Here is a 71379-nt window from a genome sequence, read left to right as displayed (position 1 = left end):
TTACATTACCAACAACAAGAATTATAGTGGACCTGATGAGCTCTTGCAAATAGACGATATCAAGGAGGGAGATGCATTCTTTAGCAAATTAAAAGTCTAAAAAGTTCTACAACTCTTAGCTATGAAGAAGAATTTTGAATACAAAACTCTCAAATTAAATGGTGAAAGGCTTGTTGTTGCTTGTAGTGTTGATGGTTATAAGTAGTACGTACGGGCCTCAATGATTTCTTCTACTTAAGTTTGGGTCATTAGACGATATATAAAGGACCATACTTGTGCCGTTGATGTCATGCGTGGTGATCATAGGCAAGCAACAAGCCTTATCATTAGTGAATGTGTGAAGTAAAAAGTCATTGATGGAGAATGTAATGACTCAAAATCAATAATTAAGCACAAGCGTAAGGAATTTAGAGTTGGTGTTAGTTATTACAAGTCATGCAGAGTAAAGGAACTTGTTTTGGAAGCAATTCAAGGTTGTTTGGAGGACTTTCATACCCAACTACCTTCTTTGTGCTATGCTCTAACTCACACAAATCCTGGTACATATTTATCATTGATATATATATATATATATGTTTATTAATGATATATTTAGATAGTAACTAAATTAGAAATATTATTTTATTTAGACAGTAATTATGTTATGGACCCTACTTTATTGTCTCATTTATTAATAATATGATACAGGTACTATTACTGCTATTGAAGATGGTGGTAATGGTCGTTTTAAGCATTTCTTTGTATCATTTGCTGATTTTATTGAGAGATGGAGTCACTGTCGACCAATTATATCCATTGATAGGACTTTCTTGAGGAACAAATATGCAGGGACTCTTCTAATTGCATGTACTATAGATAGAAATAATTCAATTTTTTCATTAGCATGTGCAGTTGTTGACTTAAAGACTGACGCTTCTTGGGAATGGTTTCTATATAAGCTGAAGAATGCATTATGTTATCATCAAGACCTAGTATTTGTTTTAGATAGGAAAAGTAGTATCCTAAAGGCTATGTGTAATGTATTTTCTGATGCTACCCGTTGTGTTTGTGTACAACATTTGTTTGATAATATCAGAACAAATCGCAAACACCCTTAAGTTGTTGCTATCTTCAATCATTGTTCTAGGGTATATAAGTTTTTTGATTTTAAATATGAGATGAAAAATTAGATCAAGTGACACTTGGCATTCGTGATTACCTATTAGACGTGGGTTATGAAAAGTGGTCACGTTATTATCCTATGAGAAGTAGGTATGATATTATGACTTTTAATATATTTAAAAGCATGAACTCTGCTCTAGATGATGCAAGGGACCTACCAATTATACCATTGATTGAGTTCATTATAAAAAAGTTCTAGGACTGGTTCTATACTTAGAGGATGCATGTTAATTCTACATCTTCTCATCTAACACCATGGGCTGAAAAATAGTTGTTTGAACAAATAGAGCTTGGTAGACACATGGAGATAATATTTTTATAATTGAACATATCTTCATTGATATACTATTTTATATCATTGATATATTGAATTTGAAACTTATTATTGTTACATTGTGTTGCATTTTTATTGTAGGTTCAACCAAATGATGTAAATGAATTCACTATAATGCGTGGCAAATCTAGTTTTATTGTTTACTTGGAGACTAAAAGTTGTAGTTGTAGGAGGTGGGATTTTGAAGAGATTTCTTGTTCTCATGCTTGCGCAGTGATTATAAGCAACGACTTTAAGCATATGCTTTTATTTCTAGGTACGACACAAAGTATTCATATGGTTACACATATAAGGTAACAATTCATTCGTTGGGCAATCAATGTGATTGCAAAATTTCTAGTAAAGTACTTGAAAATAATTTGATGCCACTAGAGACAAGAAGAGGTGTTGATAGGCCTAAGAAGACATGAATTCCATCAGTCGGCGAGTTTAAGAGAACTGTTAAGTGCAGTCGTTACGGACAATTTGGACATAGAGCTACTTGCAAGAACTATATACCTATTGGATTTAGCATCCTAAAGAAGAAAAAATTCATAGTTGGATCTACTAGTCAAATTTAATTTTTTTTGAACATTTCATATTCATTTTATTCTATCTATAAGTGAAACTTACTGAATTTGAATTTGTTTTGGTTATGCATATTTTTTGTGTCATAGTACATTGATAATTAACATTGATTTTTTTTTCGTAGATGTGTAACTATAATTTTACACCAAGTATATGAATTTCTCAATTTTAGATCAAGTATATGAATTGTAATCACGATAATTTTAAGAAAATATTTTAAAATATATTTCCTTGATACTCTAAGAATGATTATGCAATCCAACTATGTAGACAAGAGATTTAAGTCTCTTAACAGCATCCATTTGCCCTGCCTGTGACCTTATATATATCACAATCATCCAAGAGAAGTAACGCTCCTAATTTGTAAGTAAATATTGATCTAAATAATTTGTAAAAAATTGTGCTTTTTATGCAATATGCAACTTAAATTACCCAATGAAGGAAGCAAAAAATCAATATAGAATTGACAATAAAAGATTCATATTTTATCTAGATATATATCAATGATAAATAGAAGTACATCAGTGATATAAGTCAGTAATTCATATTGATCATCTACTTCCAAATCTACTAAAGGAAAGAAAAGACTAAAATTAATTGAAATATAAGAGGCTATAGTTGCATCAACTTCATCAGTCTTTCAACTTTTCCATAGTTGATTGAGTTAGCAATTTATAACTAGGATTGTCATATTGATCATCCTCTTTTTGGTTCTTCTTTTGAGCTTTACCCTCATCTATTGATCCATAATTTATGGTGAAAGGAGATTGCAATGTAGTAGGTGTCTTTATTGACCTCTTAGACCTTTCAACTTTCGTCCTATTGATAATTTTCTTGATTCTTACCCTTTTTGTTGGTCTTTTAGAGGTTTAACTATTTTGTCATCCTAGAAAAACAAAGAACAAAGAGTCAACATCAAACATATGTTATAAAACTATATTGAAACAATTGTTTGTAAGATATGTCATTTATATTCAACATCATGAATCATAACAATCAATATATGACTAAGTATATCATTGATATAGAACATTGTAACACTAATATACATTGTTATGACATACTTATTCTATAAAATCTTCAATGATGAACATGAACCACATCTTCAACAAATGATAATTTGATTTAGATTTCTATATGAAGTGTAATTTGTACCTACTTCTTTTCCTCCATTTTTTGTTGATTCATTAGGATAGCAACCTTCTTATTTGTTAACCCTATCAACATTTGAAGGCATCATTGACATTGGTACCTAATCAAGTGAAATGCAATATAAAAATATTAAAACAAGTAACAGTTTAATATAGGTTGAATTATAACATTAAATTACAGGAAACAACGTAAATGTTGTCTCATTTGGTTGTTTTTCTCATATACAACAACCTCAACATTAATAGAGTGGAAGATATCATCAGCATTATTAATACTCTTATCTTTGTCCCCACTCTTTTCTTGTTGTTTGACAAGTATATCAAACATTTTTTCTGTCACTGATTGCATCTCTATTTGACTTTTTACAATCTCAATTTGTCTTTCTTCAATTTATAGCTGTCGTTTCTCAATTATCTCAAGCTTTTCTTATCTTGTCTCACTTTATGATCTAGAAAGTGAGCCTCACATGCTTGTTTCTGGGTCATCATTATCAATATCTTCAATATTTAGAGGTGACACAGTATTTTTTTCTACTTTAGCTTGAGTCATACTTTTCTCTCCTACAAAAATTTACATATAATCCTTTTCCCATTCTTGATTTGTGATGACCAGCTCTTCTATTTTCAACTATAATGTCCAAAATAAAGTGATACATGATGATTTACAGGTATTAATTAATGTCAAATGCAAGTAGTAGCTAGCAATTTACAATATATATTAGGTATAAATAATCATATATCATAGACATACAAGTATATACCACTAATATACAAGACCATGAACTCTGCATTTTTCATTTTCAAGTAATATATATATATATATATATATCAATTGCACCTACCAATCAAGTAAAAAATAAAACTAAATTTTCCATGCACTATAGTGAATTCATTTATAAGGTAAATACAAAATTATGAACATACTTACATTCTTTGCATTGATCACGTTCTTTTTAAGTTGTGACTACTCATAATAATCATTCGTTGTCCAATTTAATATCCTTAGGAGTGCCTCTCCTACTTCTTTAGCATATTTATGCTTTTTTAATGCTAGTATCATTTCATATGCCCAGGCAGCAATGGCAGATGGGAATCCTCCAATCCAGTAATTGACACCAAATTTATTAATTGCATCCTTGAATGATTTCACAGTCATGTTATAGCACACCTTTCCCTATGGATATTTTTCAAATAAATTATCATCTTCAAGCAACTTGTAAAACTTGTTATCAATGACATTATAATCTTGTTTTGACAAGAGCACATTCTCCAAACAATTAAGTTTGCAACTTGATAAAATCAGCATCAGTGGTTAGGATGTTGCCTCTAAAGACAAAGAAGATGTCCTTTCTTTTAGGCAACATGTTCTTCACTTGAAAGAATTTATCTATGAAGGTTGGGACTGGTTTTTCACTAAAGTCCATAGCAAGTAAAGGATTACAATTTAGTCTAGTAATAGTTACAAACTCTTTTAATCCAAAAGTTAGTTCTATTCCTCTAATCAAGAAGTATAATTTGTCATCCCTTTCCCCAGGGCATTGGTTTTGAACAAACCAATGCACTAACCGTCTTGAAAAAGCATGCATTTTTATGTCTAGTATGTGTCCTAAACATCCTTCTTTGAATGTTTCAAGCTGCTCCTTGTTTAGCTTTTTCTTTATTATTTTAACAACTTCAATCTTGCTACCATGCAATATCCTTTAGTGAGGATTTTAGAGCTCTTTATTGACTATATATTCTCTTGTGCTTCTTTGGCCTTGATTTTTCTTCTCTACTGCCTCTTTGTTTTTCCTACGAATTGCCCTTGAAGTTGTTGCCTCTGATTTTTCAAAAAAGTGTAAATATATTTAAGTACTATCATTGATGAAGCAAATATAAAAGCAACAAAATATATATATATATATATATATATGTATAATGGTTTAGGTCAATCCTCCTTTGTCTAGTTACATCTAAAGCAATTTCCAAGTTAGGGACAGACCTATTTGAGTCAATAGAAGGAACATTAAGAATGATAGTTGTTTTTTTATGACTGTAGAATGAGAGATCGAAGGAGGTGTGTAACACTTACCCTGAGTGTTATCCAAAAATCACATAATTCAAATAAATTAAGTGTGATTAAGGAGTTGATCCTCTAACCAACTTAAGACATAAATCATTTAAAACCTTAAAAAAAATTTATAGGTTCTACCTATAGCACACGGAAGCAAGCTAGACGAAAGTGAAATAAAAAGATGCTATCATGACAACATCAAATTGCTGTCATGACAGCCCTCCCGGGCCAACTTCTGGTAGGCACCGTTCCATCATTCAATATCCGATCAAAGTGATTTTAAAACTCACATGTCACATTCAAAGGGTGCTATAAGTGTACCAAATTTCAAAAAGATCTAATGGTCAGATTAAAAATTAGACATGTTAAAAGATTGGCTATTTTTGCTGTCATGACAACACCTCCGGACTAACATCCGGGGTGCACTATTTCATCATCTGACCTTCGATCGAAGCGATTCTAAAGCTCACATGTCACTTTTAAATAGTATTATTAGCATACTAAATTTTGAAAAGATCCAACAGACGGATTGAATTTTGTGTATGTTGTAACATTATCAATTATTATTGTCATGATAGCACTTTTGCTATCATGACAGCTCCTCCGAACCAAATTCCGGAGTGCGCCATTTTTTCGTCTAATATCTGATTGACGTGATTCTAAAGCTCATACAAAGCTTATAAAAGGTTTTACTTGTGACCCAAATTTTAGAGTAATCCAATGGTCGAATTAAGATTTGGACACTCGGATGTAAAAGTGCGGTTTTTTAGTAAAAACCATTTTCAAAATTGTCCAAATCTCATCCTAATGGTCACAAACTTGTGGGAAAACTTTGAACACGTCAAATAGGACTAAAAACACTTGATAGAACATTTAAATGATAGAAAATTTCTTTATACCAAAATTTAACCACCCGGGTAACATTTTTCAAAATGAACCCTAAACCCCCAAAATGCACAAATCACACAAGAGTGGCCAAAAACTATTCCAAATATCATATACACATATGAATACACACGCTAAATATTTTCACTTGGCTCAGAGATCTCTGAGGGGCCCACGCACTCACTCTCTCTATCCAAGGTATATGTTTGCCCATAGCACACCATTTGCAATGCAACCACTTTGTATTTGCTTGTGGAATCACATATAATATCAAAATAAATATTTGCTTGTAGTGAAAACTTAGTCTACTAAATAAATCTATCAAAACCACACACCATAGCCAAGTTTCCTAGCCACAAGTTTACAAACAAACAAAAATTCACACACAAGCCATACAATCCACACATACTCACGCACATATACATAACCATATCCTATTGGCACCCTAATCCTAAATACATTACAATATATTTTCTCAAAAGAAAGGAGTTGCAGTTCTTTACAATTCACAAACAACCCCTAACTTTGTTCCTTTCCCCGTCCTCCATTGGTTCCTTCGCCTGGACCTGGAAATATTGAAAAGAAAGGGGTGAGACAACCACAGTCTCAATAACAGAGAAATCTAAATTAATTATTATAAAGCAAGCCATAATCAAATAAACGAATAATAAATTCTTAGCCATTTAAAATGCATGACGTAGGCCGGTATGGCCTTTCATGACCAACAAAATGCCTCCTAGCACTCTTTAACTCGCAGGTAAACCTTATACCTACTTATACTTCCACAGGTACAAAACATAATCTAAGGCATGATCTAATCCACCAAACCGCCTATGCCCCTTCGATGTGAATTCTAAGCAATCGAAGCTAACTCCCTCCTAGAGCTAGCCCGACTTACTCTCCATGTGAGGGCTACCTTGACCTAGGCACTCAACCTCACACTTCATATGTTGGATTCCCTCCCCTAATGAGAGGTGTTGAACACTCAATACACTAACTACTTTAGTGTACTGAGCCCACAATACGTAAGGCAACACTGAGTACTGGCAGTGTGCCATATAATATTAAAAGTCACACTTTCTCATTGGTGAACTCCCACAGAGATCATGCCTTTTATAAGTGTCTACCTTTTTCGAGTATTGACCACTTCAACACTCTACGGTAGTATAACATTTATAAATCTTCCTTAAACGGTTCTTTAGCCTATCTAAGGTACTTTACTTAATTACACTTCCTTAAGTGCAACTTCTATTCTTTATGATTACAATACATGCAAACAAATTTCGTTTTCATAAAAACATTATTGTTAAATAATTAGAAAACATATTTACACTATAATCAAAATAGTACCCCATAACCCCTTATAAAGCACATTTAATCTTTTAAAATATGTAATGCATGATAACTAGTAATATTTATTCAAAAATAGCTAAAACAAAATAATAAGAAATATAAATTTCCTTGTTACCTCAACCCTTTGGTACCACAAGAGTTCCTCTTGTACAAAATAGGACTCGGCTTATTCCTTAACTTCTGAACAAATTTCACCAACAATTCTTACAACATATAAGTGATCCACATCATTTATCATGACAAATAACATTAATGAAGACTATAACTCATATCACATAACTTGGGTCAATGAGTCATAATCCATCCTAATGGTCCATATATTAAACCAACCATTTACATAGTATCACTTAACCACCAAAAATATTTATTAGCCGTCACTAGGCTAATTTTTAATTTATATAATTTTTAATCAATTAAAAACCCTCACTTAGTGTCACCAACTTTCACTATTAGTCCTTATAATGAAAACCAAACCTTAATTTAAATTTTATTGAGCTCAAATAGCAAAATTATAACTAAATCAATAGGCTTAAACTATTAAGGAGAAAAACCCAATCTCTCAGGGTTTAATTTGTGCCTAAAACACCTCTTTTCATCCAATTATCCACTCAAAATATTAGGACATCATGTAGAAACTTAAAACAACCTCCTAATGACCCAAGGAAACTAAAGCTTACAAAAATAAAGCATTTTGGATCAAATTTCAGAAATTTCTTTTTCCAAAACTGAGAAAAAAACAAAGAGGGAGGGAAGAGGATTGAAGCAGAAAGTTTACCTATCGCGTAGCCGAACTCGCAACGGCCGCAAAGCCTCCTAGATCCGAGCCTAACTCCCTCTCTTTCTCCTCTCTTTTTCCTCTCTCTCTCTCTCCTGCGTTCATTTTCTTTCTTTTCCTTGTTTCATTTCTACATTTCTGCGTCTGTTTTCTGTTTAAAATGCTGATTTAAAACTTTGGAGAAAATTACAAGAAAAGGCTCAACATTTTTTATTATAACACAAAAGCTCGGGTCAACTTTAATAATTTTACTCATAGTTAAAAATCAAATAAAACCAAACTTTTATTGAAAAAAATTCAAACTCTAAACCTCTATCAAATTATTCTAAAATTTAATTTAATTATTTATTTTTATTTTATTTTTTTAAAATAAATCCGAGTCTTAAAATTTTTTTGGGATGTTACAAGGTAGTTGACTGATTGGTATAGGTGGTATATGGGGTGTAAATTCAATGAAATTGCATGGTTCAAATGTTGAACCATTACAAAATAGCCATTCATCTCTCTCTCTATCTTTGAATGGACTATCTTGGATAGAAATGTTTATTTTCAAAAAATTTGCATCCATAGTGACAAATTATTTGTGATGAGTGGACGAATACATTTAAATCCTTTTAAAGTTGCAGTATACATTGAAAAACTACATTTGATGCCTTGAGGATCTAGTTTCCCCCCTTATCATTATGAACGAAAATAATACACCCTAAACATCTTGAGGTAGAGAAGAAAAAGACAACCAAGATAAAATTCTTGAGGCATTTGAACGGGACTCTTAACTTGGATGAGTTTCAGAAGGCATTCAATTTAATTTTAAATATGCATATCTAAGGATAGCATTCCTACCAAAGTACATTTGGAGCATTACAAGTTAACATTAAAGTTCGTGATGTAAACAGAGGACTGCTACAATCTAGTTAGTATGAGTGTAGGAAGTTTTCAACATGAAAATGTTCGATACTAGGATGTTTATAGCCAAAAGGAAAGAAAGAATGGGTCTATGTTAATTTATAAGGACCTATTTGATATACAGGGTATGGTATGTGTTACAACCAAAAGTTTCAATACAGGGTAGGGTGTTTTCAACTCATAATAATAGACAAATCAAGAGATCTAACCATCTGATATACAGATTTATATCAATGATTCTGCAAAAATACCTAGCGAAGTAGGATGATTTTTCCTCTTTAACGGTATTGACAAAATATTTGCAAAACCCTCGCTTGAACTTTGGCTTGAGTAACACAGTGTGACTAGAATTCCTCGCCATGAATCTGTAGCAGTAAGTGTTCCTTACCCTGACAACATTTGTGATTTTTCACCCTAAATTTATAGTAGCAAGTCTGCCTCACCTTGCCTCGTGTTCGTATGTTTTCCCACATGAATGTAGAGCTTTAGTCTGCCCCGCCTTGCATTCATGTGGTCTCGTTGTTGAATCTCTGATTTTGTTTATCTATCGGTGGGAGCTTTTGTTGCCTGTTGTCAGCTTCTTTGCCCACAGTCTAAAAGGATAACGTCTTCTCCAAGTGTTCGTGTGGTGCAAGCAAAATGTTGTCTCCAAGTCTCTGGTTTGAAAAAGCAATTAGGGTATTATGGTGTTTAAAGGTTATTTCATCTTTTGGACCAAAGAAAAATTAGGAAACGGCCATTCTCTTAATTTAGAAAAGGATGGATTATTAGTTTTATTTAGCTATATAATGTTAGCTAAATATGCTAAAGTCCCTTTAAAATATTAGTAATAAATTTAAACATTATTCTAATCTTTATAATTTTTTACTAATATTATAAATATTAAAAATGCAAGATATTATAAATGTTAAAAGTTCAAAATATTTTTAATCTTTGTAATTTTATGTTGTTAAAATATAAAAATTAATATTTAAAAGGATGAAACTATAGGAATTGAATTATAAAAAATATAATTTAAAAATTAAGTTATAATTAAATTAAAATTACAAAAGTTAAATTATAATGAGTCAAGAATTATGAATTAAGTTATAAATAGATTAAAATTATATTGATTATATAATTAATTTTTTCATAAAGAAAAAGAATCCGTGCATCATCATCATCACCTGAGAAAAAAGACTAAAGGCAGAATCATGTACTTTTCAAATTGTAAAATATTTGATATAAGATTTTGTCGACAAAACATAATAATAATAATAATAATTTATAAATTTATTTTTTAAAAACAAAACTGCCGACTTTTAAAAATAAATTTATATATCTATCTTTTGCATTTAAATTATAAATATTTTTTAAGCTAATCTCAATTCAAAAGTTAAAAAACTTAATATATGTAAAATATTTTTTTTGTATTATACCCATTGTATTTAATTCAATTTTAGCCTAAACAATAACATATATTTTTATTTAAATATATCTCTCACTTATTATGAAATATATAAATAACTGAGAGCAAACATAAAAAAAAAAATAATACTTTTTTATTAAAAAATATAAATATTTTTTGAGGAGTTAGATATTTAAAAATATAAGACATTTTTAATCTTTTGAAGTGTAATCATTATTTTTTTTCAAAAGTACCTCTATTAATAGTGACTTTATATTTATTATAGGACATTTAATAAAAATAAATATAAAAAAATATAATTAATTTGACAGTAAGTAATTATTTTATTAAAAGATAAAATTTAAATAAAAATACTTTACATTTTTAATGAAAAGAGCATATATTTTTAAGGGAACAAGAAGTTTGTTAATAAGCTATTTTTTTAAAAAAAAACTGTTTATATTTTGAATATGAAAAAGTAATTATTATATTATAATATTATTTTAATTATTTATTCACTTAAAAGTAATATTAAAAAACATTATTAATAAAATTTACTTTTTTAAAAATTATTTTATATTTTTTTTTAAATTTTCTCTAATATTGGAAAGGGAAGAGGCATTTGATATGACATCACGATCTTTTTTGTATTTACAAAAATGCCTCCAGCCGCTACCAGACAACAACTACAGGACAAAAACCTGACAGCCGCTGTAAACCCTACTACCTAAAAAGTAAAAAGCTTCCTTCTTTTGGCTGTTAGGCATTACGCAACCATATCAATATGAATGCTCACCGATCCACAGAGTTTACTGATATGATTCAAGAAAATACGATTCTATAGGGAAAAACAAGAAAAACAAAAGAAACAGAAGAGGCAGGACACGGCGTCGGAGTTGAAATGAGTTGAAGGAAATCAAAGAGCATGAAACGAATGGCTTTGCGGCGAAATGTAATTTAATTTGAAGAAGCATATGGTTTAAATATAGGCCACCAGATTGGTTCCATGCATCATGTAGGGTGAATGAATAAATGCTTCAGAGAATAAAAAGAGGACTAGAAGAATGGAATCTGGGAGAGGAGGTTGAAATGACAAAAGATGATAATTGATGGAGTGCGAGAGAGAGAGAGAGAGAAGGCCCATAGCAAACGTTGTAACAATTGAAGAGGATAGAGGGTGGGAAAAGGGAGCACCAAAGGCAAGAGAGAAGAGAATAAGCACGGCACAGGAATGGTTTGATGACTGATGAAAGCCGAATTCCACGGACGTGGGGTTATTGGAATCAAATTGATTGATTAATTAATTGAACCATTAGATCAAATTGACTTAATCACAGTTGTATTACAATCTTAATGATTAATCAGCTTTCAATCTTTAACAAAGATGTGGGAGGGAAGTGGACGTCATTCACGCACCCACTGCGCGTACAGGCGTGCGCTTCCTGACGTGACTCCCTGCCCCGTAATCCCATCCTTAGATCTTCTTTGTCCTCTCTATTCATCAAAATTATTCCAAATTCCAAACGCTCCCTCTTATCCATGCAGCCATTCAGTTCACATATCCAATTTCCAAATTATTCATTCCATTCATAAATACAAATAGTTTTTTTTAAGAATTAAATATTTAAAACTGTAAATCGTTTAAGATTTAATCACTGTCTTTCTTTTAAGAGCATTCATATTAAATATATATTTTTATATTTATTTTAAAATAAAACACTTCATTAAATAAGTAGATATAAAAAAATAGGGTTAATTTTAAGGTAAGTAACTATTTTATGAAAGGATAAAATTTAATTAAAAATGCCTTACATTTTGAAATAAATAAAGTACTTGCGATTACCACTTTCCTGTCTCTCATTTTAAGTATTTCATGTTTTTTAATTATTACTTTTTTTTACAAAACTAGAATTTTTACCTAAAAAAATAATAGTAAAATCCTTTGAATTATGCAAATAATAATTTTATTCTTTAAAATTTCATAATTTCATAAAAGTCTCTAGAACGTATTTTGTCATTAATAAATTTATATAAATAATTAAATTACTGTCATTGTAATATCAAAAATTCGATATGTGAAGTTGTGATTTGATATTGTATTGTCACGACTATAAAAAGCAAACTTATGATTATTTAAATAAAATTTATAATTATTTCTTGTTATTTTCAACACTAGTAGCAATATTAGGAATTTGACATGCAAAGTTGTGTTTTTTTGTTAGATTATTACAAATATAAAAAAAAAGTTGTGATTATTTAAATAAAACTTGTGATTATTTTATTTTTAACAAAGGTAATTTAATCATTTATATAAATTTATTAATAATAAAAAAGTTTTTAAAAACTTTAATAAAATTATGACATTTTAAAAACTTAAATTATTATTTATAAAATTTAAAAAGATTTTATCATCATTTTTCTTTTTTAATTATGCACACAACAATTGTATTAACGTACAATATAAATGAAGTGAAAAGCATCAAGACTGTTCCCTCTCCGGGATATTCGACGTGTTTTTTAGGTGTTTTTCTGGCGGACAAAACAGTATTATTGTCGTACAAAGACCGACTAATACCACATATATATTATGGCTGCCACAAAAATGTTTTGTTCCCCAGAAATTTTGTCTGGCACATGGTAAGACATTAGTGTAATATAGGACTTCGACAGCAACAAAGTGCATATGTTTGAGGGCTGCATGTAAGAGTTAGCTGGATTATTATCATCAGGTGACTTGATGTTTTTTTTTTTCAATGCTAATTAAAATTTTAAATAATTTTTAAAATAATCAAAGACATGATCTCAAGGAAATACTGGGTGGTGCCTTGTCTTAGAAGTTAATAAACTATGAACAAGTCAAGTTTTGCAACATTGCCCATGGCAATCTGACATCATAAATACACACACAGACGCTGCCCACAAATATATACATGCCCAAGAATGTGTGTGCGCGTGTTGTTCAAGGGATAATTATAAGTGAAGGGTGAAAAGAAGAGTTAGCCTCAGGTAGCGCTACCAAAGAAAAAAAAAAATCATTTGATAATTAACAGCAGTTGACAGTAGCGGTTTAATGAAACTCCCACAAAATCTGATGATTGTAACAGTTTTGAACCAAACACTACAATATTGCAGGTTTAATCCCTATCTTTTGGCGAGAAACATAGTAATGATAATAATAATGATTTAACTGACATAAACCGCTGCTAAGATTGTAAAAATTCTCCAAAAACTTTACAAACAAAGGCGCCAAATGACACAGAAACTTAGCAACAATTTGGATGGTGATACCGCTATAATATTTGTAGTGGTTTTTTACGCAAACCGCTAGCAAGTTGCCTTGGATAACAGATGGTAATCTTGGTAGCCGTTCACCATTAAATTATGACTATTTGAAAAATGCATTAATGGAAATCTTACTTAGAATGCTTTCCCTCCTCTCGTCAATGTTTAACTTGGATAATATATTCAACAACAATGATCTTGAGGAGTAGCCTCAACAGGAGGGAGCTGGGGATGATTTTGGTGCTTAAAATCTCGAGGTGGAGGGGTTCTTTGAAGCAACTATTTAAATGATTGAGGAATTTCTAGATCAGGAGATATATGAGTCCTACGATACCAGTAGCTAGACCAACACACAAATGAAAGGCTATGGAGTTATGATACAAGGTAATTATACAATAAATTTATTTAGTTATTTTATTTTTTTGGTTTATATTTAGTTATTTTATTTTATTTATTAATTATTTAATTTTAAGACAAGACTTGTATGCATAATATCCTTTTATTTAATCAAGTCAAGACATATAAATTTTAATATGTTTTAATATGTTAATAACATTAATAACAATAATTTGTTATAAAATAAATAATATATAAAAGATACACATATCTTGATTTAATTGTAAACAACTACTTTAATATATAAGATTAAATATATAAGTTTTTTCCTTAATTTTAATACTCTCAAAGTCCAATGGATTGCCTATGAGAGGACATTGCAAGAGTGAGACCTCTGGACCCTGCCTAATAGTCATCTTGTGCTGATGTTGTGGAATCTAGTTGGCTGGCCAGTGTCTTGGTCAGGATAACGCTACAATATTTTCCCAACAGGACTTGGAAATTTGTTTCCCCATTGATCTGCCCACTTGAAAGAGGGTTAGACAGCAAGCAAAGGAGGAAACTTGAGAATAAATTGTGAAGGTATTTATTTCTTTAATATTTTATTTAGTTTTAGTCAATTGCATTAATATATATTTATTTATGTTTAAGTTTATTAATATTATTTATTTATTAATTATATTTAGTTAATTGTAATCATATTTATATTTATTTAATTTTATCTATTTATTTATTGTATTCATTAAGTTATAATTATATTAACTATTTGTTATTTATTTATGCAACAAAAATTTGTAGTGATTGATGACCGAAAAGTCATACACACTTTCAAAGATGGGAAATGGATGAAAGAACAGCAAAAATAGCCTGTTTTGGATGTATAACAGGGGCAAGACAAAGTCGATGGAGAAGGTGGCAAAAAATGGCCCTCCTAAAGAGAATCCTAATGATTGGGGTAAATTTGTCAAGTGGCGCTAAATTCCTGCTTATTAGGGAATTAACTTTATTTATTAATATGTATTGTTTTAATTTATTTAAATGTAAATTGAATTTGTTTATTAATTTTTAATTTAAATTTAAAAATATTTTATTTATAACAAGAAGTCTCCAGAATGGTTAGGAACAATATGAGTCAGCAAACAATCCACTATATTGGTGGATCAAAGGGATTTGCTATCACTACGATGATATGGTAAATATATAATTTAATCAAATTTAATTGATTTTTAATTTTATTATTCTAACTGATTGAATTGAATATTACAAGAGCAAGAAGTTATGGTGACGGGAAAAAGGTTGATACACACATAAAGATAGGCACCCTTCTATACCGCAGAGTTTCAAGGCATGATTGTGAGTATTAAAATATTATTTTATATAATTTAATTTAATATTCTAATTTAATTTTGTTGACTTATACATTAATTTAATTATTTTATTTTATTTTATTTTATAAATTAATATCGTTGACTTTTATAATTTAATTTAAATTAATTTAAACTTTAAATTTACAAGATAAGATATGGGAGACACAACATGAGATCCAGGAGTCTTAGGCATTAGTAGAGCCAAACCTTTATGTTTTGCTTCAGGCTACTTATACAACCTTTTAAATTATCTTGGTCAAGTTCGTGGAATGAGTTTTGGCACCACACGAATGCAGGTATTTGGTGCACGTAGTAAGATGGCTTTTGATATTGCTAGAACCTCTGGGTCGGCAGTTGGGAACTAGAAGAGAAGTAAGGACGGTGGTGTTTTGACTAGCATTGTAGCGGTTCAAAAAACTGCTGCTATATATCTCGCTGCTTTTTATATAATAGCGATTTGCCAAACTGCTACTAGCATCATTCGTAATGGTTTGAACCGCTACAATAATAGCTTTTGAACTGCTACTAAATACTTTTTGTTTTTGTTTGTTTGTTTGTTTGTGGTACTGTGGGAAGGAGAAAGGAGGAAGTGGGGAGTGCATAATGCACATGATTATATGCGGCCGCACAATGTCACTAATTGAGACCTGAAGAATCTGACAGTAATAGTGACAGTAATAATATGTGGCCGAAACGACAGTAACAGTAACACCTCATTGTCTGTTTGCTCACAGGATCCACAAACACCCATGTATGTCCCTTTGATGCTCTCACACCCTCCTAATATGACCCCTTAATCAACTAATAACGAACTTTACTTTTATTACAGTGAACCTTGCCAAGGAAATGAGATGGATCTACTCCTTTGGGTTTTTAACTTTTTATTCTCATCTTAACTGAACTTATTTTGCAATATTTTATGCATACTTCGGAATTACTCTATGAAGTTACCGCTTCTAAATTTAATCACGCTGAATTAGTGCAAACCTTCTGATAACTTGGGATTATCGTGTGTGTGTGTGTGTGTATGATATGAAAAAGCCTCCCTTGGGGGCTTTTAGTCCGGGTCGATCTTCGCTTTTCACCCATCTATCTATGCATGTCTCTCAAGCAGCAGCTTTTGGAGGAATTTTTAAGGATAGCAAAACATCCTCACTCTCCCTCTCCAGTCTTCCCTCTGCATTGATACTAATTAGAGCGTAGCTTTATTTCCTTTCAGAGCTAAAATACATGGAGAGTTGATAAATGTGATTAATAATCAACATTGCCTCCTTAATCTCTCCGTCCCTTCAAAAGAAATGGCTCGTTATTTTAGATCAGAGAATTGAAGTGTTCACTAGGATTTAAGAGGGCGCTGAGAATGGGACAATGATTAACAAGAGGACCAAGTAGGAGGGTGTGGGAGAGGACTAACATGAACTTGTCGGTTGTTCTGCAAGACAAACTCATTCTGAGTGTAAACCACCCTATCCTGTTCCTTCCACAGTTGGTTTCCATGGGGCTGGATGGCTGGTAGGAAACATTACACTCTTGGCCCTCCTCCCACCTTAGAATCTTCTTTCTCGCGACCTTTTTTCTCACAATTTTAACGTTTTAATATTAAGATCCAAGGTTTTTCTTTTAAATCTTAATCCTTATCTTAACAAATCTTTCCGGTTATTCTTTGTATCGTATCTTTTTTGCTCTTTTTCTCCCTCCCCTCAGCTTTTGCAGGCGCAATCAAGCTTTTCTGCTCTTCAGGCTCTTCTTTAGGTTCTTTAGGGACCCAGCTCTTAGACTTGTATTTCGATAAACTACTATGCCAGGTTAAACCCTTTCTCTTTTTGGTTTTTGGTCTCTTGTGAAGTTATCTTTTTGCTTTATTAAGATTAATTAAACTACGTTTCCCCCTTCGATACATAAAACAGTATCATCACTCGCTTATGTCTCTGGGAATAGGGTGGATTAGTAAAATCGGTTGGTGCGTTTAGCACCCAGAAAGTCAATATCAGAATAAGAAAAGAAAAGAATAGTAGGTGTGCACTGTGTCTGCTAGCTAGTAATTATATCTTTGATTAATTAAAGATTTTTCTTCGAGAAGATGGGATGCATTAGGGCTGATGATCAGCTGCTCACACTGGAGAATCCACAACCACAACACCTTTAATTAGAGCAAGATCATGAAGAAGATGATCAAGGTTTAGAGCCCAGAAATCCAGCATAATTAGATTAGACGGAAGAACTCAATCACCAAGATAAGAAAGTAGAGATGACAACCACTCAGAACTATGACGATGATGATCACCCCCCAAGGGATTCTACAGAACACCACCATCTTTTTTTTCCTCCTCCGTCGAATCACCTACAAAGCGATTCATATCCAAGCTCAACGATTGTCAAGTACGGAGAATGTTTGAAGAATCACGCGGCGAGCATGGGGAGTTATGTTGTGGATGGATGCGGAGAGTTCATGCCAAACGGAGAAAAAGACAACACAGAATCTTTGAGATGTGCTGCTTGTGGATGCCACCGGAATTTTCATCGGAAAGAAACCCAAGGTAAGGCGGAACTGCAACATATTTCTGATTATTACACCTATTATTCCAACAAAAGCAACGATCAACGACATAGAACTGCTTCTCCTTTAGTCCCTTCTCTTCATCAACAACATAACAGATTGGTCCCACCAATGATGATGGCCTTCGGCGGAGTCCCGGCGGAGTCCTCCGGCGAAGATCTCCAGGTGTTCCAGTCTAATAGCGGTGGGCAGCCTCCAGTGCAGGCATCACTCTCGAAGACGAAGAGGTTTCGGACCAAGTTTACTCAAGAACAGAAGAAGAGGATGATGGAATATGCTGAGAAGCTTGGGTGGAAGATCCAGAAAAATGATGAACAAGAAGTACGGCAATTCTGTTCTCAGGTCGGAGTCAACAGGCAGGTTTTCAAAGTTTGGATGCACAACAATAAGCAAAGGAAGCAGCAGCAAGTGTAAGCCAAGACCCCCATCAGTCTCTAAAATAATAATTCTCTTTGGAAAAAATAATAATAATATATCAGAATTTCTGAGTGAAGACTTAGATTATAGATGTGCATAAATACATTGATTTGACTCATTTTCCCATCCTTATGTTCTTTGGAATAAATTGTGGTATTTGACTAAACGTAAACGGTAATGGCAATATGCATTTCCTTCTCCTTCCTGTCTGATGGTTGAGGATTCTGACAAAATAATAGAGAAATATAACGACAATTTCAATACTGGCTACTCTAATTTGGCTTCTTCTTGTTTTTTTTTTTCTTTTTTCTTTTGGGTAAAACGCTACTTAATTAGGACCTTATATACTATCAATGCTGTTATAAGCAAAAACTAAGCAGTGACAGTAGTATGTCATGCATAATCTCCTCAGAGAACCTTTATATTGTTATGTGTTATAAACCCTTTAACCATGGAAAACTAAGTTCGGGGAACCCAATGGTGTAAACCCATTTACTTTCTTGCTAATCAGGGTTGAAGATTTATGGGGCAAATAGATCCCACCCAACCATGCGATCTGGTCCTCTAATAATGGGGCACCGACACATGAATTAGCGGACATCGTCGCCCGCTTTTACCTCGTCTTGTCTTTCTGATTAGCGTGAGTTTGTATTGTCTTGTTTACTCGAACGAACTGGGGACGAACCCACCAAAAGAAACCATAATACCTAAGAGGAACATTTGGGTGCTCAGAGAAAGAGTGCGAGGGCTAGAAATGCGTAGCAATGGCAGGCTCAAAGAATAACAAGACAATATTAGTTCAGTCAAGGTATGTAAAATTTTTTAGCAAGATTTGCTGCTAAATACTAATTTAGGGCAATGATTTAACTCAACAACTTCAAAACGGATTATAGGGGGGCTTTTTATTTCTTTAAGGATTTTTTTTTTATAGTTATTACTCATTTACTTGTCAGATATCTTCAGTTTTGCTTTCTGATGAACTGAATTTTTTTTACTTGAATAATTTCTAAAGTGTATTATCCTATATATCAGCCCAATGAATTTAAAATTTTGTTCTCAGTTAAAAGTTTAAAACATGAATATAAAAAACTACGTCATTTAATTTTACTAATTATTTTGAACTAAGGAACTAGTGTGATTTCCCTCAAGATACTTTAATCACAAGTAAAGAACCAGTTATCCTTTCAAAATCATCCATGTGAAAAATTGACCCAAAATAATCTTGATAGTCACAATTCCCTAGGAAATAGCTGCATTGTAACTTTTGTGTGGCACCGCAGGGCTTTATAAAGCCTGTCCAACCTCTCCAATTGATGCCCCACGAAAGCCATGTATGTACAGACCCTTAGGACACTGAATCAATACATACGAGTTCTATGAAATTAAACATTCCCAGAAAAGACTTTTTGGCAACCTCTCCAATTGATGCCCCAAAAACCATATATGTACAGACCTTTTAGGACACTGAATCCATACATAAGAGTTATATGAAATTAAACATTCCCAGAAAAGGACTTTTTGGGTGTTATTGCTTGATATATTATTGACCTACATATTAAAATTCAAATGTAAAATACAATCTTTGCATCATCTACTACAAAGGAAAAAGATAAAATCCTGGAATAAGAATTATACAACGTTCTATACTTTAAAAATCACATTTCAAAAAAGTTTCTCGTATTGCGGCGTGGCAACTGGCAAGGGAAGAAATTATTCAATCTTTTGTTAAAATTAGGGATATATGATCTTCATTTGAGATCACACCAGTCTCATCACAAGCAAGAGAAATGGATGCGCATGCATATACAGAATGATTTTTCCTGTTATATTATTTCACCGCATATTCTCTCGGCCGGTCTGCGTAATTCAATCATCCAAGTCCAAGCTGTTGTCTAAAATAACTATTGGCCACATAATTGGACCAGCAAACAATATGAAAAGAAGAAAACTAATCAAAGAACAGAAGGCATACCAGTAACTGACCCGGGAAGCGACTTATTATTAAACAATCCACTTTCAAATAATAATGCTTTTCTCAGCATAACACTAGCAGCAAAATTACTGGCCACTTTGAACAAGGCCGAATATGGATACAATAGGATATGAAAAACTTGACAATACACAAACTATAAGGTACAAAATCTGAAAGTATAGCTAGGAAGCGAAATGAAAGGCCTTCTAACAAAGAAGAATGTGCTCCCATATTCTTTGAAAGAGGATTTGGCAGGTGCTGTGTTGCATCCACATCTCAATCAAAGAAAACTAGACGTACGGTCGACACGGAACTAAATACCATTGCAAGCAGAAAGCATCAAGATGGCTACACCTTCATAGCTCCTCTCTTGATCAGCTCAGAGATTGCCAGGGGACTGCGAGACCGTTTGCTGTACAGACTCAGCCTTTTCAGTGACGGAGTCCGTGGCGATCTTCGCAGCCTCGCCCACGGTTTGTGTTGCTTGTGATACTTTGCCTTTCACGTCCGCAGATTCGGCCTTTTCAATCACGGTGTCCTTGGCGGTCTTGGCAGCCTCGCCCACGTTTTCTGTAGCCTGTGACACTTTGTCTTTGACGCCCTCTTTTGCACCGGAAGCCGTTTCAGATGCCATGACCACAACATTGGCTGCTTGTTCTTTCGCATTTTGAACCATTTCTGAAGCTTTGTCCTTCGCTGTTTGCATCTGCTCACCAGCTTTATTGTACGCATCGGTGGCTGCGCCTGTGAAGGAATAACAGTCTACGTAGTTATTTTAACAACGATGACAATCGACTCGATCACTCGCTAATAAGAATACACAAACTCATGCATATACATTATACTCTGGTTCTCTTCATTTTCCTTTCCGGCCATATGATATGTATCTTATCTGACGTTTTAAAATGTTGCTGGAATTACAATGGATGAGCGTATCCCAGATTAGTACATGGCGCATTTAATTAATTACCTTGAACCTTGGTTGCTGTACTTTCATCGGTCGAGATTTTCTGGGTTTCAGCCACTTGTTGATCTCCTTCATCCTTCTTCAATCCTACAGTTCTGACACAAGACGATGCGAATCAATAAACAAGGTTGTTAGAGGATAAATGATTAAGATTTGAAATTGAGACATGAGGAATTACTCGGAGAACTTGTCATAAGCCCAATTAGCCCAGCTCTCGGAGGTGTCCTTGGCATTTTCAAAGGCGGATGGGGCAGCCTGTTGGACCTCCTCTGCTTTCTGTTGGACTGAGTTTGCCACTTCTTCGCCCAGAGACCTGCACGTTCTGGCGCTCACTGCTATCACCAGCACTACCAGCAACACCTTTGCATTTCCCATCTTCTTCTTCTTCTTCCTCCGCCTCCTCTTCTCGCTCCTTTTGCTTCTGATCTGGCTTCGTGTTATTATTTTATAATACGGTTTCATTCCTGCGACTGTCCACGTGGCTTGCGGGGGGAGACTTGGACCAACTGGAAAACCTGCTTGTTCGCCACATGTTCCAAGGGTCTTTAAATGAGGCCGCGTTTCACTCGCCTCCACGGGAGTAAGCTACGAAATATGAATCGTGCCCAACCCCACACATGTACGCCAGTACGAGGCAGGTCATTTCTGGTTGAACAGCCATACCTCTCCTCGAGCTGTTAATTGGGATCAGGATCGATCCGATTTTAAAAAAATCAGCTCTTAAAAAGCTAGAGCATAAATAAATTGATCCTTTTAAATTTGATTGCATTGGAGGATTTCATTTTGTATAACTCGGCCTCAACCCTTGGAATTGAATGCCCTGCATGCCATGGCCCTTTTTCTCTCATTTTTTAATTTAAAAATTAAAAATTAAAAAAATATGTTTAAAATTTTTAAAAAATTATTTCACATAACATTAAGTTTAGAAAAATAAATTTAAATCAACCCACTGCCAACAAACTTAAGTATAATAAAAAATAATAATGTTATAAAATTAATTTTGATAACAATTAGATTTTATTAATATCATCAATTAAGTTTTGATGGATGAGGGAGGAAAGGAGGGTGGCCGGCTATATTGTTCGTCAGTTGGTCAATTGATGGAGGAGAGAGAAGAAATGAGAATGATTGAATAAAGCTGGTGTTTTCTTTTAATATACAAATGTATGCAGTTAATTTTTATATTAAAATTTTAAAAAATATAAAAGGTTTAAAAGTACTACACTTGGTCTTAAAATCCGACCTTTTTATTTTTAAAATTTAAAAAGATTAACTCTTTTAAAACTAAATTATCATTTTATATTTTAAAATAATAGCTTAATCTTAAATATTTTTGGATTTAAAAAGTTAACTCAAAGAACTCGATTCTAATTGATAGCTCTAATTTTTACAATTTAATTTAAGTTTAACCCATCTCATGCATAAAATATTTTAATTTTTTATTTTAAACTTTTATTTTGGTCGTTTCTGGTTATATTTTTCGTTTAATTAAACGCTAATGGAAGTTTATTTGGGAGAAAAAAGTAATCAATTTTTTTTTGAACCACAGTAGTCCATAACAAAAAAATTATTTACAGTTATAAAGATTGAGAGTAATTTGAATTTGTATTAAACGTAGGCGCATATATTCGTCTTTTATATAATATATACAGTATACACAGTTTGACAATTAAATTGATCTGTTAAAAACATTGCAATGATGTTGTTTCTTATAGATTTTATTGGCATATATCTCACTAAAGAAGGTTTGGTAATTAGAAAATAATGGAAGAGTATGGGAAAGGTATGAATCAAAGTGGAGGTGGTGTGATAAATTAAGGGAGAATAAAAAATAAATCTTTTTAAAATAGATAAATACTAATTTATCTTGTAAATTTGATAATATCTTCTAAGTCTTAAAAGACGAGATTGTAATTAAAATTTTTGATAAAATGACAAAAATAACCATTAATTTCAAAAAGTGCAACAGAGTTTTTTTGTTTTGAATTTTAGTTTTGAAATTCATAACTCTAATTCAATAAATGAATATAGTGATTTATGCACTTATAATTTTTTCTTATCATTTTTGTTCAATCAACAAAGTACAATAAAGTTTTATTTTCTGTTTACAGCTTTAGTTTTGAAATTTACAACTCTTATGAAGTAAATAACTAAAGTGATATAAGTATTTATAAATTTTTTTTTATTATTTTTCTTCAATCAGCAAAGTGCAATCAAGTTTTTTAGTTTGTAACTTTAATTTTGGACTTTATAAATTTAGTTCAATAAATGACTTAAGTAGTTTAAACATTCACCAATTTTGTCTCACTAATCATTTTGTTAAAAAATTTAATGATAATTAAATTTCTTGAAATTTAAAAGGCATTGTCACATTTTATGAGATCAAATTCTTATTTTCTTATTTTAAAAGAATTTATTTTTCAGTATCCCATGAATTAACTGTGTCTTTGGAACACATTCTTGCATTGGGATAAATCCATAATTCCATATAATGCTTCGTTGAGGGCTATGTTTGGCATAAAATGGGAATTAATAAGAGAAAATGGAAATGAGAAAACTCTTGCCCACAAATATGATAACCGTATTCTTTCTAACAAATTAAAGCAATTTTATCTTCTACTACATATAACAAAAATATTTTTACTTCTGTTTTTCCTTTCTTTTCTTTTTTTTTTTTTCATGCACATTCACGATGTACCTGAAAAGCACAAAAATATCCATACCATTCGTCCAGACCACATCAAGTGGGACAAGAGGAAAATCCAATCTGTCACCAAGGGCATTTCCCTAACCTTTTAGTCCTTTAGGCTGTGTTTTGATTTCAATTAAAAAAAAATTGATTATAAAATATTTAAGATATTTGAATATTTTTTTATAATTCATTTTAAATGTGAAAATTATAATAAAAAACATTTATTTTTATAACATAATATTGATAAAAATATATATAAAAAATAAATCAATGTATCTAACTTTAAATAAATTTAATAAAAGAGATAAATATAATTCTTTGATGGCATTACAAAGATGAGCCACATGGGTTGTATATGTCAGGGATGAATCATCTCTATTGACTTCTTCTTTTTTTTCTTTTGAATTAGTTACGGCTATTACATTAATATGTTGATTTCATAAAAATATTTTTTTTAATTAAAAGCGGTCATTTCATATACGGATGAATTTGCTTCAACAAACAGGGTCTCTTCTCAATCTACCCCCATCCCCACTTTTCGACAAACTGGGTTTGCATTAGTTACTAAAAAGTTATTTAATAGAAGGAATTGCAAAAATTAAAATAAAAATAAATTAAATTATTCTTTTCTTTTATAATAAATATGATAAAATTTATTAATATATATTATAAATTTAAGAATCATCACATCATAAAAAAAAATTTCATAAATTATAATTTTTTAACTTTATAAATTAAATTGTTTATGTCCCTTTTGAATGTGATTACATATCTTTTTTAATCATTTTATTTTTATTTTTATTTTAAAATTCATTTTATTACTTTTTTTTTTCAAGTAACCAAACGATACCTGGATATTCTTCTCTTCTTTCCATTATTTCCTTTGGTCTCTACTGTCCAAAGTTGGAAGAAGCTGGAGGATTTTGACAGAGCTCATCGGACTGCCGCTGCCGCAAACGGAGGAAGCTGGAATAGTCAAACGAGAGGAAAGAGAGATCGTAGACTGGAGGAAGCTTTTTTAGTTCAATAGGGATAAATAGAAAAAACAGATGGCAAAAATGCTCAAACCGCCAAAATCGATTCCATAATGAAGGAAGTAAAGCTCATGTGAAATGGAGTTTTGGTAGGGAAATAGAGTTTGAAAAAATTAAGAGTGTTTAGATAAAAATTTTCAGAATCATGGTTTTGGTCACCATAATTAATTTTGAAGAGTATAAAAAACGAGCCCCTGTTTTGTTCGTAAACAAACTACTCTCTCCACTGTGTCCGCGTTACTCTATTTTATCCACATGTCATGAGACTAATTAAGTATATTTTGAAATCATTTTTATAAAACGAGTTAAAAAGCAAGAAAGAAAGTGGTTCCTATTATTTTTTGCACGGCATAGCATATCATAGGAATAGGAGCATCTCTTAAAAAGATACGATATTTTTCATAGAGATGGGATATTTAAAAATATAAATACGTTTTAATATTTTAAAATATAATTAATATTTTTTAAAATATCCATAATAAATAATTACTTTATATTTATTTTAAAGTGAAACACTCTATTAAATTAGAGTAAATATAAAAAGATAATATTAATCTGAGGATAACTAACTATTTTTATTAAAATGTGAGATTTAATTAAAAATACTTTATATTTTTAGTGGATGGATACTTTCTTTTCTTTTTATTTAGGCTAAAAATCTAATTTTTGCCCCAAGTTCAACTATTTGGACAAAAAATAATAATTTTAGCCCAAGCTTACATGACTCTTTTAAAGAAAAGTGATTGTTTATTATAAAAATGAACCGAGGCACCACTTTAAAAAGACAGATGAAGTTATAAAAAAAATTGTAACTAGCAGCTTTAAAAAAATTGAGTATAAAATTATAAAAAATTATCACTTTATACCTATAAAAGAAAAAGTTGCCAAACACTCAAGGCTTCAACTCTACATATCATACACAATTTCTACATGTATCTTTTCAACAACTCAACCTCCAAAACCAACTTGCCCAATTCAAAAACACTAACCTTAAGTCATCCTTTTCAACCACTTCAGCAAATTTGATACAACGCCGCTAGTGCTCTACACATTTAGTAGTAGAGACCACTGAAATTTTTCAGTAACTAGTAGAGGGAAATCTAATAAAATTTTCATGTTCCATCTATTTGTATTTCCTATTTTTCTTTTCTCTTATCATTGCGATGGACCTTGACGATTAAACACTATGACTTTCATCCACTCGATTCCCTCTGAACATCACTATTTTTCATCCTTGGTTTTAAAGGTGCCATATGGTTTTGTGATTTCATCATAAGCTTCTCGAGGAATCAAAGCCCGGTATCATCCAGGTTAGTCATTCATGTGCATTGTTATTGTTTTTTAATGCTGAACCATGCATTAAACTTCAATTGGCACCATCAGTTCATCTTTACTTTGCTATTTTTTCATTTCTTTTTTAGTTAGCTCAGATTGCTGCCATTACTAAAACGGATGAATGGAAAATAAAAGAACAAGCAATAGAAGGCAAGCAATGAGATTAAATAGAGCACAATAAAAATTTTGTAACCACCCCTTTATTTTGCTGCTTCAGTTTAAGATTCACAATACTATAAATAGGACCCTTGTTGCCTTTATAAAGCATCTCAAATTGAAAGCAACAAACGAGAGTTTTTTTCCTATTAGGTTTTTGAGCCATTTTGGTATCAGAGTTGGTCTAGAAAGTGAGAGAGTGAGGAACAGTTAAGGGATTACATCGGAGAAGAGAGAGATTCAGAGGAGGAGTCCTTGATGTATTCGCATTTTACAATCTAAGCCTTTTTTTTCAGAAACTAACATCACCATTGTGTTCAGGAGGTTCGAAAATGTGAAATAGGAGGTTCCCTATCACCGTACGATGTTGAACGTGCCTTCACACACAATCGCCATAGTCTCATGTGCCTTATCGCTGGTACACGTGCTATCTGCAAGTTGAAGATGATGACGTCATCTACCACATCATCATTCTAATTGGTCAATGACAGGTCAACCTAATTTGTACTCACCACATGTCATATTTGCCACATCACTCCTACCTAGTCAGCCATTTTTTTAAAATTGCAATTTGACCCCTTTACTTTCAATATTTTTATTTTTGATCCCCAAAAGTGTTTGAAATTCCATTGTGACCCCAAATATTTGTTAGATAGGGAGGCACAGTGAAAAATTATAATTTTAAAGTCTCGATCCTGATATGGACCAAACAAACTCATTTAAGTTAATGTAGATAGAAGAGTTACCTTTTAATTCTTTAAACTTGGCGCACATTCTCTTCAAGAGTTTGGATCTTATAAGTTAACAATGTAGATTTGCTTCCTCTACCAGTATCTACACAAGCAGCTCTCTAACTCGAATAGCATGCCAGCGCTTCTAACGTCCGTTCTTCTTTGAACAATAGTTTTTCTTTCTATAGGGTGTTTCATGGCTTTCAAAGTGTTTTTGCCGTTAGAATTTTTTTAACTCTCTGTTCCTTCATAAAGGACATCTTTATCTATATATTGTATATAGATAATGGTTTTTATCTTTCACTTAAAAAGCCCACGAAAATATAATTAAATTTATCTCATAAATTTAATCTATGATATCATATCTAATTCAAATTTATCTTATAAATTCAAATTATAAAACTAACATGATATTCTCTCATATCATATTAGTTATTAAATTTAACCTGTCATATAAAATTAAATTTAAAACTAACATAATATAATATAATATAATATATATCAGATATATATATTATATTATATATATACGAATATATATATATATATATGCATATATATTTCAAAAATATATATTATATATATTTAATTTTATATATCATATACATATATCATATATATATCTGATATATACACACACACATATGAATACATATATATATATATATAATTATATTTTAAATTTTATATTTCATATAAAAATATATATAAATATTTATCAAACAAATATTCAATATATATATATATATATATAATTCATTCACCTTATATTACATTCATTGAATCTAGACATATTTCAGATTTAATGAATTTGGACATTATAGTTTGAGTTGGGCTGTTCTTGTGTGCGTTCTTGTAGGCCCACATGAAATTAGTAGTAGGCTAATTGCACTATTAGCCCACAAGTCACAAATGACCTCAAACAAGACATTGCAACTACCCAATTCACATAAGAATCGATGATCAAATGTAACGTATTATGCAACCATATCACATCCCTTTTATCACAGGATATTTCGATCAAGCATGAGACATGAAATTGTCATTCTCCTTTACCTAACCATTACTTTCTTAATCTCTGAATAGACTGACAGTAGTAATGAAAAAATCCTTTCCATTGTACGGCCATATATTTACTCAATCTTACTCATCGAGGGGCCCGATGGGACAAATTCTATCTTGACCACTCATATTCCTTTACATGAATATCACTAAACTCAATTATAGCTTTTATGATCACCCGGTCAAAGGTAATTTTTTACTAGGTCAAGGTTCAGTGGTCATCATGAAGGAATCCAGAATGATATCAAGTCAAAGGACTTAATGATATAGTTACATATGAGATAAACTTATGACTTGTACCATATAGCTTTCTAATAGCGAGTTGGTCCAGCATCTTGTATTCTTTCAAGTGCTTATGACTTTGATTTGTATCTCTATAATTAATCAAAGTTATACTAGTCTTATTTCATTTATGATCCCTCATAGATGATCGACCAGGGACATTTAGGACAATCACTATAGTTTGCCCAATGATACAATTATCATATTAAACATGCAATTATTATGATAACAAAAGAGAAATTCATTAAATAACAATGTACATAGTATAATAATTGGCCCTAGGGAACAATTTCTAACAATATTTTCAAAAATTACACTTTTATCCCTTAACTTTATTTAAATTTCATTTTGGCCCCATATTTTTCCAAAATTATACTTTAATCCTTATACTTTTAAAAATTTTCATTTTTTACCCCTATATTTTCCTAAATCCCCATTTTACCCTAAACTTTTTAAAATTCTCATCCTGGCCCTATATTCTTTCTGCATTTTCATTTTACTACTATATATTTTCAACATTTTCTATCAACCCTTGAATTCACTAAAATTTTCATTTACCCAAATTTTTTCTCAGAAATTCCTTATCCTAGCCTTGACACCTATCAAAATACCTCTAAGATGCAGGAATGTGCACGAGATTGAGATGAAAGAGATGAGATGTAGGATACAAGAATTGAAAGCTACTATGTAAATGCAGCGAACTCTACTAGACAATAATAAAGAAAACCCAGTAGGAGATTTGGGATGCAGCAGTTCGTCATCCACTAACGATCGTCATCGTCCTCAACAACAACAATCTCATCTTAATGACATTAAGGTAGACATTCCTGAATTTAAAGAAAGATTCTAGCCACACGAGTTCGTAGACTGGCTTCAAACTGTTAAATGAGTATTTGAATATAACAAGATTCTACATGCATAGAAAGTCAAGCTTGTCACCTCAAACTCAAGAAGCATACTTTCATTTGGTGGGAAAACCTTAGACGAAAGCGAGAACATGAGGGAAAGCACAAGATTAAGACTTAGGAGAAAATGAGACGCCAGCTTACTATAAAATTTCTAACAGATCATTACTACTTAGATAACTTTCTCCAGTTGCAAAATCTTCGATAGAGGGCTTTGTCTATAAAAGAATATATTAGATAATTTGAACAACTTATATTGAAGTGTGACATTCATGAGAAAGAGGAGCAAATAAAAGCCTAGTATCTTTTGGGCTTAAACATAGATATCAGCCGTCCAGTCCAGCTTCAGTAGTATTAGACCTTGGATGATGTAATCCATCTAGTCATACGTGTTGAGAAGAAAATGCCTAAGAGATTCTCTTTCCAACCTTCTTCCTCCAAGGGTTATCCAGAAGCCCATAAGGCAAAATTTCAACAGACCAACCTCTCAAGCAAGCCACAATCTAGCGCTATGCGCAAACCATCACTAAATGCTGCCAAAGAATTTGGCTCTAAAGCAATCAAATGCTCTAAACGCCAAGTACTTGGCCACATTACTGCAGATTGTCCTACTCGAAAGGTTGTCACCATTAAGGAAGGGCAAATGTATGAAGCACCTGAAGAAGATGAGGAGGAGACTGAGTTTTATGAAACTGATCTAGTATATGACAAAGAGGTCATGCTTGCAAATCAGGGAAAAGCATGAGTACTTAGACAAAGTCTGCATACAACTATAGTTAAGGAAGAACCTTGGCTACGATATAATATTTTTCACACTCATTGCATGGCCCAAGAAAAAGCTTGTAATGTCATCATTGACAATAGAAACTATGAAAATGTAGTGTCTGACTACATGGTAGAGAAATTGAAGTTACCAATATAAGATCATGCACATCCTTACAAGCTTCATTGGCTCAATAAAGGGAATGAGATAAAGGTTTCTAAATAATTCCTTGTGACCTTTTCTATTGGAAACATATATTATGATAAAGTTTTATGTGATATTGTTCCCATGGATGTATGCTACCTTCTTTTGGGAAGGCTATAGCAATATGATCAACATACTATGCATAACGGGTGTGTAAACACCTATTCCTTCACGAAAGATGGTGTTAAGTTCACACTAGGGCCTTTACCACCTAACGAGATTAGCTAATCTTTGAGGGATTCTAGTACCTCTAAGCCATTGGTGTCTTTGATGACTAAGGAGGAATTTAAGGTGACGAAGTCTGAAGCCCAAATGTTAAGCTTTATTCTAGTGCTTGAGGTGAATGATGAGTTTGCCAATCTATTAAGAGTCACTCCTTTATTCTTTGAGTTTCTAGATGTGATATCTGATAAGATGCCACTAAGATTGCTACCCATGCAAGACATACAGCATGCCATTTTTATTTCAGGAGTAATCACTCCTAACAAGCCTGTTTATAGGATGAGTCCCTAGGAGCATGCTAAAATCCAACGATAAGTTGAAAAGCTATTGAAGAAAGGGTTGATTCAAAAAAGTGTTAGCCTTTGTGCTGTACCTGTTCTTCTAGTACCTAAGAAGAATAGGAGTTGGAAAATGTGCATTAACTACCGAGCCATCAACAAGATCACTATTAAGTATCAGTTTTTGATACCCCAACTTAATGATATGCTAAATCAGTTGCATGATGCTAATACCTTGTTCAAAATTGACCTTTATAATAGATACCACTAAATCAAAATTCGACTAAGAGATGAGTGGAAAGACCACTTTCAAGACTAGAGATGGCTTGTATGAGTAGAATATGATGCCTTTTAGGTTGACAAATGCCTCTAGCACGTTTATGCACTTAATGAATCAGGTGTTGAGACCTTTTATTGGTAAATTTATTGTTGTGTACTTTGATGACATTCTTATTTACAGTAAGAGTCAAGAAGAACACTTAGAGAACTTACTGCAAGTCCTACAAGCCTTGTGAGAACAAAAGCTTTATGCTAATATCAAGAAGTGTGCACTTTCCTTACTAGTGAAGTTGTGTTCTTGGGTTATATCATTACCACAGAGGGTGTTCAAATTGATCCAAGTAAAGTTGTAGCCATTGACAGCTAGCTAATTCCAAAATCTATTCAAAAAGTTTGAAGCTTTCATAAATTAGCTTCTTTCTACAGGAAGTTCATCTACAATTTTAGCTTTGTCACTACACCAATTATAGATTGTACCAAAGGAGAAAAATTTTAGTGGACAAAGCAAGTTTAGAAAAGCTTTGAGGAGCTTAAGAAGAAGTTGATCAAAGCTCCAGTCCTAGCTCTTTCTAATTTTTACTAAGTGTTTAAAGTTAGTTATAATGCTTTTAACACCAGTATTAATATTGTATTAAGTAAGGAGGGCCATCCCATCATCTTTTTCAGTAAGAAGCTCAACGATTCTAAGTTTAGATATTTTACTTATGGCAAAGAATTTTATGTCGTTGTTCGAGCTCTCCAACATTAGAGTCACTATCTCTTAAATAAAGAATTCATACACTTTTTTTATTATGAGACCCTTAAGTATTTGAATTCTCAGTAAAAGATTAGCTGTAGATATACTCATTGGAGTAAACTCTTACAGTCTTATCCATTCCTTATCAAGCATAAGGCTAGAACTTTAAACTCCGTAGCTAATACCCTTAGCCATTGACATGTATTGCTTACAATAAAGCGGGCTAAAGTTGTTAGGTTTGAACTTGTCAAAGAGCTATACCAGGATAATCCTAATTTTCGAGTAGTGTATAAAGCAATTGCAAATCAATCTTTTCACTAATTCTACAGACATAAACAGGTTTTTATTTTAAGGCAAAACCTTATGCATTCCATAAGATTCCTTGAGAGAGGCCATAATTTAGGAAGCATATGACAGTGCATTAACCGGACATTTTGGATGGGATAAAATAGTTGACCTAGTGAGGGAGAACTTTTACTAGCCTTGACTTGAACAGGATGCAAACAAGCATATATAGAGATGAAGAATTTGCCACTTGGCCAAGTCCAAGGGTTAGAATATAGGGTTATACATGCCTTTGCCAATTCTAGAAGCACCTTAGGAGGATTCAAGCATAGATTTTTATTTTAGGTTTACCACAGACTCAGACACAAAAAGATTCTGTCATGGTAGTTGTGGATCATTTCTTAAAATAGCCTAGTTCATTCAATGCCAGAAGACCAATGATGCTGTTCAAGTAGTAGATTTATATTTTAAAGAGATCGTTTGTCTTCATGGCATTCCTAAGACTATTACTTTTAATAATGATGTGAAGTTTCTTAGCCACTTTTAGTGGACGCTATGGGGATGACTAGTACTACTAAACTAGAGCTTAGTTCCCACCTTCTTCTATAGCGTCCGCTAAAAGTGGCTAAGAAACTTCACATCACTATCAAAAGTAATAGTCTGGGGAATGCCATGAAGATGAACGATCTCTTTAAAGTATAAATCTACTACTTGAACAGCATCATTGGCCTTATGGCATTGAATGAACTAGGTTATTTTAAGAAATGATCCACAACTACCATGACAAAATCTTTTTTATCAATAATCCTATTTACAGCAGTGAGACGGTCAAACTGAAGTTATAAATAGGATTATTGATAATCTTCTTCATGGTTTCATAAGGGAAGAATTTGAAGTAGTGAAGCCTCATTCTTGATCAAGTTGAATTTTCCTACAATAACTCGGTCAACCAAGCAATTAGGAAGTGTATCTGTTTGAAGGTTTTTACAACACTCGTTCCCTTAGTTCGTTAGACTTGACCCCTTCACTTGATAAGCATTAATATAGTTTTGATGATAACCAAAGAGCTTATGAAATTAAGAAGTTGCATGAGCAAATTCGCAAGCTAATCCAAAAGTAGAATTTGAGATACAAGGCTCAATATGACAAGTATCGAAGACAGTAAAATTTTAATGTAGGAGACCTGGTTTGGATACTTCTATAGAAGAAATGATTTTCTAAATAATCAAACATCAAGTTATCCTTGAGAGCTGACAGTCCATTCAAAATTGTGCAAAAGATCAACAATAATGCTTATAAGGTAGAATTGCTTGGCTTTTATGGAGTATTTGTCACCTTCAATGTTGTTGATCTATCACCTTACATTGATAATGATGTCCTCGAGGGCTAGTTCTATCGAACTTAAGGAGGATGAAATAGATGACTGAAAAACAAAAGAACAAGCAATGAAAGGCGAGTAATGAAATTAAATGGAGCATAATAAAACTCTTATAACCTCTCCTTAACTCTTATAATCGCCTCTTTATTTTGAACCCTTGTTGCCATTGCAAAGCATCTCAGATTGAAAGTAATAAATGAGAGTTTATTTCCCATTCAGTTTCTAAGCCCGATTACTTTATTTTCATATCCATAGCTTGATTGTGACCATTTTGATAATCCGCTTCAAAATCACTCACATGTTCAATAGCATTGCTTGATTCTTATCTAATTAATAGATACTTGGTTTTTTTGTCAAAAGATATATTGCTCAATAATCCATTATTTCTATGCGTTCTTAGTTTTAAAAAATCATTATGTAATTTGCCATTTATATTTTGGTTTCTTTGGTTACCTTTTTGCTACTATTGAAAATCACACCATGATAGGAATCTTACTTGGTAAATACCTTTTCATGAATCGCATTTATTTGTAGGTTGGGATACAAGTATTACTTCATTAATTAATGCAGATTACAGATATATAATAATAATGATTTATATATATAGAGTAATTCGACAAGACTTCAACATAGATAGATATTGTTTTACAAATAAAAGGAGGAAAACAGGCTAGAAGACTATCATAGTTGCATAGTAGCTTGCAATTGGACTCTTGTATAGTGTGTCTAACAATACTTTTGTTTATTTAATAATCATCAGCAACATGCTACACCTTCTTGAGTTAGATTTAGAAGCCTCGAGAGCCTGCCAAGCATAGAGAAAAAGATCTATGTCAGTGAGCTAGTTTTAAATGCATCTAAAAAGGTTTAAACATAAACCTTTACAAACTACAGGGAAAGAATGTCTTGAAGAGACATGTATTCAGATGTGATTGACTATATGCTAATAGATAAATTGATGAATGATAAAAGCTTTAAAAAAGTATTTAGGACTTTATGTACATAATAAGTTGTACATAGATTTGGTACAAAATTTTCATTGAGACGTGAAAAAAGGAATGACTATTTTTTGAAGTATGTGGCATAGGATGTTTGACAAGTTATTCTAAATGACAGGAAAAATAAAATTAGAACCATAGATATGTAGCAACAAGAAGTTTGATGCCCATGCAAGATATTTGCCTATTTATTAGTAGAAGAATTTATGGACCACATTATTCCATTGACCCCACTATAAAGTGTCCTTTCAAGTACTGCAGGACAAAGGCTTTTCAAAATATAAATGAAATTCATTAAGGAAAACATAAATCATTGTTAAGTAGACAACTAGCAGTGCCCCAATCTTGTATGTTTTTAAATCTCATGGTATATAACACTCTTTTATTTCTTAGAAGGTGATTTAATTATGCATATATTATCTAAAGGAATTGTGGAAATGATTAAATGAGATTTAGAGAAATTTTTGAGGACTGCTTAACTACTCAAGAATGAGGGGAAAATAGGAGAAATACCTGTGCTATTTATTGTAGAACCCTTATGCGTGGTTACTATACGGGGGGTATGAGACTTGACCATGCTCTATGCGTTTGACATCTTCTTTAAGGATCTCATAATGCCTTTTAACCTCCTCAACAGATTTTCCCACCTCTCTAGCAACATTCTGCCACCTATCAGGGGTTTCTCTATCGTATAAAGCCAAAGCTCGTTCAAATAGTTTGTTTTGCCTCGGTGTCCAAGATGATGATGCCATCTGAAGGTAAGAGTTATAACTTAAGGATCTGTTTGGAGAAATGGAGGTATTAACCGATAGCAAGGGGTAGCGGATGACTAGTTGAACCTCCCAAATAGGAATGAAGAGAGAAAGAATGGCTCATTCAATCAAGGAATTGTATGAGGAAGAGATGACCAAGCCAGCTCCTTATAAGTAGGAGGAAAAGTCTTAGTGGAATTAAGCCTGTTGGACGAATATATCTTTCAAAAGGGTAGAAGATAAAGGGATCCATTCCATAAGGGAACCAAAATATAAGTTCAAACAATAGACAACAAGTGGAAGAGAATTAGGATCATTGGACATACTTCTCATTGTTATAATTCAAGATACTCCTTGAGTTTATCATTGGCAACTTGTACTTCCTGATAAGATACAAAATACAATGTCTAATAGTAAAACCTAACTGATAATGTGTTTTACTCTAAAATTCTTAATCATTATCTGTGGACTTACTGATATTATCATTTACTCTATGTCTAAGTAAGGCAATGTCAAAAAGGTTTTTAGAGCTAGGACTCAAGTTTTTTAAAAGTCACAAGATGTTTGACATGTAGTCTATATCAGTTGCATTTGATAATGCTTGCTAATTTGTGCAAGCTTAATGGAACATGGTGTGCTGTGCAAGGATGCTTTGCTTTTCGTATGATTAACCAGCTAAAAAGCATAAATTATCTAGATGTCAACCCTGTTTCGTAGACATTTACCAGTAATCAAAATTCGCAGCCATGACTTATGCATGCATAAGTAAGCACTAAGCTTGGAAAAGGCAAGTTAGTCATTAGACACATGTTTAGCTCATTGCCAAAAACATCTATTATTGCAACTAGTTTAGTTAGGTTAAGATGGGATGTTCCAATGGTGAAGATTTGAATTTTATTATCGAGGATCTTATTGGTAAAAATATATAAGTGTTCTTTTAGCATAAACATATTTCAACCATTGATAAATCTAAACCCAACTCACCTTAAACTCATGGCCTATTTATTCAAGCTTAAAAAAAGTGATTAAATATGAAGGATTTATAGGAAAATTTGTTTAAGATTCTCCCAACAAATTCCTCATGTTTAGCGATTACAAGCTAGTCAATTTAATCTTGATTTTAACAACTAGAGCTAGATAGTCTTCTAATGCTGAACAAACTGTCATTTATTAAATTGTAACCACCACTAGAGTGCTCCATAGTCTCTTAGATGAAAAAATTGCCAATAGATGAACTTATTTTATATTTACAATGCAAAAGGTCTAATTTTAGTAACATGTTGTTTCTGTAGTGCAGGTAGAGACTACCCTCCCAAAAAGGAAAGGAAAAAATAAACAGGTAACATGCTATTTCTACTACAGTTGTGAAATTTTCCTTGCTTGATGGTGTTGACAATGTACATCGTACAATTAGAAAGCAGTGTGTGGATAGTGACTGGCTATGTGCAATGAGAACAATTTTTTTTATGATTGTGCTTTCACTAGTAAATCTTACAGGGTAATAGTACCAGCAAAGGTATGGTATTATTGTATATCTCTCCACTACTATCTATATCAAGTAAGAAGATAGTCAGTGATATAAAATATACTCTCTAGCTTTTGATTCTTTCACAAGTAACTAGCAACTTTGTTTAACCTAAATTTTTGAAGAAATAGTTAGTAGGTTGAGTAATTTATTTAGAGATACTACATTGCTATATGCCAAAACAACAACTAGTCAATTACATGTGAGCGGCTTGGTTCTTATTATAGGGATTGCCTCTTCACAATTGGATTTTTGGCATTTCTATGCATTGATCCTAGGATTTAAGAAAATGTTTTGTATCATTGACCTTATAGTTTAGTGATACATAAGCTTTCCAATAAGTGAGAGGTCATGGGTTCCATCCCGCCTCAAACCCTTAGTACACGACCCTTTAATTCTTAAAAAAGCAGAGAGAGAATGCTTTTTGGGTTAAATAACGAAATTAGGTTTAAGAAATAAATTGTTTCCTAGTATGTTTTGGATACACATCACATTGTTAAATTTGAAACCAATACAATGAAGGCATAAGCTAGCCTGAAATTGTTATTACTTGTGCTTAATTTCATGCACATGCAGGGCATAAGCACGTCATATGCATATTCTTTTGCACTGTTTAGTGCTAATACTGATGCTAATCCTAAAATAAGATTAGACTAGGGCTCAATCTAGCTGGGTTGGGCGGTGGGCGAAGGACAAAATCATAATTGAGTGAAAGGGAGTTGCAAAATTTGTGGAGAATCTTTATTGAGTGGTGCTGATTCTTGCGCAATAATGTCCAAACTCAAGAATGGAATCCTTATCGCCTTACGTCCACTTCCAATGATAAAAAACAAGACCCAATTGATTCCATGTCTTTACCCCATTGCATTATGTGATGTGATCTAGCAAATATTCCCCGAATTCTGAAAGATTGAGGGCATCCACTTTTTTTCATTAGATTGCGTGCATCCACATTGACCCGAATATAATTGTGAAACTCCTAGGTGATAGGGTTCCTCTATGCCACTAACCTTCACTCTTTCTCTCGTTCTAATTTTGAACTCATCAAATTTCTCCTTTCAGCTTGCCCTAACATAATGAAAGAAGAAAAAAAATATAGGGGTATCATGCCCCCCAAGTAAACCAGATTATAGCATTAACATTTAGAAAGGAATATTTTGAGTTTGAATATATACAACCTGTTTGAATTGAACAAATAATCAATTTTTTGGGCCAAAAAATTGATTAAAATAGAATTTACCTAGACAGACAATTTTTGTGATAATTGATATTAAGGCAATTAATTGATTTTATTATAAGTTGCAAACGCGACTTGGATGGTTCTAAACAAATTTCTTTGTATCAATCAAGTTACATTTCATTTTTTCACTGTCAACCTTATGTTAATTTGTTATCAATAATTTAATTTTAAAAAGTTATGTCCTTTATGGTAATTTTATTAAAATTAATTTTTAAAAAACAGTATCTAAACATATTACATTACAATATAATTAATTATAATTAAAATCAACTATATTAATAAATTATTTTTATAATTAATTATACTCAATTGAAATTAAAATTGTCACATAGATTAGTTATAAAACCTTGATATTCTTGTGAGATGACAAGTACTCATTTTCCCCTCTCTTTTAGTTGAGGAATCTAAAATCTAACTTTACTTCTACTTTTTTATTTCTTTCCCCGAAGTCAAAGTAATGAGAAGCTTAATATGAAAATTATTAGACGGCCTCAAATAAAATTATATATGTAATCAAGTTGTAACTATACTGAAGTACCAAATTAGGAAAATAACAAGTAAGAACTTGGTTTTGGGAGATGTAAATACTGGTAAGGATTAAAGGTCATACTTACAAGATGGCACATACACTGTGTTTACATAAATAAGAATTACAAGATGTCATGTTTTCAAAAAGCACGTTATTTTTTTACTTTTGTCAGTACAACTTTTTTTCCTCTTCTATATCCATTCTTTGTTTTATGGTGTGAGAACTAAGTCAATACTTAGACACCTCAAGCATAAGTTAGTGAAGCCCAATCTTACTAAGCGTGCTGAGCCCATTTATAACTACTGCGGACATTATGTATTATTTGTATATTCTTTTAAAGTTTGTTTGGTTTAAAAGGAGGAAATAAAAAGGAAGAGATTTTAATGAAGGAGAATTTAATGAAGGGAAGAGGAGGGTTTTAATGTCATTCTGTTTGGTATAGAAGGGGAGGGGAGGAAAAATGATTATATATAGATAATTTTATCCTTATATTATTAAAATTATTTTTTAATAAAATATAATTATGAATGTTTTTAACATATAATTATAAGTATAAAGAGTAATTATCATTATTAAATATATTACTAAAAATTTACAATTGTTAAACTTGTTTAAAAAATGAAGAGTAGCAATTAAAAAAGGAACATTTCGCTCATTGTATAACAAAATTATACCCCTTCCTTCCTAATCCCCTTGGTTTGGAGGGGACAAAATGGGAGATTTTTTTTTAAATTTTTTTCTCCTTCTTTCCACTTTTCCAAACCAAACAAAGGAAGGGGAGCAAATCCCTCCCCTCCCCCTAACCAAACAATGGCTTATGTTATACTTGACAGGAGGAAAAAGTGAGGGGGAGGAAAAAGTAGGGAAAAAATAATATTTTTCTCTACTTGGCTACAGAGAGGAAAGTGAAAAAAGGATAAAAGTGAGAGAAAAATGACATGTGAAGCTTATATGTTTTTACTTTTAATTTTTCTTTTCAAACATGGAGAGATTTTGGAGAAAAATTTTCATTTTTAAATTTATCCACTAATTTTTTATTGTCATCTCTTGCTTTTATTTTTATCATGATATTTATAGTGTAGTTTAATTATAAACTTTTGTTAAACAAGCAGTATATTTAATTTTTAGACTAATTAAACAAATGTTAATTCTAAATTTTCACGTTAATTTTCAATTAAGTACCTTATGTTTATTAAATTATTATATATTTAATAATTTAATACATAAAATTTTAAATTGGATAAAAGATTTTTTGTCAGTATTGGATAAAATAATTTTTAATTATGCTTTTGTTCAATCAATAATATATTATAAAAATTATTATATATATAATATGTTAAAATCTTTTTTTATTATATATATATATATGTATTTTATAAATAATATGATTATTATTGTCCATATAAAATAAACAACTTTTTTCTCTTCCCTGTTTTTTCTTACTCAGCTAAGCACAATAAAAGAAAATATTCCTTCACTTTTTTCTTTTCTTTATTTTTTCTCCTTTTATTTTTTTCTTTTCTATTTTCTTCTCCGAGTCAAGCATAGTATTAGGGTATTCTTGTCTTTGTTGACACAAGTCACCCCACTATGTAATCTAGGGTAGTGCATCTTATTTATTTAAAACTAATAATATTTTAGGTACTGTAGTCACTATTGATATTATTTTCTATCCTTAGAAACTTTATCTCACGGCTTCAATTTCTATATGCATTTCATAAATTTAAATATTGAATTTTGTTGGTCAACAGGATTTTTGTTTGCCCGTTCATTCCCTTGATCCTTGCTGCACCAAAGTATCCTGGGCCATGTGTGATTGTGTGGTACGCAATTCGACAGACACATCTTCGCTAATTTATTTTCTTCCAATTCCACAAACACTGCAGATAACGGGCCCACTTTGTTGGCGTCCAGCTATTAGCTCATATACCTTTCGTTTTCGTTTATTATCTTTTCTTTTTCATCACTATAATCCTCTTTTGTATTATTGACACTTTATCAAACGAGATGAGATGGGAAAATAAAAGTTAGATTCTAAAATATTAATAAATTAATATCAATTAAATTTTTCATAAATTTTTTTAAAAAATAAGTTAAAAATATCTATTCAAACTATAATAATTTCAAAAATTTTAATTTTAAATAAATATTTAAATATTAAATATTATTTTTAAATTGTAATAAAAAATTTTATTTATAACCATTTAAATTAATATTTACAATTTATTTTATAAAATTTTTTATCAACGACCTAACTATAACTAATTTATTTTTTTAAAACTTATTTGTCATTTTTTTAAAAAAAATAAAGAATGAATGAATGTGCTAGTCTACCCTCTGTGAGAGAGAGAGAAAGATAATCACATATAAAGATTTTTAAAAAAAATTATTTATAAATAAAAATTATCAAAAATAAATTATATTTTTATTTTAACAATAATTTATTTTATATTAATTGTTTGTGAATAATTTTTTTTGAGGGGTTCTTAAATGTAATTTTCTCTAATTAAAATGGATTTCATGGACGCAAAGCCACCTGTCAAGTCCGATTTTATGACAATTTTTATTATTTATGACCCCCTCCCCCTGCTCCACTTTTCTGATGGTTCATGTTTTCGGCCTTGTGATGGGGGCAATGTACTTTCAAGTCTGACATTTTTTTATTTATTATTTTAATATTTACTAGAATATATATAATTATTTTCATCATTTTTATTTTTATATTAATTTGTTTCTTAAAAAAAAACAATAAAATCTCACCCAAATATACAAGTAACAATGAGATTTTTTTAAAATGTTATAATTTTTTTAAGGTCTTTAAATACTTTTTTAATATTAATAATTTTAAATTAAATAATTAAATTGTCCCTTGTTAAAATACAAATAACTGGTTTAACTTTAATTTGTCAATCATAACTTTTGTTACGTGAATAACAAAAATTAAACAAGAAATCATAACTTTTTATATAATTTTTTTTATGATTGATAAATAAACTTTAAAAATAACCAATCTCAATTATAACTTTTGATAAATAATTACAACTTTAATTTTGTAAATTAAAAAAATTGAACAAAAAATTACAACTCTTTATGTGAAATTTTTTTATTATTGAAGTCTAAGTTTTGAAAATAATGTGTTATAATTTTTGTTTAAATAATCATAACTTTTATTTTATAATTTATAAGAATTGTAGAAGAAATCATAACTTTTAACGTAAAATTTATTTTATCATCAAAGTCCAATTTATGAAAATAATCAATTATATAACTTTTTGTTTAAATAATTATACTTTTTATTCTATGAGTTATAAAAATTAAAAAAGAAATCATAATTTTTTACGTGAACCCATCATTATTTTTTATTTTAAAGAATGGACAATTTAGTCACTTAACTTGAAATTATTAATATTAAAAAAATATTTAAAAGCTTTAAAGAAATTATAAGAGATTTGATTGTTATTTATATATTTCAATGAGAATTTTTTTTTTTATTGCTTTGTGATTATAGGGACAGTCGACGGGGGCCTTGTGGGAACTAATGGGAACTTTTCTATTAGGAGCGTCTACAAGTTCATTAGAAATCGTTCGCCAATAGGGATGGATAAATTCTGGAGACTTCAGAATCCGGAAAGAACAGAAATTCTTGCTCTGGCAAGCATTCCAAGAAAGAATTCTCACGAACGAATTGAGAGCTCTGAAAAGGCTTACCCTATGAATGTTAAAATGAGGAGAATGTTGTTCATCTCATGAGAGACTGTAAAATTGCGCGTCAGGTGTGGGTGCGCTGTATTATTAATCCTAATCATGATAGCATCAACACCAAATCATGTATCTTCAGCAGACAAGGCTTGTGGGGAAAATGATGTGGCACGACAGCATCAACAGCATGCGTTCAACGTTACACTACCTGAGGAAATAACATGGAAAGCTCCAGAAAGTGGCCACACTCGTCTTGATGTGGATGGTTCGAGGAATGAGGCTGGAATATTTCTGGACTCAATGGGCTTCCAGAAACACATGGGCCTTGGGAGGAGGATAGAACCACAAGTCACAGCAAACATGATAGGTTTGCAACTTTGCATTGAGAGTGGCTTCTCTGCGGTCAGAATCTAGAGAGACTCCCTTGAAAGTGTTGAACTCCTGGTGGATGAAAATGGAGAGCAACATCACATGCAGGAGATTATTCAGGAAATTAGATCTTTCATTTGCCAGGGGAAGGACATTTCTGTCCAGTACGCACCTCGCAGTACGATGGGATGCGCGATCTACTTTCAAAAAATTGCTTACTCAGCTGGAAATGCCACCCGTGTTTTGGAGGCAACCCGTTTTTTGTGTCAAGAAAAGATAAAGTAGGCTATCTTTAGGCTAGTCTAGCTAGTGTATTTTAATTTGTACTTGCCTTCTTACTCTAATATATACTTCCTTAACATAATCAAATTTCACTCTCAATAAAATTATTATTTATTTTTAAATTAATTATATTTTTTTATATTTATCTCTATTAAATATCATACGATAAATATAAAGTCATTATCAATAAGAAAAACTTTAAAAAAAACAATAATTATATTTTGAAAGACTAAAAATACCTTACACTTTTATATTTTTAAACGAAGTGAGTATGTATATACTTTTAAAATTATTTTACATTTTATTTTTTATTTTATGATATTTTATGTGTTAATAAAATGTTTAAACAATCGTTTATAAAAAAATATCTTTTTGTTCCTAAGTTATAAGATAATTTGAAACAAGTTGAAGCATACCAACAAAGCTTAACAATTATACTTTACAAAATTTTTCAAAATAAAACTATAAATTTTTAAAAATGTACCTATACATTTAATCATTTCAATTTTTCTCTTCATTTAAAGGGTAATATTAGAAAAATATCATTAATAAAACTTTATTTTTATCAAATTGTTTTATATTTTAAAATAATGAATCACATTCAAAGTTGTCTTATAATTTAGGATGGAGAGAATAATACATTTATTTTTTGTAATTGCAGCTTTTGTCATAAATTATCTATATATGCATATAATATATAATACTTTTATTAAATAATTAAATAAGAATATTTTAAAACACCTAATCTAATTCAATATCAATACATATATAATTTATAGGGAGTTGAATAATTTTTGAACTTTATGCAAATCATGAAGCCCACAATCTAGCATGCGGCGTATAAGGTCACACATATGCTCCATTTTGGGCCTTATGCTCTTGTTGTTTCATTTTCAAACTCAAGATTTCCTTCCTTCTTTATTTTCATTTAATCTTTTTTTAAATTTTTTTTTTTTGATTTGGTTCAATTTTAACTTTAAGTTGTGTATGGAACACGTTAGTGGGACTTGTAGGTTGCTTTAATGGAAGATGGTTGCAATTGAAGGAAGGCATAAGAGAGCTATTTCCCTCCCCAAAAAACACTTCAGTGCTTTCTTCAAGATATTTGTAATTTTACGCGTAAAAAGATTTTGAAGATGGGAGTTGAGTTTCTGTCGCCTACTGACCCGGCCCGAGTTTCAAGTATGAACGTTGTAGTTTGTGTTTAAGAAAAGGAAAGTGGCCGATGGGCGTACGAGAGTCACACACTCAGGAATTGCAATAGTGTCATTCACAACTTCAAAAGCATGCTTCATATGGAGACAGCGCAATCTGACGGCCACAACCTTTTGGGTGAGACTTATTCCTCCTCGTCATAATTATCAGATCCACAAGTGAAACTGAGGAATTGCGTAAGGCACTGAGATGTGAGTTATTTTCAAAGTTGAGATGATCAAGTTCGAAGAATGGGATGTTGTGGAAAATGAAATGTGATTTGGTAGAGGGAGTGATATCATCACAGTAGATTTTATATTCGGAGTGGGACACGCTTGCTACTTAGTCAAGCTATGGGTCTGTGTGTCACTCACCTACTCATCTCCCCCACCCCCACTAAAAAAAAAAAAAGAAAAAGAAAAAGAAAGAACGCCACATTAATACCTTTCCTCCCCGGCGCAAATTTATGCTCTACAGTAAAATCAATGACCTTATTGTCTAAGATATGTAAGCTTTTTGTAACTAAAAAATTTTAGGTTCAATTTTGATTGTAACCTTTTGGTAAGAGTTGGCTTTTTCAGTTACCTTTTTAAGCTCTCTATATGTATTTTTTAAATTAGCATGTTGTTGAAATTGTTAAAAATGATTTGGTTGAAATTATTTTTTGGGTCAGTGGTTGAAATTATTAATATTGCAAAATACTATGGTTAGAAGGGGTTAGTTTATTTTAATTTTTAAATTCATATATGAATATAGCATAATTTGTTTAGTTATGTATTAGACTAATTAGAAATTTGAATAAAAAATTGTATATCTCATTTGGGCTTTGTATTATTTTGGTCATATTTTAGGGCTTATTGTTGTCTTCTAAATATTTAATTTAAATCCTTTAATTTTTTTTGGGAAAAAAACTCCATTTTAACGTAGAATATCATACCCTTTTAATATCATCAATCTTTTTATTTAAATAGGCTAATTTTTTCCTTATTATAAAACATATTTTTAATTTCATTAAAGTATACCTCGAGTCCTTTTAACTTTATACAAAAATTCATTTTAATCCTTTAATTTTATAAAATATTTTTTTAATTTGTTGATCCTAATATCATTAGTTTCATCAAAAAAAATTTATACATTAAACTTTTAAATATTAATAAAATATTTTTAAATATTAATATATTAAATTTAATTTTTAAACTAACCATAATTGACATAAAAATAATTATTTAAAATTAATGGTGTTAAAGTTAAATGATTAAAAAGATGCTTCATTAAATTAAATGACCAATTTAAAATGTTATATAAAACTAGAATATCAAAAATATAATTTAACCTTTTAAATTTCAACTATAATCTTATTTTACTTTTTTATTTAAAAAAATACACATTTAATATTTTAATTTTAAATGAAATTTTATTTTAATATTTTAATTTTATAAAGTATTTTTTAATTTTTTAATTAAAGCGTCGTTAGTTTGATTGACAAAAAAATTGCCAAAATTAAAATTTTAAATGTCAATTAAAACATTATCAAATATTAACACCTTAAGTTTAATTTTTAAAATAATAATGGTTGGTAAAAATGATCATTTTAGAATAATAATATTATGATTAGAGGATCAAAATGATACTTTATAAATTAAAAAATTAAAATAAAATTTTAGGATCAACTTCACTTTTGTCTTATTTTTATAAATGGTTAGAATTTTATCAAAAAAAATGAGAAATGACTTTTTAAAGAAAATAAAAAAACAGTAAAACATCTTTCTAAAAGTTTCACTAATATCTTAAAGATAATTTTGTCTTTCAAAACAATTAACTGCTTTTACCGTCTTTCTTTCTATAATAATTTTTTACCTAAAGACTGATTGATAAAGTAATATTATTTTTCTACAAAATGAACTTTAAAAATCATACATAATGTGAAATTTAAGATAAAACAAACAATTTAATTTATTTGTTATTTTTTGAATAGTGTAACTTTTAGTCGTTCAAGTTTATTTTAGCTATTGCTTTTGTTCCTCAAGTTTATCTTTTTATTAATTTAATCCCTTAAGCTTACTTTAGTTAACGATTCGATTCTTATTATTTTGAAAAGAAATTACATTATTAAAATTTATTGACATAAATAACAAAATATGAAGTCATATAGATCAATGAAAAAAAGTATAATTATATATATATAAAAAATTTTAAAAAAACAAGAGAATAAAAGAAAGTGTAAGGAATTATATTGATAAAAATTAAATTAATTTAAAATTTAATTTATTTTTATTTAATTATATATACATGTTAAGTCATCGATACACTTTATATATTGAATTATTTTAGAAGTTAATTTATATTTTAAAACTTAAATAACTCATATTATAATTTAAGAAAATACATAAAAGATTAAATTGATAATTTTAGAGACAACTCTAACGATTGAAAATTTTATTATCTCATATTTTACACAAAATATTGGAGCTGTGATCAAGTCATGAGCATGAGCAGTATGATCAAACGATTTTTTTTTTTTTTTATGAGAAGTAGTATGATCAATCTTATTCTGCAACTTAAAAAAACGAAAGGTGCGTGAACATGGAACATTAAATGCGCATTATCAGTTTACAAGTTGGGTCAGACATAGACATGACACTGCCTTGCTGGCAATGCCACCGTCAACGTCATGCGCAGGGTGGGACACTTGATCCCACACTTAACCCACAATCTAATAGATGCGTTACCAATTCAATTCAGTTCCATCCATTGCTTTCTCCAATTCTTACAAACTGAAATTTATTTATAATCAACGAGCCTTTCATACATGCTGCCTGTGGCTGTGACTTTTTTGTCTGTCCCAAAGCGCACCAGAGAAATCAATCCTTAATTGTACAATTAATTAATAAAATTAAATCCTAACGATGAGTTTCAGAATTTTTCAGGTAGAATGATAAAAAAAAATCTCTAAAATATGTAAATGATAATTAAATATCATAAAATTTAGTAATTAATATTTAATTCCTTAAGACTCATCTAATATTTTTATTTTTGACAAATGACATGTTTGCTTTCAGTGATTTATACATTAGGAAGTTACTGCTTTGATTGGGTTTTTAATTAAAATAGAATACAAAATGACTTTTCTTTTTATAAATTTTGTTTATCAGATAAATGCAAATACTTAAAAAATTAGTGGCTATTATATGTTAGAAAATGATTCCTATAGTTGAGCTATTAACTAAGACAAAATAAGAATAACTACTTCTTTTTATGAAAATTTTTGTTATTTACAAACAATTAAAAATGACTACTTTCTTTTTTTAAGAATGATTATTTTAGTTTCCATTTAATTAACAAAAAAATTTGTAGGAAAAAGCAGTCGTTGTTATTATATAATAGTTATTAAAGACAAATATGTCATTTTATTAAAAATCAAAATGCTACACAAGTCCTTTGGGACTGAATGATAATTATCATATTTTGTGATGCTTAATTGTCACTTACATATTGTAAGAGTTTTTTTTTTGTCATTCTCAAAATACCATGTTTTTTAAATGCAAGTGTTCAAATATTAAAAAATAAAATTAATATTTAAGAGCAATTATTCAAATAGAATACAAGCTAGGTGGTTCAAATAAATATAAGGATATATAATTATTTATAATTAAAAGGTACTTAATAATTTAAAAAAACTTTATCAAATTATCATAAAATCAATCATGTTATATGGTAGTGATGTTGTGCTTTAGAAGGACAACATGAACACAAAATTGAAATAGTCCAAATGAGAATATTAAAATAAATATGTGTGTGTATATACATATATGAAAAAATAAAATTTATATATGATAAAAGAGTGAGCCTGTTATCTATTGATGAGAATATGGTATTGGTGAGGAGAGTGAAAATGGACACTCTTGAACTTTGTAAAAAATAATAGAGAAAGATAAAAAAATATTTATGAAAATTATTGAATGAGAATAATATACTCAAAAGTTTGGTTGCTGATAGAATATAATAGCATTATCTTGTCTATGTAACCAATCCTACTTAATGAAATAAGTTTTATTATTATTTAGGTTCAAGTTAAAAATAACATGTACTCCCTCGGTTTCAGTTTATAAAACAATTTATAGATAAAATTATATGTATTAATAAAACTTATTAAATATAAAAGCAACTTTATTTTGGGGTTTGTTCAATTAACCATTGTTTCTTTTTTCATTTTCGGCTTTGTTGGTCCCTACTTTTCATTTTCACCATTGGTTCACGAAAAAGCCAAATTAAAAAAGGAATCAAACAATACCGCATAAGCACTTGGTTGCTTGCTTCTTCCACCATGTGAATGTGAAGCTAGTGTTTGATTAATTATACCACGATTGATTTAGGCAACAAAACATCACACATCACGATGGAAACTATTTAACGTTGACGCTGAAAAAGTCACGAAATATTAATAAATTATCCACCAGAAACAAATTAGAAATTAATTAAATAAAGTTGATTTTTTTTGGCCAAAATTAAATGAGGTTGATAGGGACACTCCTTTGGGGACCAAGCAGGGAGAAGGCCAAAGGTTGTTTGTCCTTATCCTTTTCTGTTTTCGTCATGTTTCCTTTTTAAATATTTATGTTAGTTTTAGTTGCGTTAGGTCCGGCTTCTCATAGTTAAAACGGGTTTGAGTTTAAAGATATTTACATGAATGCTTAATATTACCCACCATTAATATTGACAACAAGATGTGAATCTTTTAAGATACTCTTCTTGTTTTATTCATAAAATCATTTTCAATATATTTTATTGTAATTATAAAAATTTTAAAATTTATTAAATTTGCTTAAAAATTTAAATAAATTTTTAATTTTGTTCTTATGAAAAAAAATATATATACTTTAATAATATATATATATATTTTCAATATAGTGGAAAGTAAAAAATTTTTTTAATAAAAATTTTGTAATACAATAATTTCCCCTATTTTATAGATAGGATCGAGAAAGTAATAAGCGAAATCTTTACCAATTTTTATCATGTTTCTTTTTTTCAGGCATTACCGTGAATACTTTTCCATATTTCTGGTATATTTGTGCCTTTTGACTTCAGGCCCCCCAATTTACGGTACTGCCCCTTACCCTTCAACATAGTCGGCGAGTTGAAACACCAGCAGTTGCAGTCAACAGGAATAAGCGAATGTCCTCTCATCCTCACAGCCACCTCAATCACCGGTTGATCCAAACACGGATCCCGCATAGTGGCATTAGTTGTTGGGACGAACGGTGTACAATGATCACGGACTTCACAGGCACGTTACTCTAAATGATGACTGCTCAGCATGCTTTAGCTGCTTTGTCTATATTCGCTCGGACAAAAGCCACCGAGATGGCCAAGTAATTTCTTCCTTCTTTCGTCGACCGAGTCCCGACCCTCCGGGAAAATCCTATATCGTCATCGAATCGCCAATAATTTCTCAAGGTAAGTCTTCTGTTTGACGGGTATTTTTTTTCCCCCTCCTTCCCTGAGACTCTTGAATGAGTACTATAGGGCATAGACCGAGACTTTTGTTTTGAGAACAACTGCTAATTTTTTTATGGGTTTGCTTTGCTTTCACTGAACAAATCTTCGACCTTCTCTTGGGTTATTATAATCATGTCTTCTGAGAGGTTCTGAAGTTAATAATAGTTTTTTGTGTACCGAGTACTCTTTTCGTTCTTCCACCACGTTTGGCTTGGGGTTTTCCGTATATCGCTGCCCCTTCTCTTTTTCAGGCACTGAGTATCCATGTGGTGTAGGGTATAAGGGTTCGATTATGAGCCCTTGTATTTGGTCCTTTTGCTCATCCAAGATTACCTGGATCCGTTGCTTCCTGCTCGCCTTGCTAATCTACGGGAGGGCTGCGCGGGGGACGCTGTGAAGCTCCAAATTCTGTTTGCAATTACTCAAAGTTAACGGCTCCTTGGACATATTTGCAGTATCTGGTGGTTAGGCAGCAATATTGTCGGTTGAACGGAGAAGAAGAGACTCGATTCTGTGGTAATTATTGTCCCCTTAAGTCGAGGTATTTGCTTCTTATCATCGTTGTGTTTACTGCATACTTGTTAATTATGTTTCCATTTGTTAGATATTATCTAATCGATATGTTTGGCTTAAGGACTAACTGTCTTCATTGTCATGCTAGGTTCAACTTTGATGTATGATTAAACCATGTATGCATGCCTGTTGTACTGAGTTTCTTAGAAAGTTTCTTTCATGTCTTACAAACATTTATTTTGTTGCTCTTTTGCTGTAGCAATCTGGACTTCGTTCAACTATTACAGAAACAGAGCAATAAAATAACAATTTCTCATCTTTGCAGCTTACTGATGAAAAATTAGGCAAACATGTAGTTGATAAATCCCCTTTTGAACTAGAGGTCCCGTGACAGTTTCTGGCGGTCTGGGGCAACAGCGATGGTTTTCAAATCTTGTGAAATAGAGTCCAGTCTAGATCTTGTATGGCATATTTATGCTTACTTTTGTGTTGGTATGTTATGAGATGAATTCTGCTTTGTAAATAATAAGCTTCATAACGTTATGCAAATAGCTCTGCATCTAGCAGATTGGGCTACCATTTTCTTTCAAGTTATCAGTTTTGCATATTTTTATGCAAGTGAATTAAGTAAATTCATTTTCTGTTGTCTTCTAACTTACAGCTTTAGTGCACATCCTGAATGGGAACCGATTATGGTGAAGTAGTGGAGACATTACCAAATATCCGCTCCTTTAAGGTACACAAAAGTAATGGAAATCCACAAAAATAATTGTAGTTGACTGTATATTCAGCACCAAAATATTACGGGACATAAACTACACATCTCTAATCTGATCTGCTACCTTTATGGTGCAATAAGCTAAAAAGGAAAAGAAAAAGAAATAGATGGGCTGGGTTATTGATTTGAGAAGATATGAAATTTTCTTTAAAAGTTTACCAGGGGGGAATTGTTCCCAGCATGTCACTATAATTAATACTCATCATTTTTAGTTAAAATTACAATTGAACAGTATGGTTATTTTCATATTGATTCGGTTGTCTTTTATCTTCTTCAAACGTGTTTGGCATATAAAAATCAAGTATTTAGTTGATTGCTCTTCATGATGACAGGTCCATCGTAAAATGTGCACAGAGCTAATGAAATTAGTTGATAGAGTCTCTAGGATATTCCCAGATATTGAGGCAGCACGTCCTCGATGCTCATCAGGAATACAATCTTTGTGCTTGCTAAACAGTGCGGTTGAGAAGGCCAAACTTCTTCTGCAGCATTGCAGCGAGGCTAGCAAGCTCTACCTGGTATGTAGTTGTTTATTATTTAAGTTATTCTGTTGGTATAGATTACCGTAATCTAGAATAATAAAACCTTATGCAACTAAGAAGAACTGGGAAATAATTCGTTTATGAAAGTTTGAAGTTTGAATGCAGGTTATCTTTTTTTTTTTTCCTTTTTTAATTATATCAAAAAAGCTATGCCAAGAGTTGAAAAATTTACATTGGTAAAAAAACTGAGCTACCAAAAATGTAAACATCAATGGATTATTCTAGCTGATTGTATCATTATTTGATTGGGTTTAATATTACTCCCAGGCTGTGACTGGTGATAGGGTACTCTCAAGATTCCAAAAAGCAAGAAGATCATTGGAGCAAAGCTTAGGCCAAGTTCAGAGTATCGTTCCAGTGATGTTGGCGGCAGAGGTTTGTCCAATTACCTTGCCTATTCATTTTCATTTGTCTACAAACCTAAACTTCTTTCTTAAACTGCTCTGAACTAGGTGTTTCTCATTAATCTGCCAGCTTTTCAGCACTGATTGACCCATTTAACTGGACTACTGTAATGTCTACAAATTTTAATTTGGTACATCAACAAATACAGTATGTCGAACAAATTTTTGTTTTTTTCTAGTTTCAGAAATCAACACATTATTTAGTACATCAACAAATACAGTATGTCGAACAAATTTTTGTTTTTTTCTAGTTTCAGAAATCAACACATTATCAAATCTTCTTTTGATAGATTTACGATTATGGAACTGAGTTGACACTAACTAGTCTTACAATTCTGTTTATTTTGATCTGTGTTTGGTTACAATTTGAAACCATATTTAATGCTCTAGAAGTCTTTGGTTTTCTTTGCAGATTTCTCAAATAATCGATGATCTTGCATGCATGACTATTGTATTGGATTCAGCTGAAGAAGAGGCTGGGAGGGTTGTAAAGGAATTGCTCCAGCAAGGTGCTTCAACCTCAGACTCTATTGAAAATTCTGAAATTAAAGCTCTTCAGTTTGCTGCAGCAAGACTTAATATCACATCCCATAAAGCCATCTTAACAGAGAAACGATCTATTAAGAAGTTGCTAGATAAAGTTGGACCAAATGAGCAGGCAAAACAGAAGATCTTGAGATATCTCTGGTATCTATTGAAAAAGCATGGAAACCTTATCACAGGAGAACACATGGAAATGGTCTATCCTTATAGTGAAGGACCGATTTTAACTGAGAACTGCAGTCAACATTCTCGACTTAACAATTATGTTCAACCAGGAAGATGCTTTAATTATGAGCAGTTTGAAACTCGCAACAGTGAGATGGGTAGAGCAGAACCACCTGAGGAATACAAATGTCCGATATCTTCAAGATTAATGTATGATCCTGTTGTTATTGCTTCTGGAGCAACATATGAAAGAATGTGGATACAAAAGTGGTTTGACGAGGGCAATGATATATGTCCAAAAACCAAGAAGAAACTGTCCCACTTGTCATTGACTCCGAACACTGTTATGAAGGACTTAATATCTAAGTGGTGCAGAAATAATGGGCTCACACTTGCTGAACCACAAAAGAGAGCAAAAGAATTTCGCTCATGGGAGGTTTCCTCAACTTCCATTAGGAGCTTTGGCAGTTCCATGAATGATCTGCACTTGCCAGTAGATCTTAGCGGCATGTCACTTGGATCATTAGATTATAGTCAAGGTTCTGATTCCTCACATGCTAGGAACAATGACTTAAACTTGATGTTGAAAAAGGCCGCTGATAATTCTTGGAGTCATCTGGTTAATGTGCATGTGCATGACACTGATCTGAAAATTTTGTCTAAATTCCAAGACCTTGAATGGGATTCTCAGTGCCAGGCCATTAAAGATCTGACAGATCGTTTGAAGTGCAATTGCCAAGCTTCTTGTTCTGTGTCTTCTGAAAATTTTGTTGAACCTCTCAGCAGATTTTTGAGCAGTGCATATGAACATCAAGATGTAAAAGCTCTGAGAACTGGAACTCAATTGTTAATGGAATTTGTGAGTAACTGCGGGTATGATTTTTCTACATTGCTAATTAATTTAATGTCGTTCAGTTCTATGATTGTACTTTAAAACTAAATTAATTGACAATTCTTAATCCATAAAATGGATCGATATTTATTTTCTTTTAGCTCTTGGTGTTTTGAACTTTAATATTTTCCTTGTAGACATAATGCATTAACACATTTGATAAGCTTAGTTTAGGACATAGCTTTATTACTTTCATGTTCTTTCTCAGTATCTTTCTGACTTAAAGCTTCTGTCCTTGCTTTATTTGGAGACTTGCATTTGTTATCCAACTGACTAAATTTGTGTTTTTCATGCAGAAAGGATCTATCTTATTTAAGAGAAGATACATTTGGTATGTTGGCTAGTTTTCTTCATTTAGAAGTGATAGGTGAAGCTCTTTCCATAATGGAAAAACTATCTGCGAATCAGCATAACAAAGCTACAATTGCAACATCCAGTGTGCTCACTTCCATCTTAAAGATCCTGGACTCTGACAGCAGAGAGTTCCAAGAACAAGCTATCAGAATATTGTATAATTTGTCTTTCAACAGTGAAAGTTGCTCCCACATGGCATCTCTCGGGTGCATCCCAAAATTGATGCCCTTTTTTAAGGATCAGGCCCTTTTAAGATACTGTATATGTATATTGAAAAGCCTTTGTGATATTGAGGTGGGCAGGGTTTCTGTTGCGGGAACTAGCGGATGCATATCTGCAGTTGCTGAGATAATTGACACTGGCGGTGTTGAGGAACAGGAGCATGCACTTTCTGTTTTACTCTCTTTATGCTCTCAACGCGAAGATTATTGTCAGTTGGTCATGTATGAGGGTGTTATCCCTTCTCTTGTCACTATCTCCGTCAATGGAAGTGACAATGGAAAGGCGAGTGCATTGGAATTGCTCCGTCTCCTTGGGGATGTTCGATATGAAGAAGAGTCTGTGAAACCTAGATTTGACACTCAAGATACTAACGATCATCCTCAAGAAAAGAAATCGTCGAAGACCTCTGAATTTCTGAAGAAACTATCACCTTTCTTAAAAAGCAAGAGGTGAAGCTGAATTCTCAGCATGGAGATTGCAGATTATGGCTTTGTGGTGGGATTTTGTCTTGCTTGATAGCCGATGGGCTTGTTTAGAAGAAGCCTTCGTCTTTGTAAATGGGTAGATTGATCTTGCCTCTGTCTCTTACTATTTATTAATATCTCGTAGAAATTATTAGGCCCTAAGCATTCATTCAAACAAGGGGTCTGCTTTCGGATTTTTGTAGGGTAACTGCAGGCTGTATGATGATGTATAGTTCCGTATTAACAGTGTTTATCATGCTTGATGCATTCTTTTAGCATCCTAAGCTAGGGTTTGTAGAAACAGTTAGAATTATCTTTTCTCCAGATAAACATAATGGAGATCGGTCATAGTTTTTGAACCCCCCTCCCCCCTTTTTTGCGTCTTTAAATTGTAAATATAGTGGACACGACTTTATTGGATTGCTGATTGTAAAACAGACATCAAATGGTGTTACATGACTTTTGATTGTTATGCAGTGTTACTAAACATTCACTTAGCTGGGTGTGGGGGAATCCTGGGTATTCTTATAGCTGCCTGATGGCTTGGGGGTTTGGGTAGAAATCTGGTTCATGATTCCCTTCGCATGCTTGCCCATGGCTCTCCACATAGGCTTGAGCGAGCTTGGAATGCGCACTTTCGTTTCATGGGACTCATCTCAAACTTCACTCTGGCACAGAACACTGACTCTTGCATTTGTTGGTACCTCGATTGCTTCACCAGCCATTTGGAGTGAAATGTTTTGGCGGGTTATGAATAAAACATTTTATTAAATCTACTTTAACTCTAATGAGTTGAGTTGAATCGATTTTTAATACTATAAATTCAAGTCTCATTTTTTCATGCTTTTTTATTTCCCGGTCTCCATGAATGGGGCCATTTTCAAAGACGCGTGCGCGCTGTGTGCGTGTTTATTTTTTCCCCCCCTTCGCAACATACTTCTGTTTATTCCTTTTTGGGCTTGTTACCCCTTCTAGGAAAAAAGAATAAAACTTTGATTATGATTTAATTTGTGAAATTTACAAACAATTATATAAATTCAATCAGATCATATTCACCCACTTTTTATTTATTTATTTATTTTTTTGGGGTTGGGGGATAAAATTGTCGTCTTTTAATTGTAGAGCTATATGTATAACCGAAAGAGAATTGAAGAATTACATGATTTTAGAACTTAACGTTAATGATAGGAGAAAATATATTTCAATTTAGTCATTTAAGAATTTTTTTTTTAAGATCAAATTTAAAAATATTTAACAAAAAATTAATTAATTTTTCAAAAATGTTATTGAATAATTAATTTAAGAACTTGTAAAAGCATATGTTCGAAGCCGCGTTCAATTCATAGATCAATCCATCCAAACGGTGCAGCAGTTCAAGTTGACAAGGAAGCGGAGGGTGCTTGGAAGAAGGCGAAGTGGTTGATCATCAAAATGGGGAATAGGTTTTAATCTTCGAGTCAAGAGAACTACAAAAAAAAAATGGCAGCAGAATCATCGGAGGGAGAAGAAGATGCCGGCAAGGTTACCGGAGGAAACCAACTCCTACTCGTTGACGATGACCTTAGAGAGATGGGCAAGAAGGCCGCTTGGAGTGTCAGCTCCTTCAAGCCTGGCAATGGCGTTTCTTCTCTTCGCGACAGCAACCTCGAAACCTATTGGCAGTCAGTCCACGCCTTCTCTGATTTCTCTCTGTCTCTTTCGATGCACATCCTTGCATTTACCACTCTCACTGAAATTCTAATGGTGCTTTACTTGGTTTCAGATCCGACGGTGCTCAGCCTCACTGGGTCAATATTCAATTTCAAAAAAAGGTCAAGCTACAAGTATGTAAACGTTGATTTCCTTTCAGCAACATCAAATGCTGTCCTTCATTTCCTTTTAATTTTAGTTTTCAATCCCAAGCTTGCTTCTTGGTTCTTCATCGGTGGTTTGATAGTGATTGGTTGATTTGTTTTCGCTTTACAGTTGGTTGTTCTTTATGTGGATTTCAAGCTTGACGAGAGTTATACGCCAAGCAAAATTTCCATCCGTGCCGGTGATGGCTTCCACAACTTGAAGGTAATTTTTGCTCAATTCACTCTTTCTCTCGTCCTTCCCTTTTAAAAAATAAAAAAAATACAAATCCATCTGATTAGTACGGTTGTCCCTCTGTGAACAATTTTAGGAGATAAAAACTGTGGAGCTCATCAAGCCAACCGGTTGGGTGTATATATCATTATCTGGAGCTGATCCTCGGTAAGTGTCGAAAATGTACTCTTCTGTCTTTTTTGTATTTCTTCCTAGACATTCTGAGAAAACAGATGAGGTATCCTCCTCAGTCCTAGATATTTAATATGAAACCCTTTTTTTATTTTTTTGGGAAGAATCCCCATAACAAGATTTCTCCACAAGATCAATGGTTGAATGATGCTTTAAGTGGTGCACTTGAGCAGGAGACATTTTATATGTTCATATATTTGGAATTGGACCAAGTTACTGCTCCAAGCTAGCAATATAGACATTACTTGAAGTCTTTGTCAATGTCGCAACTAGCGAAAATTTCCCTCATCATTGGCTTCTAAAGGTTTTTTTTCCTGGATTTATGCCAAGCTTGAAGGTATTTAAGGCTCTAATGAATTTATGACCTTGAAAATTTTCTTCTGTGGGATGCTCCGACCGTGAAGAAGCTGAAGAAGAAATTGACTTGCTCAGTTTAAATTGAATGATTGGATTTCATATGCTACCATACACTGTGAAGATGCGTTTTTTATTACACCTGATTCCTATATTTCTTGTTAAATAGTTGGGGTTTTGGACTAAGGCTCTGAATATTTTTCTGGGATAACCAGTGCTGGTAACTGAAACAAAATTTCCATGTCTTATGACTACGGCATATGGAAGTCCTTATCTTCCGCTGCATGGACCAAGAAACTCACCAATGAACTTTCGAATTGCATTTCACCAACGCTGTTTTTCTTTTGTTTTGTTTTTTACCCCAGGGAAACTTTTGTCAACACTTTCATGTTGCAAATTGCTGTGCTGTCAAACCATCTCAATGGAAGGGATACTCATGTGCGGCAGATCAAAGTTTATGGACCTCGACCGTGCGTCTCCTTACATTTTAGAACTTATTCTTTTGCAAACATGGCCAATCATGAACTAATTGTAAACCTGTATTGCAGGAACCCTTTTCCGCACCAGCCGTTTCAATTTACTTCTAGAGAGTTCATCACCTACTCTTCTGTAAGATGAGAATCACCATGAAGGAATGTGAAAAGCCAACCTTTAATTAGTCCGCGGTAGATTGAAGCTGCTGGTCTTCTATTGATCATATTTTCTGAAAGCCTGATGCCAGTTAACAATGTGTCAAAATCATATTTCATTGTAATATTTATCTCATATTTGGATCAACAGGAAATGCGGTTACTGCCTTTGTTTCTTGAGGCTGTCTGTAGCTTGTTCAGGTTTTACAATGCTCTCTAGAATATGCGTTCTTCTATTGTTCTTCTTCGATTTTAAAAGCGTTTACCCTCCCTTGTTACGGTACCTCTCTCTGGTTGCTTAAGAGCGTCCTCTCGTCACAGGTTTTTAAAATTATACATGTAACCAGGGAATTTAGATTCTTTACTTTTTAAAGAAAGAGCAGCATTCAAGCCATGAAATTTTTTTCTTTTACATAAAAAAAAAAAAAACGCATGCAGCACAAAACCTGGAGAGGCTGATATTGGACTAAGTTATAGTACCGTTTCCAATAATTTATTTCTTAATATATAAATAGACATAGATTATGTTTGATTCATTATGAAGAAGTTTGTATAACGTGTATCATATAAGTTAATACATAAAGAAGTATATAAATAATAATAGTAAATAAGATATCATGTTCTAAAAAAAATTTTCACCAAGACAATCTACGAATGCAATAAATCGTATCTATCCCGTTTGAAAGGGCCGAAATGCCGCTCAGCTCATAATGCTGTTACACGCACAATGCATCAGATGAGCAGAGAAATGCGCTCCACCTCCATCGGCGAGTCATCGAAGAGTTCAACGGCCATCTTCACGATTCAGCGAAGTAAGAGAATAACTGAAAACATTTCAGTAATTCCGGATTCCAGCAGATCAAGAGAATCACATACTAGGAACAACGTCGCACAATATAAGATTCACCAAAATTCATTGATATTAATATTCGTAGTGGTAGAACTATTAAGACATTTGATACAGGTTAAATTCACAGCCAACAGCTAACGAAAGGAAAAAATGCCAATGACTGCACAGATCATATTGTCAGCTGCATGTTGCAATGAATGTGACTGTGATAAGCATAATATTACAATCTCCAGCAACTTGACGTCATTCACAAGCCGGTTTAGTATCGAAGCTGCTCAAGCATATGGCAAAGGCTTGAAAAGCTGAGAGAGGATATCGGTAGTCCATGGTGAAAATGTCTTTCCCAATCTTCCCAAACTGCAAGATCACCTTCTCTTGTTCTGCAGCCGGAACGTCATGAGAGGGATCAACAGCAGCACAAAGCTGGAAATTCTTCACAGAAGCCACCGTGACACGGCCCTTGAAATTTAGGCACCAGCACTGCAGTTGCTCATGCCATCTGGGAGCCTTGTTTTTAAGAACGAGAGGCTCGACCGAGCCCTGACTTGATGCCAGTGGATCTAACAAGTTTGCAGAGTTTAAATCTGTAGTTGAATCTTTTCCTTTCAGTGCTGGCGAGGAAGAAAATTGCGTAAGAGTTGTTGGAGTTGGGGCACTGCCACCTTCCTGAATAGCTGAGATAGGTATGGAGCTCAAAATGCAGTGCATTCTTCTCGGACCTCTTGTGCGAAGAACATTTAGTTCATAACTAATGGCGGCAACATTATATTTACGTGTGGGTACTCTGGAAGATGCCTGCTTTGGGTGGAATTTACTACTGGAATGATTATTCGCTTGAATGCTAGCTTTGTATGGAGGTTGGCTATCATATATGGCAAACTTGGTTCCCAAAAAATTGGACCTGCCAAAAGTTTACCATGAGATCGTTAAAGAGATGAGAATGAATGAATGAGATGATGGAAAGAAAACGATAGTGTATGAGAATCAAAACTTGCCTCAGTTTACCAAGGTATGTGCTGCTGGCCCGAGAAAAATCATCTGCAACAAAGGATATAACAAACTCTGTGGCTGTTGGTTTTCTTATCTTTTTTGCAGCTAATAACAACTTGGCTCTCTCATTTTCCGCTGCAATTTAAAATCAAAATAAATTTTCTTCAGATATCATTTCAACTACTTCAATAAGGTCAACAGACCATGAAAAGAGGAAAAATAAAAGCCGATTCCAATTTCTGACCCATTCAATACGCTTTAAATTTCATCTAAGTTATGAGATACGTCATGCAAAGAAAAATGTGTTCTGCTCCGAATGTATCAACACATATGAGATACCAAGCAATCCATTTGATGACAGACAAATGAAGATGGATGTGAAATCCACAAATGAATGACGATGATGACAGTTGCATCCCAATTTTGATGCTCCAAAAAAAAAAAAAAAAAAGCAGCCCACATGTTATGAGGAAGGAACTCACAATTCAACATTCACAGTGACGAATTTCGAGTTTGAAGAATGACTTAGAGAGAAGGGAGTTGGTTTTTTCATTAAAATTTAAAATGGAATGCATCGAGAATGGATGTAGCATTTTACTTACATGGCACTAGACCAAAATACAAGAAGAATGTAGAAGTTTCTCTGTTCCTCCTGATAAAGCACTGAATTGGTGCATCACGAGGACCCGGCTATTCATACCCACAAAGGAAAGATAACATAAGAAACAGAAAACCTCATGGGTAAATAATAAAAAAGATTGGGCTGGAACCAGGGAAAATAATTCACCACCTGTTTCACTGAGACAGGAAATGTGAGCCTTCCACATTGCTCAGGAGTCTTGACAATTTCCTTTGTAATGGCTCTCCATGATTTACATACTGAAGAACAGGAAACGACGACAGCCCGTGCAGGCCATGTTGTCTCACTCCCTTCGACCCTCCGAATAATGTCCAAAAGCAGTTCTGGAGGTAGATTCGCCCACTGCCCTTGTTGAATAGGATCAACTGGAGGTAGGGTGACATCTGGAACAATGTGTGACTTTGCTTTTCGACTATGCCATTGCGCACATTCTGCACCTCGCCTTGGCATGTTGCTCATTCCATCTCTCATTTCCTTAAGTTCACGAACTAAGCATTTCAATGACATGTTTTCACAGCATATCAATTTCCCTTTCAACACAAAACTGCACCAACAGAAACAGAATTGGAATGCTTCTCTATTCTGGGATTGAGGACACAGCTCTTCCTCAGTTACTATAAGAAATAGAAATGCTAAACATAACAGAGATGCACTGCACGCAGACTCAGCTGTAGGTTCAATGCACTGAAACCATATCTTTAGCTGGTTAGCCAATTGCCTGCACTAACTCCTATAAATTACCAACCACGTCAGCCTAATGGTCAGATTCACAGTTTACACATTACAAGGTACAGTCACAACTGACAAAATTTTCGTAAAAATCAAAGTTTTCCTAAAAATAAAAAGCCTTTCCCGCATCATCATCTCCCCTTGCCCAAATGCGGTTTTCGCAAGCTTTTGTTTTCAGTTCTTCAGACTACTTTAAAATCAAAAGCATCGCATAAATTCAAGTTTTGTTATTATCCATCAACATAACAAAGTGAAAATCCTTTTTACTCGCCCACTCCAAAAGGGAAAACAAAAGTAAAAATAGAAAAACGAGTAACAGGGAGAATAAATTCCTTGAACGGGTTTCAAACTAACTCCCCGTGATCCTCAAACTCAGAAATGTAAAAAAGAAATTGTAAGTTGTAACCAAACACAGAGACCGTTGAAGACTCCGAAACCTTGTTAAAACAAAAACAAACTAAAATCAATCGGAATTCCGAATGTATAACAGAAAAACTAGTCAATGTCCCCTGAAAAAGAAGGAACAAAGAACCAACCGAAAGAATTGAAGGGAAGGGCAAGAAAGAGGCAAATCGAAGAGAATGTTCAAGCGGGCGCGTGGGAGATCAAAATGGAAGGCGGTAGAGTCCGGATCCACAAAAGAAAAGGGAGAAACACGACGGAAACCCAGAAAAGGGGACCATGGTCTCAGAGAATGGAAGAAAAGGATCAAGTACCCATGGAGCTTGATCCGTCGCGGACGGCGACAGCGACGGCCGAAAACAGCACCCCGACACCACGAACTGAGATGGCAATAGGTCGCTTAAATCGGATCCAGTTCTTTATCTTTTGGCCATCTTATTTTAGCGATCTGTTGTAAAAAGTGAGCCATAATTTATCGGAGGGAATCTAGTGCCTCCATCCATACTGCATCTTTCCTACACGTGGCCCTTCCATTTCTTTTATCATTTTTTCTTTTTTCTTTTTAAGTTTTATTAGATTTGGATAATAAAATTATAAATAAGGGTGTAAATAGGTTAAGCAAATTAAATTTTGATGAAATAAATTTGGGCTTATAAAGTAGATTAGAAACTTAAACTTAACTTGAAATTATATAAAATTTTTTTCACAACTCAAATATGAATCTACTTAAAATTAACCCAACTTAAAAGTAAACATTTTAAATGAGCTCACATTTTAATTTTAAACATTTTCAATATGCTTTAGAATTATTATAATATATAATATATAATTTAATTTATCAATTATAATATATAATAATTAAAAAAACTTACTAATTGCAATATATGTACCAATAAAATAACATTAAAATAAATATATGAGTCTAATATTATTAAAAATATAATTAAAAATAAAAAAGAGCTAGACCTATTGTTATAGGTTACATAATATACATAGATCGATCTATTGAACTTGTAAGTTAGATTTTAAAAAAATAAATTTAATTAAAATTTTAAATTTATTTAACAAGTAAGTTATATTAGGTTTAAAATAAGTCAAACTATAATTTCCTGTTAAAAAACTAGTATATTCCCACCTTTAATTACAAACCTTTCAACTTTCAAGCTTCATATTTGGATTAAAATATATTTTACATACTGTACGGTGCAGAGGGATGTTATCTTGCTACTTCCATCAGATAAAGAGAGTTGAACGTCTATCAAGAGTTGAAACGAGAATTTAATGGGCTAAATTTAATAAGTGACCAAGACTTAAAAAAAATAAAATAAATGACAAGTGAGATCATAAAATTTTAATAAAGATACGATTTAAGAGGATTAAATAGAAAAGTTAATTGAAAACATTGATCTCAATTCTTTTATTTTAAAATAAATGAAAACTTGTTATAATTTATCGTGAATTCTACATCAAGCCTTGCAAATAAAATGAGATTATAAATTTAAATAACTTTCTCATTCAATATATTAATCTTTTGATACGTGCTTCCCTTCGGACTTATACGAGTAATATTAATGCTTTAATTGAAAAGTCCATCAAACAAAAAAGGTCTATGGGGTTGTCATTTTCATAACTCCTAAATAATCGTACCAGTATAACAAATTAATTTAGTCTATAAATTATTATACAAATTCAAAATGTAAAACATATATTTTGTTTTAAATTTTTTGTTATCATAATGTACGAACAACTTGTTTTATTTTAAAATTTGCTACTACGTAGATATTAAATTAAAATTATAAATAATAGCTTGTTTTATTCATGCACTAATTATTTTAAAATGTAGTATCCCATGCCTATTAAAATGTAAACAACTACGTACCCGTTTTATTCCCCTACATTACCGAGCATGAAGTTTACAATATGGTGAGACTAATACTTGGCAATTATTAATAAATAAATAAATAAATAAGGCTATATATGTTTCACAGGAAAAGAAATGGTTGGAATTAGATAATATATTTTATTCATATACAAATATATGGAATGAGTTGTGAAGCTTTTTTTTTTTTTTTTGGCCAGCAAGTTGTGCGACTTAATTTATATTAATGGATTAATGGTCATTTTATTTTCAACTTTTAAATAACAGGGCATGCTCTTTATTATTATGGGATTTATATACTCTGGGAAAAGCACCCAAAAAAAAAAAAGATAACAGATAATACCAAGAGTATCCTCACTTCCTCAGTATTGTTTCTTCCCAGTATAAATAGAGCCTGTCAAGTGATTTTCATCAACATTTGAGAAAGTTAATGAATGAATGAAACGGTTGATTCCCATGCTTTACATGGACTAATAAATTAATATGTTTACAAATCAACCAGTGATTAGCTTTTTGTCAGAGTCTGTATCCTCCAATCCTATAACAGTGATTAGCTTAATTTGCTGTGTATTTTCTTTGCTGAGCTGTTTCAATAACTACGTACACACGCGGATATGTTTATTACCCTTTCAAGCTATGAAGTGACTTGGGATATGCAGAGATTATTTTTGCATAGAAAAATAAAAAAAAATGGCAGAGATAAATAGAGTTGCTGCAACCTAGATAACCTCTCGTTCCACCATCATGTAAAGCTACAGCTACAAGCTTTGCTTTCTAATCTGCATGCCTTAGTATACATATTATTGCAAAATTCTTCTCATATTCCTTCGGCATAACCAAGCATTACTTCTACCAAACCTGATTCCTTTCTTGTCCATTCAAGCTTCATCGATCTGCCACTTGTCTATGTTCTTGGCCGTTGGGTTCATATCCTCCTCCCAATATTTCCAACTTCAAATATATCGTTTATTGTGAGTGTGAATGTAAATGTTTTAATGACATAAAAATTTATTAACATAACAGGCATCAAATGACCGCGTTAACTTACTGCACAAATCATTATAGAAATGCATGCATCGGTTGAAAAAGTAAATCTCTAGTCTTGACTCTTCATTACTACGATTTCCTGTCCCATATCAAACTTACTGCCTCAAAATCAAATATATGTGAATGACATGAGAGTTTGACACTTACAGTGTGTTTTCAGCAACGTTTTTAAAATTGGACCCAAGAAGCCTTCCATGGATAAAGCCATGAAATAATTAAGGAATCTCATATATATATATATATATGTATTTATATATTTATAATGTTGTGAAGACTGATCAGTATGGTGCTGCCATTGCTTAACTTGAAGTTTCACACAGCAGTTTCTTAAAACTTGCCTTATTTGTTTCCAACGACATTTGAGTTTGGTCCCAACTCCCACGCAACTGAAGAACCAAACTCACTCTCCTATCATTTACGTTTGGCCTCAACCATTGTAATCAGTGAGACACCCATGGATTCATTTGGCAGTTCACAGATTTCCATTATTTAATTTAATTATTTCACCCACAGATTTGATTACTATCTCATCGTCGGTCTCACTAGAGAAGCCTTTTGTTTTCAAGATAAAATTACATTTTTTTCTCCTAAATAAAGCTTCAGTTTCTTATCAATCCTAAAAGATTATTTTGATTTGATTCACTAGTTTCCTCAAAATTTCAAGAATCTTCTAACGTTAATGTTAACATGGCATTACATGCGGTTTTTGGAGGAAAAATAAAATGCTGACGCGAAATGTCATATCCAACTCAAGCGCAAACTACTATATATATAAAGCAAAGCACACAAAAAACGTCGTACAGGTCCTATATTTACCCAATGATTATAGTCAATTCATAGTCTTTTGAGAAATACATAAACTAAACCAAAACTTCCGAAGACTAAAACAATGGGAGCGATAACATCACGCTTAAGCTATTGCTTCTCCTTAACGATAAAGCTTTGCCCCTTCCTATTTTGTTTGGTCTCTTGTAACTCTCACTTTAAGCTCGAATTTTTAGCCTCTACTTTTGATGATACATACAAAAATAACTATATGTTGTGTTTCTGAATGTTAGTCTTGTCCATGAAATCTCAACCTCTAGGGCAGTTCATTGGCCCTCAAGTCCTTATCAGTATATCGCTTCCAAGCTTTGATCTTCAACCCCTTCACCACCTAATCACCCTTGGGTTCTATAAACCTTTTTTTTTTTGACAAACTTATACGCTCCAATCTACCTTCGTACAACTCATATAAATGCTCAAGCATCTTCGCTTCCATGTCTCATCCATATGCAGTGAATCAAGCACTTTAAATTGAAGTTGTTCTACGAGAAACAGACATGGCTGGCTTGAGCTTCTTCTCAAGTCAATTATCTTGCTTAACCTTTTTCTTCTTGTTTTTGGGCTCAGCATTTTCTCCAGCCGAAGCAGCCATAAAGAGATACCAATTTGATGTGAGTAATCACCATGCTATCATTTGACAGTCCTACCCTATCTATAAACGGATTGGTTACACTTGGCTGTTTCTGCAGATTCAAATGTCGAACGTGAGTAGACTCTGCCATGCAAAGCCCATAGTAACAGTGAATGGGAGGTTTCCAGGGCCAACTATTTATGCCAGAGAAGGAGATAGAGTGCAAATCAATGTCACAAATCATGTGCCATATAACTTGTCAATTCACTGGTACGAACTATGAACATTTAATTTCTACTCCTATATTTGTGCGATATATACTTACTAAAATGTGTGAATGTGTGATCACAGGCATGGACTGAAGCAATATCGCAATGGTTGGGCAGATGGTCCTGCTTATATTACGCAGTGTCCTATCAAAACTGGAAGTACCTACACATATGACTTCAACGTTACAGGACAAAGAGGGACTTTATGGTGGCACGCACACATTCTTTGGCTCAGAGCTACTGTGTATGGTGCCGTTGTGATCATGCCTAAGCCTGGAACTCCATTTCCTTTCGCTCAGCCAGCCAGAGAATTCGAAATCCTTTTAGGTCATCTCCACATACACTTCACATTCTTTTTCTTTCATTCATTTTTGTTAAACCAGATACTGAGTTCAATTTGTTCAACAGGGGAATGGTGGAACAATGACGTGGAGTTGATTGAAAAGCAAGGAAACAGAATGGGGTTGCCGCCAAATATGTCTGATGCTCATACTATCAATGGAAAGCCTGGACCACTCTTTCCTTGCTCTCAGAAACGTAAGAAATTATAAACAGCAAGAAAGCCTAAGTTTATCTTTACTCTAAAGAAAGCCAAATAATCTGCGAGCATGCTTTCTGTTTAGATACATTTGCTATGGAGGTCGAGCAGGGAAAGACCTACCTTCTCAGAATCATCAATGCAGCTCTCAACGACGAGCTTTTCTTTGGGATTGCGGGTCACAACATGACGGTGGTGGAAGTTGATGCAGTTTACACAAAGCCATTCACAACACAAGCAATTCTGATAGCTCCTGGACAGACCACAAACGTTTTGGTAAAAGCCAACAAAGTACGAGGTAGATACTTCATGTCCACCAGGGCGTTCATGGACGCTCCAATCCCAGTAGATAACAAAACAGCCACAGCTATTCTTCAATACAAGGGTGTTCCAAACACTGTCCTTCCTCTTCTTCCACAATTACCAGCCGGCAATGACACAGCTTTCGCTCTGAGTTACAACAAGAAACTCCGCAGCTTAAACTCTGCACAGTACCCTGCTAATGTTCCTTTAAAAGTCGACAGAAGCCTGTTTTACACTATTGGTTTGGGCAAGAATTCTTGTCCGACATGCGTGAATGGAACCAAGCTACTTGCTTCCTTGAACAACATATCCTTTGTGATGCCCCAGATTGCGCTTCTTCAAGCTCACTACTTTAATCTGAAGGGGGTGTTCAGAGCTGATTTCCCAGATCGCCCTCCAACCCCTTTCAACTATACTGGTGCTCCATTGACTGCCAATCTCGGCACTTCCACGGGCACCAGGGTTAGCAAGATTGCCTTCAATTCTACAGTTGAATTGGTTCTGCAGGACACGAATCTGCTTACTGTTGAATCACACCCATTCCATCTCCATGGATATAACTTCTTTGTAGTTGGAACTGGCATCGGTAACTTCGATCCAGCAAAAGACCCCGCAAAATATAACTTGGTAGATCCTATGGAGAGGAACACTGTTGGTGTTCCCACAGGTGGATGGACTGCAATTCGTTTCCGTGCTGATAATCCAGGTACATGTATATTTTTGAATCATCTGGGTCATCAGTAATAACCTGTATTTGATCTCATAGAAAGCATTTTTTTGTTGGGGATGAATTGTCATGTAGGTGTTTGGTTCATGCATTGTCATTTAGAGCTGCACACTGGTTGGGGGTTGAAAACAGCTTTCGTGGTAGAAGATGGACCGGGACAAGATCAATCTGTTCTGCCTCCACCCAAGGATCTTCCTCAGTGTTAGCTTCAATCGAGTCGTCAAAATTTGGATTTGTATTGGAAAGTAATTTCGGTGATTTAATTGTCATTTGTCCGCTAAGCTTTCTTGCAAAAGTTGCAAAAAGTTTAGTTGTTTAGATAACATGAGAGAGAACAATGCAAAACCAAAATCGTATCATAATGTAATAAAATTTCAAAAATGTACTAACTAAATACATGTGTTTCTTGTTCTTGTTACTTTAACCTGTAATTTGTTTAACATTTTCTTGTATTCTTTCCCCTGAAATAAAATAAAATAATAACTTCTTTATTTTTTAGATTGATAATTTTTACATGAGAATATTGTTTGTGAAAAATACAGAGAAGATGCACCAAAACATACATGCAGTGGGCATTAAGAATGCAAACTCAACCTGATTCATTTGTAGCGCTAAAGACAGCATATTCTTTTGAATATTTTCAATGGAGGATGAACTGTCAAGAAAGTTTTTGTTTACTCTAATCCACTTCATTTTCACTGCAAATTTAGACTGTGAAATTTATAATGAATGGTTCAAAGTTAATATTTCATAAAAATATAGCTAAAATGTAAAGAATATAATAATTAAATCTAAATCATTCACTATAGATATGATGGTCGAGATCTGCAATGTGAATTCAGTGAAGATGAAATATTGGATAGAAAGTGTGGTAAAGGTATCCTTCCATACATGATATTCAATCATACCAAACACGGCCTTGCTATAAAGATTAAAGTTACTTTCTCATAAAAAAAAATATTTTGTTTGTTTGTTTGACTTAGGCAAAGTTGAAGTTACTCAGGCATTAGATAATTCAAGGATGAAGCCTGTCTACTCTTTGAAGTTGAAAAGTTTTATATCCAATTTGATATGATTGAATAGCTTTTAAAAAATAACAAAATATGAAAAAGGATGAAAATAAGGAATAAAATTTTCATTTAACTTGTATTCAATATGTAAATTTATAATATGAAAAGACAAAAAATCATGCTTCTCAAGTACAATCCACTACTCTCATCCTTCAAAATTGTACTCTTAACCATTTTGGGGTCAGATTAAGACTTTTACTTCATATTGTTACAATATCATTCCTCCAATTTGTTGATGGGATGGTTTTTCCCATGGTATTGAAACCCGGACCAAACCGGCCGGGTCAACCCGAAAACCGGTGACCTAGTCCCTTGTCCGGTTTGGGTTTACTCCTAAACCGGTGAGGGAATGAACCGGTATAACCCGATCAACTCGGGTTCAACCCGGTATAACCCGGTTAACTCGGTGGGTTGACTGGGTTAACTGGGTTTTTTTTAGAACTTTTTTTTTATTTTTTGTTTTTCAGAGTGCTGAATTCAGAAATAAGATAACAAAAAAAAAGTGAAACTAAAGTCAAAAAATGAAAAATTAGAGGTAGAGCACGCTAAGTCCAATTCAGATTTTCAGACAGCATTTAGTTCGGCCTTTCATCTGTGTCTCTCCTCTCTCGCCCTAACCTAATCAGCGTTTCTTCTCTAGCTTAGTTTCCATTTCTTCTTTAGGCTCCAGCTCTATCTCTATTTCTACTATCTTCATCTTTTTTCCAGCTTAGTCTCTAACTTTTCGTCTTTTTTCCAGCTCAATCTTCGTCTCTTCTTCAGCTCTATCTCCATCTTTTCTCTAGACTTTTGAGATTAAAGAGTTGTAATTGTAATGATAGATATTTAAAATGTTGTATTTTATTACTGTTAAACTTTTGAATGGTTAGATTTGGTTGAATATTTTTATAATTAATGTCTTTTTATTTAAATTGTATTATTTTAATCATGACCGGTTTGCTACCGATTCAACCCCTGATTCAACCCTAATTGAATCACTAATCTGTAATCCAGTGCTATGACCGATTTAATGATCGGTTTGATTTTACGCACCTTGATTTTTCCCAAGCTTTAAAGGAAAAGGAATGGTAAAAGCAAAAGATTTCTATCATACGAAACATGGGCGTTAATTGATTTGACACTTCTTTCCATTGGAGGGAAGCACACATGCCATTAATACTAAATGTGAAATCATATATATATATATGCATAGAATTAAGCAATGTTTAATTAGAGTTTTAAGAGTTACTACCATGAATTCAAAGCACATCCTCCAATATTTTGAGTTAAATCTTATCTACTTATTTTAATTATTATTTTCATTTACAAGATTTGAACATTCAACTTTACTTAAAAAGAATCAAGTCTTTTTCAGGAAAATTGCCTTCTCACCAACGAAAGTGTGCCTCGCTCATTCATCAAGTAGAACTAAGATGTACATATTGTTTGGTTCACCATTTATGCTAGCATGCTAATTTAGGCAAAATGACATATTTATGCAGGGAGTTACTCCCTCCGAGTCACAAGATTTATTATTCTTAACTAATTTATGATTTATAAAAAATGTTAACTGAAATTTTATTTTTTTAAAAATGCCCACATCTTTCATTTTATGCCCTTGAATTTTTCTAATAACATATATATAATTTTTAAATAATAAATATGGAGTATTTAAAGACAATGAATAAAAAAAATCAACTGTATAAATGAAAAAAAATATAAAATTTATTTAATACCCTCTATTTTGAATCAAAGAATACTTCTAAAAAACTACTTATATTATATTTCCGAGGGAGTATGGCATCATAAAGAAGCATGTGTGAGAAGAGGTTTTTTGTTTTTTGTTTTTTTGCAGCTACATGCATCGTGCTTCTTCGCTCCATTTTAATGGTCATTCCTATTATCTGTGTTTATAAATAGAATTTTGACGATGCTCATGTACAGATTTCAGATGTTTTCCAAGTGTCCAATTATGTTCTCTTTTATGCCTTTTCCTGATGTTTTAGTGGACAATATAATTTACTAACAAATAGAAATAATTGAATTAACTATTTTTCAAATTGTAGAGATTTAGTTAGAAATTTTTAAATAATAAATTTAATTTAATATAAATAGAAAGATATCTCATTGTCTGTACGCCATTTTATCCATACATATAAAATTTCTCAGCTTATGTAATATCATATTTTTCAGTTTTAATTTTTCAAAGTACCTCATTCATTCAAAAATATAAGTCATTTTTAATTGAATTTCACCTTTTAATAAAATAGTTGTCTATCTTCTAACTAACCTTAATTTTTTAAATTTATTCTTATTAAATATCTTATAATAAATATAAAGTTATTTATCAATAAGGACACTTTTAAAAAAATAATGATTACACCTCAAAAGACTAAAAATATCTTATATTTTTTATCATCTAACTTCTTAAAAAATATCTTATATTTTTAAATGGAGAGAGTATAATTTTTCATTTAATTTTAAAACATTTTTCCAAACGAATTTATTTCTCTCATGAAGTACGTAACATTCTAATTTTTAC

At 32.3% G+C, this 71379-nt stretch overlaps 6 protein-coding genes and 1 long non-coding RNA gene across 17 annotated transcripts; 4 read left to right on the top strand and 3 right to left on the bottom strand.

Annotated features, from left to right (window-relative positions):
- Positions 1 to 17196: 17196 nt before the first annotated feature.
- On the top strand, positions 17197 to 18801 carry LOC129311881 (zinc-finger homeodomain protein 6-like). Of its 4 annotated transcripts, none has more exons than XM_054954359.1 (2): positions 17197 to 17362; positions 17638 to 18801. In XM_054954359.1, exon 2 carries the CDS (start codon positions 17806 to 17808, stop codon positions 18526 to 18528), a length of 723 nt encoding a protein of 240 aa, XP_054810334.1. In that variant the 5' UTR covers positions 17197 to 17362; positions 17638 to 17805; the 3' UTR covers positions 18529 to 18801. The 4 variants fall into 4 exon arrangements, with proteins under 4 accessions (XP_054810334.1, XP_054810333.1, XP_054810335.1 ...); XM_054954358.1 differs by having other exon boundaries at positions 17622 to 18801; XM_054954360.1 differs by lacking the exon at positions 17197 to 17362 and having other exon boundaries at positions 17369 to 18094; positions 18185 to 18801.
- A 1699-nt stretch (positions 18802 to 20500) lies between these two features.
- LOC129311456 (uncharacterized) lies at positions 20501 to 22131 on the bottom strand. The gene is made up of 4 exons (XM_054953786.1): positions 22041 to 22131; positions 21649 to 21985; positions 21474 to 21565; positions 20501 to 21247 (listed from the first exon to the last, which is right to left on the bottom strand). Exons 1-4 carry the CDS (start codon positions 22129 to 22131, stop codon positions 20883 to 20885), a joined length of 885 nt encoding a protein of 294 aa, XP_054809761.1. The 3' UTR covers positions 20501 to 20882.
- Positions 22132 to 34392: 12261 nt separating this feature from the next.
- Positions 34393 to 35678, bottom strand: LOC129310363 (uncharacterized). The gene is made up of 2 exons (XR_008593100.1): positions 35324 to 35678; positions 34393 to 34617 (listed from the first exon to the last, which is right to left on the bottom strand). It is a non-coding gene; the product is annotated as an uncharacterized LOC129310363 (long non-coding RNA).
- A 14046-nt stretch (positions 35679 to 49724) lies between these two features.
- On the top strand, positions 49725 to 55235 carry LOC129311053 (U-box domain-containing protein 5-like). 5 transcript variants are annotated; one of them, XM_054953012.1, is made up of 7 exons: positions 49725 to 49857; positions 50175 to 50440; positions 51074 to 51148; positions 51523 to 51708; positions 52000 to 52107; positions 52549 to 53717; positions 54033 to 55235. In XM_054953012.1, exons 3-7 carry the CDS (start codon positions 51092 to 51094, stop codon positions 54763 to 54765), a joined length of 2253 nt encoding a protein of 750 aa, XP_054808987.1. In that variant the 5' UTR covers positions 49725 to 49857; positions 50175 to 50440; positions 51074 to 51091; the 3' UTR covers positions 54766 to 55235. The 5 variants fall into 5 exon arrangements, with proteins under 5 accessions (XP_054808987.1, XP_054808988.1, XP_054808990.1 ...); XM_054953013.1 differs by having other exon boundaries at positions 49735 to 49857; positions 50151 to 50440; XM_054953015.1 differs by lacking the exon at positions 49725 to 49857 and having other exon boundaries at positions 49864 to 50440; positions 52549 to 53703; positions 54037 to 55235.
- Positions 55236 to 56110: 875 nt separating this feature from the next.
- LOC129311055 (anaphase-promoting complex subunit 10) lies at positions 56111 to 58254 on the top strand. Its single transcript, XM_054953017.1, has 6 exons — positions 56111 to 56437; positions 56539 to 56599; positions 56742 to 56834; positions 56941 to 57011; positions 57755 to 57859; positions 57938 to 58254. Exons 1-6 carry the CDS (start codon positions 56256 to 56258, stop codon positions 58005 to 58007), a joined length of 582 nt encoding a protein of 193 aa, XP_054808992.1. The 5' UTR covers positions 56111 to 56255; the 3' UTR covers positions 58008 to 58254.
- Positions 58255 to 58915: 661 nt separating this feature from the next.
- Positions 58916 to 62091, bottom strand: LOC129311946 (tubby-like F-box protein 2). Of its 4 annotated transcripts, none has more exons than XM_054954459.1 (5): positions 61944 to 62091; positions 60649 to 61042; positions 60461 to 60548; positions 59864 to 59993; positions 58916 to 59769 (listed from the first exon to the last, which is right to left on the bottom strand). In XM_054954459.1, the coding sequence occupies exons 2-5, from the start codon at positions 61003 to 61005 to the stop codon at positions 59112 to 59114; spliced, it is 1233 nt and encodes a 410-aa protein (XP_054810434.1). In that variant the 5' UTR covers positions 61006 to 61042; positions 61944 to 62091; the 3' UTR covers positions 58916 to 59111. The 4 variants fall into 4 exon arrangements, with proteins under 4 accessions (XP_054810434.1, XP_054810435.1, XP_054810432.1 ...); XM_054954460.1 differs by having other exon boundaries at positions 60649 to 61228; positions 61944 to 62087; XM_054954457.1 differs by having other exon boundaries at positions 60649 to 61228; positions 61764 to 62065.
- Positions 62092 to 65782: 3691 nt separating this feature from the next.
- On the top strand, positions 65783 to 68279 carry LOC129311655 (laccase-11). The gene is made up of 6 exons (XM_054954044.1): positions 65783 to 65991; positions 66070 to 66221; positions 66303 to 66547; positions 66629 to 66757; positions 66844 to 67767; positions 67864 to 68279. Exons 1-6 carry the CDS (start codon positions 65878 to 65880, stop codon positions 67992 to 67994), a joined length of 1695 nt encoding a protein of 564 aa, XP_054810019.1. The 5' UTR covers positions 65783 to 65877; the 3' UTR covers positions 67995 to 68279.
- The last annotated feature ends 3100 nt before the right edge of the window (positions 68280 to 71379 follow it).

Source organism: Prosopis cineraria, unplaced genomic scaffold, assembly GCF_029017545.1.
Source record: "Prosopis cineraria cultivar Desert tree isolate PC_DT_omini unplaced genomic scaffold, ASM2901754v1 PC5, whole genome shotgun sequence".
NCBI lineage: Eukaryota > Viridiplantae > Streptophyta > Magnoliopsida > Fabales > Fabaceae > Prosopis > Prosopis cineraria.
Note: the sequence above shows the minus strand (reverse complement) of the source record. Positions and strands in the feature narration are given on the sequence as shown.

Excerpts from the sequence above, each read along its gene's own strand:
- LOC129311881 (XM_054954359.1), top strand. The coding sequence starts at position 17,806 with ATGACAACCACTCAGAACTATGACGATGATGATCACCCCCCAAGGGAT.
- LOC129311456 (XM_054953786.1), bottom strand. The coding sequence starts at position 22,131 with ATGGCTGTTCAACCAGAAATGACCTGCCTCGTACTGGCGTACATGTGT. Across the intron at positions 21,986-22,040 it reads CGTAGCTTACTCCCGTGGAG|GTTTTCCAGTTGGTCCAAGT; the intron begins GCGAGTGAAACG and ends GCGAACAAGCAG. Across the intron at positions 21,248-21,473 it reads TACAGCAACCAAGGTTCAAG|GCGCAGCCACCGATGCGTAC; the intron begins GTAATTAATTAA and ends ATTCCTTCACAG.
- LOC129311053 (XM_054953012.1), top strand. The coding sequence starts at position 51,092 with ATGGGAACCGATTATGGTGAAGTAGTGGAGACATTACCAAATATCCGC. Across the intron at positions 51,149-51,522 it reads CAAATATCCGCTCCTTTAAG|GTCCATCGTAAAATGTGCAC; the intron begins GTACACAAAAGT and ends TCATGATGACAG. Across the intron at positions 52,108-52,548 it reads CAGTGATGTTGGCGGCAGAG|ATTTCTCAAATAATCGATGA; the intron begins GTTTGTCCAATT and ends TTTTCTTTGCAG.
- LOC129311055 (XM_054953017.1), top strand. The coding sequence starts at position 56,256 with ATGGCAGCAGAATCATCGGAGGGAGAAGAAGATGCCGGCAAGGTTACC. Across the intron at positions 56,438-56,538 it reads AACCTCGAAACCTATTGGCA|ATCCGACGGTGCTCAGCCTC; the intron begins GTCAGTCCACGC and ends ACTTGGTTTCAG. Across the intron at positions 56,835-56,940 it reads ATGGCTTCCACAACTTGAAG|GAGATAAAAACTGTGGAGCT; the intron begins GTAATTTTTGCT and ends GAACAATTTTAG.
- LOC129311946 (XM_054954459.1), bottom strand. The coding sequence starts at position 61,005 with ATGTCATTGAAATGCTTAGTTCGTGAACTTAAGGAAATGAGAGATGGA. Across the intron at positions 59,994-60,460 it reads GTATTTTGGTCTAGTGCCAT|CGGAAAATGAGAGAGCCAAG; the intron begins GTAAGTAAAATG and ends TTTAAATTGCAG. Across the intron at positions 59,770-59,863 it reads ACATACCTTGGTAAACTGAG|GTCCAATTTTTTGGGAACCA; the intron begins GCAAGTTTTGAT and ends AACTTTTGGCAG.
- LOC129311655 (XM_054954044.1), top strand. The coding sequence starts at position 65,878 with ATGGCTGGCTTGAGCTTCTTCTCAAGTCAATTATCTTGCTTAACCTTT. Across the intron at positions 66,548-66,628 it reads AGAATTCGAAATCCTTTTAG|GGGAATGGTGGAACAATGAC; the intron begins GTCATCTCCACA and ends TTTGTTCAACAG. Across the intron at positions 67,768-67,863 it reads TTTCCGTGCTGATAATCCAG|GTGTTTGGTTCATGCATTGT; the intron begins GTACATGTATAT and ends ATTGTCATGTAG.